This window comes from Macrotis lagotis, unplaced genomic scaffold (genome assembly GCF_037893015.1).
Source record: "Macrotis lagotis isolate mMagLag1 unplaced genomic scaffold, bilby.v1.9.chrom.fasta BILBYCTG002, whole genome shotgun sequence".
NCBI classification, from domain to species: domain Eukaryota; kingdom Metazoa; phylum Chordata; class Mammalia; order Peramelemorphia; family Peramelidae; genus Macrotis; species Macrotis lagotis.
Genome location: NW_027421909.1, coordinates 1,374,343 through 1,446,431, shown reverse-complemented (window position 1 = coordinate 1,446,431; position 72,089 = coordinate 1,374,343). Strand labels below are relative to the sequence as shown.

Genomic DNA, 72,089 nt, shown 5'->3' with positions numbered 1-72,089 from the left:
ATAATTACCTAGCTGTGTGGCCTTGGGCAAGCCATTTAACCCCATTTGCCTTGCAAAAAAAAAAAACAAAAAAAAAGATATATATGGTAGTGGGGAGGAATGGATGGGGGGAATTACAATCAGCAACAGCAACAGTGAGAAAATAATGGAAGTAACTTCTGTGATGGCCTTATGATAAAGTATGTGATCCAACCAAGACAGAGCTGATGGTATCAGAACAGAGACTGAAACAAATTTTCTCTTTCTTTTACTTTATTTCTCATGAGGTTTTATTTTTGTGGGGGAGGGTGTATTATGTTTACTTTTAAACAAGAATATTTTACTAATGTATAAATAAACTCATACTAACCAAAAAAAATGAAACCAGGAGGGATGGGAAATCAGGGAAGCATGGAAGGATTTGCATGAACTGATGCTGAGCGAGATGAGCAGAACCAGAAAAACAATGCACACCCTAACAGCAATATGGGGGTGATGATCAACCTTGATGGACTCACTCATTCCATCAGTGCAACAAACAAGGACAGTTTGGGGCTATCTGCAATACCATCTGTATCCAGAGAAAGAATTGTGGAGGTTGAACAAAGACCAAAGACTATTACCTTCAATTTAGAAAAAAAAAAAAACAACAACCTGGAACTTTCAGCCAAGATGGTGGAGAGAAGACAGGCACAGTTCTAAAGTCTCCTGATTTCTTCCCCACCTATCACATGAACCAAACCTATTAAAAGAAATCAGACCCACAAAACCCAGAAAGAAAAGCCAGGAGAAAGAACATCTACCTTGGGATTTCTCTCCAGCAGCAGCTTTGGCCAAATTCTGGCCAGTGAATCTGGGCTCAGAGGGAGGATCGGCCTAGATCAACCAGATTTAACAGCTGAATTGGAACCGGGACTCTGAGGGCCTGAGAGTGGACCTGCTGGATCGGCGGTGGGGCTAGACTGCAGGGGCTTGAGTCGGCTGGGGAGAAGGGGTGCTGGTGTTGGTGCTGTACCCCGGGAGACTGCGGACAGGGGAGAGTACTGGAGCAGCAAAGCTTCAGACACCATCCCTGGTCTGCTCTGGTCTGAGTCCCATTACAACTCAGACTTCTTCCCTAACAAACAAATGCAAACTACTTCTGCCTCAAGCCCAGGTGTGTGAGCAGAAGAATCAGCCCAGCTGAGGAATAACCTCAGGCCAGGGTAAAGCCCACCATTGATTTAATGCAACCAAGGTCACAGACACTCCAGAGAAAGCAACCAACACCTCCTACTGGCCAGCCAGAGGAACTGCATTCACTTTAGCGATACCAAGCCCCTGGGAACCAGCCCATCCCCAACTCAGGTCTTAGCAAAACGAAGTGGAAAGGCGGATCCATAGAAAAATTGTTGGAAGGGAAAGACCTTAACTCAGAGAGACATGGAACCTCTGAGGAGAATACAATCTGGTCTTCAGCACAGAAAGACTTCCTTGAAGAAATAAGGAAGGAGCTTAAACATTTGGGAGAGACAATTAATACCTTGCAACAAGAAAACAAAACCTTAGAAATACAATTGGACAAATACAAAACGAGAATAATTCTCTCAGATCCTCAATTGGACAAATACAAAATGAGAATAATTCTCTCAGATCTTCAAATGGGCAAATGCAAAAAAGAAATTAATTCTCTCAAAACCTCAATTGGTCAAATGGAAAGCTCTTTCAAAAGTAGAATTCACCAATTGGAAAAGGAGTTGCAAAAGCTTAATGAAGAAAACTCCTACAACCAAAAAAGAATGGAGTCTGCAGAAACTAATGACTCCATGAGACAGCAAGAGTCAGTTAAACAAAATCAAAGAATAGAAAAAATAGAAGCAAATGTAAAATACCTCATTAACAAAACCACTGACCTCAAGGATAGCTCAAGAAGGGGCAACCTGAATATCATAGGACTTCCTGAAAACATTGAAGAGAAAAAAAGCCTGGACTTAATATTACAGGATCTAGTGATGGAAAACTGCCCTGATATCATGGAATTGGAGGGCAAAGTAGTAATTGAAAGAGTACATCGCTCCCCATCAGAAAAAGATCCTAAAATGAAAACACCAAGGAATGTTGTGGCCAAATTCCGGAACTATCAGAAAAAAAGAGAAAATCCTGCAAGCAGCCAGAAAGAAACAATTTAAATATCAAGGAATCACAGCAAGGATCATGCAGGACCTGGCTGCATCAACATTAAGGGATTGAAGGGCCTGGAATGAGATATTTCAAAGAGCAAGGGAGCTTGGAATGCAGCCAAGAATCTACTTTTCCTCAAAGTTGAGCCTTCTATTCCAGGGGAAAAGATGGACATTTAATGAAATGGAAGAATTCCAAAAATTTCTGATGAAAAGACCATAGCTAAATCGAACATTTGCATATCAAGCAGGAGGTTCATGAGACACATGAAAAGGTTAAAAAAAAAAAGCAGCGGTAATAGGGAAAAAAAATGCAATCCAGTAAGTTGAAACTGGCTATATCCCAGCATGGGGGTAAAATGTTTCTCATAAATCTTGAGAATTGTAACTCTAACAGAGAGAATACAGCTAGCCAGAAATGATGGACATTCATGACCTATCCATGAGACTGCTAACTAAAGAGGTGTAACTCGCTTTAACCCCACTTGGGAGAAAGACCCTAATAACTCTCAGGAATTTTGACTGTATTCGATTAGAATATACTGAGCTAGAAGGGATAGACACTCAGAATTTTCTATGACTTAGATAGAATGATCTAAAGAACACTGCCTCCTGAAAATGGGGACAGGAAAGAGATAGGAGAAGGGAGAGGACTGAATGGGGTCAATCTCCTTACACTAAGATGTGCAAAAAACCTAAGTTAATAGAGGGGAAGAATGGAGCAGATGAGAAACACCTAAATCTTCTTCTCATCAGACTTGGCTTAAAGTCAACCTACACATACTCAGTTAAATTATAAAATATCTAACCTTTCAAGTATTAAAAGGGGAGGGGGATGGAGAAAGGGAAGGGGAGTGGGGGGGAAAAAGGGGAAATAACAAAAGGAAGGGAAGGGAAAAAGGGAAAAAGGGCAAGGGGAAAGGAAGAGGACGGTGTGATATAGGAGGGCAAACATACTGAAGGAGGTGGTATTCAGAAACAAAATACTGGGGAAGATGGAGAAAGGGGGGAGAAAGGGGGAAAAACATAAACGGAGGGAAGATAGCATGGAGGGCAATAAAGAATTAGTAATCATAACCTTGAATGGGAATGGGATGAACTCTCCCTTAAAATGTATGCAAATAGCAGAATGTATTAAAAACCAGAATCCTATAATATGCTGCTTACATGAAACTCATTTGAAGCAGAGAGATAGATATAGAGTAAAGGTAAAAGGCTGGAGCAAAATATATTTTGCTTCAGCTGAAGTAAAAAAAAAGCAGGGGTAGCAATTCTTATCTCAGACAAAGCAGCAGCAAAAATAGATAGGGTTAAAAGAGACAAGGAAGGAAACTTTATCCTCCTAAAAGGTACCATAGACAATAAAGTCATTTCAATATTGAATATATATGCACCCAGTAGGACAGCACCCAAATTCTTAGAGGATAAACTGAAAGAATAACAGGAAGACATAGACAGCAAAACTCTACTAGTGGGAGACCTCAACCTCCTGCTATCACATCTAGATAAATCGAATCATAAAATAAACAAGAAAGAAGTTAAGGTGGTAAATAGATTGTTAGAAAAATTAGATATGGTAGACTTATGGAGGAAACTGAATGGGGATAGAAAGGAATATACCTTTTTCTCTGCAGTACATGGAACTTATACAAAAATTGACCAAGAGCTAGGACATAAAAACCTAATGATCAACTACAGAAAGACAGAAATAGTGAATACATCTTTCTCAGGTCACAATGCAATAAAAGTCATATGCAATACTGGGCGAAGGAGATATAGACCCAGAACAAATTGGAAACTGAATAATCTCATTTTAAAAAATGAGTGGACCAAAAAACAAATTATAGAAAGAATTTACCATTTTATCCTAGATAATGATAATAATGAAACCACATACCAAAACCTATGGAATTCATTCAAATTGACTCTCAGGGGATATATTATAGCTCTAAATGGTTACATTAATAAATTGGAGAAAGAGGAAATCAATGAACTAAACATGCAACTAAAAAAATTAGAGAAAGAACAAATCAAATATCCCCAATTAAATACTAAATTAGAAATTCTAAAAATTAAAGGAGTAATTAATATAATCGAAAGCAAAAAAACTATTGAATTAATAAATAAAACCAAAATTTGATATTATGAAAAAACCAATAATATTGATAAACCTCTGGTCAATTTGATTTAAAAAAGAAAGAAGAAAACCAAATTGCTAGTATCATAAATGAAAAAGGCAAACTCACCACCAATGAGGAGGAAATTAAAGTAATAATTAGAAATTATTTTGCCCAAATCTATGCCAATAAATTTGATAATCTAAGTGAAATGGATGAGTAATTACAAAAATATAAGTTGCCCAGGTTAAATGAAGAAGAGATTAAATACCTAAACAAGCCTATCTCAGAAAAAGAAATTCAACAAGCCATTATTGAGCTCCCTAAAAATAATCTCCAGGGCCTAATGGATTCACAAGTGAATTCTACCAAAGATTTAAGGAACAATTGGTTCCAATTCTATATAAACTCTTTGGAAATATAGGGAAAGTTGGAACTCTGCCTAACTCTTTCTATGAAACCAATATGGTGCTGTTACCTAAACCAGGAAGTGTTAAAACACAGAAAGAAAATTATAAACCTATTTCCCTGATGAATATAGGTGCAAAAATTCTAAATAAAATCTTAGCAAAACGATTACAAGTTACCACTAGGATAATACATTATGATCAAATTAGGATTTATTCCAGGAATGCAGGGTTGGTTCAATATTAGGAAAACTGTTAGTATACTCATATATATCAACAACAAACCTATCAGAAATCATATGATCATATCAGTAGATGCTGAAAAAGTTTTTGACAAAATACAGCATCCATGAGGAGATCAAAGCAATCCATAGCCATATGAAAAATGCTCTAAATCATTAATTATTAGAGAAATGCAAATTAAAGCTTCTCTGAGGTATCACCTCACACCTCTCAGATTGGCCAATATTGCCAGAAAGGATAATGATCACTGTTGGAAGGGTTGTGGGAAATCTGGGACACTATTACACTGTTGGTGGAGCTGTGAACTCATCCAACCCTTCTGGAGAGCTATTTGGAACTATGCCCAAAGGGCATACCCTTTGACCCAGCAATACCACTACTGGGGCTATACCCTGAAGAGATGATGAAAAAGGGTAAAAACATTACTTGTACAAAAATATTTACAGCAGCCCTGTTTGTGTTGGCAAAGAATTGGAAATTAGTAAACTGTGGTATATGTATGTCATGGAAAACTATTGTTCTGTTAGAAACCAGGAGGGATGGGATTTCAGGGAAGCCTGGAGGGATTTGCATGAACTGATGCTGAGTGATATGAGCAGAACCAGAAAAACACCGTACACCCTAACAGCAACATGGGAGTGATGTTCAACCTTGAACAACTTGCTCATTCCATCAGTGCAATAATCGGGAGCAATTTTGGGCTGTCTGCAAAGGATAGTGCCATCTGTATCCAGATAAGGAGATGTGGAGTTTGAACAAAGTTCAAGGACTATCCCATGCAATTTAGAAAAACACAGATATCTTATTGTCCAATCTCTAAGGATATGATTTCTCTCTCATCACACCCAATTTGGATCAATGTACAACATGGAAATAAAGTAAAGATTGACAGACTGCTTTCTGTGGGGGAGTGGGGGGAGGGAAGTAAGATTGGGGGGAAATTGTAAAACTCAAATAATATCTTTAATAAAATGTAATTTAAAAAAAAAGTTTCCCTTTAAAGTTGCAATGGAAAGTTGCGATGGAAACTGTGAACAATACATTATGGATCCATCTTCTGGGAACTGGGGAAAGGCCTTCTATTCTTTTTTTTGTTTGTTTGAGTTTGTTTCCTATTTCATTGTGTTTTCTACATTTTTCTCCTCCTCTCGTCTCTGTACCATCCCCATGACCGAGAAAAAATATGGTTAAAGTTATTTATGTACATTCCTGTTTATCATATTTTTGTAATAATCAGGCTGTGAAATAGGAATTAGAATTAACAGGGAAAACATGAATAAGAAAGAAAATACATAAAAGAAATTTTAAAAAGTGAACATTGTATGCACTGTTCTGTATTTAAAACTCACAGTTTTGAGGGAGTTTTTTGTTGTTGCTGCTTTTGGTTTTTCTTTTTCCATTAATGGACGAGGATGTCATTTTCCATAACAGGCCTCTCCTGGAAGTCTTCAATCACTGAATTGCTGAGAGGAGCTCCTATTCTAATTCCTTCAATTGATTTTCTTCTCTAAGTGCTAAAATTAACATTTCTAGTAAAATATAGAATAATAGTGATGATAATATGCATCCTTATTTTACCCCTGATCTTATTGCAAATTAAACTAATTTATCCACATTACATATAATCCTTGTTGATGGTATTAGACACTGTTTTTAAATTTTTTAAGAATTTGTTTCGCTTTATTAGAAACAAATACTTAGGCAAAGGTTACGATCGTTTGTCAGTTGTGAATGACTAACAAGGACATGACACGTTAAAAGAAAAATATAGATACAAATTATATATCCGATTATTGGCAATTTCATAACAAATTGAATATAACAATGGAGATTGCAGATTACTTTATAGGTACAGAATAAAGCAGGAGATGAAGTACTCCAGCAAAGGAACAGAAACCAAAGGAAATACCCCCCCCCAAAAAAAAGAAATGTCATGTAGATACAGAGCTTATGTATAATATTCTTATTAAACAACCTTTCCAGAATGTCTTACGTTAGTAGTGCTGAAATTGCTCTTAATTTACTTTCTTGACTCATTATTTCAAGAGTTTTTTTAACCAAATGGAACCAAGAAGGTCTTATGTTTTTTTTGTTTTGTTTTGTTTTGTTTCTCTTTCTTTAAATTAAGTAAATGGAAAATGCACTGTATAACATAAAATTCTCATTTGGACCAAAAGGGTTAATTCTAAATTTTTGACTCTTCCTTAAAAAATTTAGTGTAAAACCTGGTGGTTTTTGTATTTACCTTAGGTAAAGTGAAAACCCCTCAATTAGGAGGATTTTATGCAGTTTGACTGCACATTACCACACACTTTATAAAATGTCCTTCTAAACAATAAGGAAATAATTGATTTCACTGTCAGTCTCAGAAATGAGTGTCATAGTTCTTATAGTTACTGTTTATCTCTCCAAGACTTTTCAAAGGATATTCAATGTATTTCATTCTCAAAGAATCATAACAGTAGTACATAGTCCCTTAAGTCTCCAAAAGATATTTATTGTTAAGGAAGGTGCTTTATTAACAATTCTTCTGGCAGCTCTAGTGAATTACAATATCCTTCGATATTATTTCTACCATAATATATACATTTAACTTTCATGCCGCTAGAAAAACATCTACAGTACATTTCATAATATAAAATATATTACAAAAGTGCTGAATTATTTAAAAGCAATGTTCTGTTACCTCTATGCAACATTTTTGTCTCCATACAAGACTAAACAAGTTACACAATTTTCTATTTTGTAAGTTTAAAAAAATCCATATGACTTCTTGCTTAATAAGCAAGAAAGTGATTTTCTTTTCTTTTCCCAATTGAACTTTGGTGCATAAGAATTTCCAGATATGGGAAAACCTACAATTTTTCTTATATCAAAAGAAAAATCAATTGTATTTCTCATGTAAAAAAGCAAGTTTTATAATGAAAATACCAAAAGTTTTCAAAAGTATTGAAATAGAGGTATTCAAAAATTGTTAATGATTCATATAAGTAAATATTAACATACATGTACTCCATAAGAAAGCCCTAATCCTGAAAAGGGAGTCACCAGACATACTGCAACACTCTTAACAGTTGAGTTTCAGCACTAATTCAATAGATGAAATTTTTGGTGGATTGCAAATGCCATTCACTGTTTGCTTAAATACAAATTCAATACTTTTCTTATCAGTATTCTGCGACAGAAGACAAATGCCATCCTATCACATCAATTAATCATAATTGAAAATTAAAATTTTCTCCTGAAATTTTCTTTGTCTTAATATCGTAATTGAGTTTAAATCAATGACACCATAGAGACAAAAATATTCTTACAGTGCTTTTGAAATTTTTAAGAGCACAAACTATAATAATAATAATAATAATCTACTAGAATTACTAAAGAAAAGCAGCTTAAAGCAGCAAGCATGCTAAACATTTAAAAAGTTGTTCCACTAAGATGCCAGAAGAGTGGTTGCTCAGTCTCCCACTGTACCATTTTATGAAAATATGTATTTACAGTAATATATTAAAATATTCCACAGAAGCATCTACTTCATTCACAAAATGTTTACACTTAGCATAAATATTACCTAAGTATTGGGGGAGGGAAGAGAGAAGAGTGTTGTGTCATATGTATTCCAGGCTAAGAGCTATGAAGGGTTAACACAGAGATAGTTATGTGCTTTAATGAGCAAGATGTACTTCAGAGCTTAAATAAGGGAGTAGCTGCATGTCTGAGCTAACGAGGTGTATTCCCAGGCTCAGATAGATAGCGCATTCTGAGATAATTACCTTCTGCACTGTGTTTATCAAATCACTGTTTGGTTCTCAAAACAATCTTCACTCTGTTTATCAAAACACTGTTTGGTTCTCAAAACAATCACCTAAGACATACACAAGGTATGCATGTGAAAAAAAAATGCTTCCTAAAACGCTTATATAATTGGTTACGTAAATGTAGAGTATAAAAGTATGTATCCTGTAATCAATGAACAAACCAGCTTATGCATCATATTGGTGTTGGCCTGAGTTCCCTCCGCCGGACTCAAAATCTGGTGACCCTGACCTGATGGAAGTGAGTAGAATGGGGAGAAGACATCCAGGTATGAGTTGGTAGGGAAGTGCTGAACACCCCCTCGCTCAGCGCTAGAAGAAAAGCGGATTTAAGTGGCCACGACTGACCTGTGAGTCAAGGAATTTGGAATGGGAATGGCTGCATCAGCCACGGAGCACATCACGCTCAATACCTTAGAGGACTTATCGAAAAAATATGACCTGCCTGTTAAGAGATCAGAAATTTCCTGGGTATTACACTGTGGAAGAGATAAGGGTATAATTACTAAGACTGAAGAACTCTTCTCCTTGGAAAAATGGGATAAGCTGGGTAAAAGCTTATGGGAAGCAGTCCAAACTAAGAACAAGGAAGCCCAGAGACTGGCAGAACCATATGACACACTGTGCAGAATTGTCTATGATAACATTGAAAGTTTGTGGGCTTCCCCCGCTGTGACTGATGCTGAAAGGACCGCTATTGGAGGAAGTTCGGATGTGCCTCCTCTAGCAGAAAAAGGGTTACTTAATAACCACTGCCACCTGTCTGGGAAGAGGGTGGGTGGGTGGGCCGCCCCAGAGCCTTCCCGCTGCCACCTTTGTCTCTCACAGGCTTTTCAGATCAGGGGCCCTGGGAGCGGCCTGCACTCTGTGGCCTGGGCGGGGCGGACCAAGGGGAGGAAAGCCGATCCTGTTCTCCCCCTCCGCCCTCCGGCAGTTGGGCGCTCCAGCTGGAGCACAGAGCCTCGCCTGCCTCGCACAGCCCTGCCTGCCTCCGTAGGCCCCCCCCCCCAGCCCTGCAGATGTCTGTTAGTCAGGCTGCCACCCCTCTGCTCCCTCCCCCTGCTGCATCCTGCTCATCTCAGCCAAGGCTTTGGCGAAAACCTTCAACCTGCCTCTGACACAGACGAGAATGATTGTTGCCTCTTGCCCTGACTGCAGTACAACGACTCTCCTGCTTAATGAGGACTTGACTCGGCAGCCACCGTGAATTATCCCTGGGCTGGCAGAGGAGGGAGGAGGATTTAACCCCCTCCTATGCCACTTCATGTCTGCGTCTCATTCGCCTCGGTCTGCCTGGGACCGCCGCTGACAGGGCTCATCAGGATGTTAAGAACTACTTAGCCTTGTTTTTAAAAGAAAAGGGGGAGGTTGGGGGATCACTGCATAACACAGTGAGCAAAGCGATTTATGTTTTGAACTGGCTTAACCCTAGGCACTCCATCTCAGATAACAAGCCCCTTTACTTTCACTTTTCAAAGAACGTGACACACTTTGCCGGTGTTGACATTTCTGTCTCTGTTTTTGATCCTAAGACTGCCCAATGGGACAATTCCTATCGGTTACTAACCTGGGGACGAGGGTATGCGTGTGTTGTTTCAGGTTCATCGAAACCACAGTGGGTTCCTGCAAAGTGGGTAAAACCTCACCTGAAAAATGATCCTTCTTCTGCTGGAGCTTGCATTCTGCCCGCTATGGCTCTTGTGCCTCATCTGATTCCTAAGTATCTACAGCATCAAGAAAATATGTGGCTCACACTGGCTAATGCTACAGGACAGCATCAAATGTGTATCTCCCTGAAATCAGCTGGTGATCCCTTCAAGACATGCTTCATAGGGATCCCCCTGGACCCAGAGAACATCAAACAGAGACTGAAATGGTACTATGAACAGTTAAAGGAAACATGTAGGAGTTTTCAGCAGTATAGTTCTTGTGCATGTATGTGTGATAAGCAGCAAAATTATACCTGGCCATCCCTGAAAAATAGTTGTAGATTAAGAGCTATATTAAAGGCTTTAAATAAACCAACTGCACAGGAACCACAGGAAATAAATCTCTTGTGGAACATTCCCCCTGGAATAAAAGAGAATATCACTCATCTCCCACATTGTAGTCTTGTGAGCTCCCCACAACTTTATAATGCTAGAGGAGCTTTTATATTTGGAGGTTTAGAGTATTTTAAAGAAAACGTGCCTTGGGATTCCCCTAAGTGGGAACGATTCACTAATGTATCAGGGCATTTTCATTATTGGAATTTATCAAAAACAGAATGGGGGTCCCTTGAAGTACAAATTGAGGGAGTGAAGTCATTACCCCCTGGAGTATTCTTGATATGTGAAGATAAGGCATACAGCTCTATCGCATGGCATCCTATAGGAGGACCTTGTTACCTAGGCCAATTAGCACTAGTGTCCACACCATACCTTAATTTCTCCAGAAGCCCTAGGAAAACAAGGAGCATTCCTCTGGCTTCCAACTGTTATAAAAATGTTAATTTCTATCAGTATCAGAAACAGGAGCCACATGCTTTTTCACACCAGGGATAATGGCATCTATTAATTATAATACCATGAAAAAACTTGCATGTTGGGCAAAAGCTCAGGCTGACATTACGTCCATGACTTTAATGGATATAATTACTGATGTACAGAGCATTCACAAGGCTACACTACAAAATAGAACTGCAATAGATTTCTTGCTTTTTTTTACATAATCATGGTTGTGAGGAATTTGAAGGCATGTATTGCTTTAATATTTCAGATAATAGTGCTTCAGTCTATGCTAAAATCAAAAAGTTACAAGAAAATCTTGAAAAAATAACTGTACAAGATAGTTATGTGCTTTAACGAGCAAGATGTACTTCAGAGCTTAGATAAGGGAGTAGCTGCATGTCTGAGCTAACGAGGTGTATTCCCAGGCTCAGATAGATAGCACATTCTGAGATAATTACCTTCTGCACTCTGTTTATCAAATCACTGTTTGGTTCTCAAAACAATCACCTAAGACATACACAAGGTATGTATGTGAAAAAAATGCTTGCTAAAACGCTTATGTAATTGGTTACGTAAATGTAGAGTATAAAAGTATGTATCCTGTAATCAATGAACGAACCAGCTTATGCATCATATTGGTGTCGGCCTGAGTTCCCTCCTCCGGACTCAATAGAAGAGGAAGGGGTTGACTCTAATATGCAATTTTATTCCTAAACCCATTGTCAGTGACATGGAGTGTAGGTATCCCCTTTTTGTTTGCTTTATTTATGTATGTACTATTATTTTTACCTCTTCAACCTCTTCTGTGGCATAGTACAGTATGTGATCTTAAGAGAAGGGATCTTTCAGGATTCCATTGCATGTGCTTCTTTTACTAGAGTTTCTGTATATGTTTTAGTCCAAAAGCAAGGCAGTGTCTTTGGGTAGCTTTGATGAACTACTTTAGTTTTTAGTCGATGTCATTCACTTTCATCTACTCACATGTCAGGCAAAATGTCTTCTGGCTTCCAGCGAAGGAGCAGTTTTATCTTTTCAGAATGTTTTTGTCTCTTGGCTATTACAGTACAATGAAAAACAATACTGTGTCCTTTTCCTAAACTTTCTATATGGGCTGAGAGGTTAAAGCATATGTTTCTATGTCTTATTGCATCCAGTGTCTGTGCATCCATTTCCACATTACATATAATTAAGCCACATTACATATAAGCCTTGTCGATAGTTTAGATGCTGTTTTTAATTTTCATAAAAGTCCAATTTTTCCTGTGCTCTACCATATCTCACAAAGTTTTTTTTTAGCATTAATTGACAAAATGATGTGATTTCTATTCATTTTGGTATAAATATGTTCAGTTATGCTGATTGTTTTCCTAATACTGAATCATCCCTGGATTTCTGGTATTAATCCTACTTGATCATGGTTTATTATCCAAGTATTAACTTGTAATTTCTTTGCTAAAATTTCATTTAAAGTGTTTTCATCAATATTCTTTAGGGAGATTAGTCTATAATTATCTTTGTCTGTTTTGGCTATTCCTGTCAACGGCATAGGGAAGGTTGTTGGTTCAGTGGTTAGGACACTTGTCTTGGAATGGGTAGGACAGGAAATTGAATACAGCCTCAGATACTTGCCACTTACTAACTGTGTGACCTTGGACAAGTCACTTAATCCTGATTGCCTGGCATTCAGGTCGATCTCCAATCATTCTGATTCATGTATGACCACTGGTCTCAGGTGAATCTGCTGAAAAACTTGAGACTGCTGACTTATTACAGCAGCCTCTCACTCAAATTCAATTCAAGTGCTTGTCATTACATCACATTCTGGATGATCTTCTTCAAGAATGAAGGGTAAAATGACACTGATAATACTCATATGAACCTTCTCACTTAATAGAGCAGGTAGAAGGAGCTTTTATAGTTCAAGCACAGGAGAAAACTGAATTTGAAGATAAAATATGGTGGAAAATGGAGTCAATAGAAAAAAGGGAAATGTAATGGGAGAAAGAAAAAGGAGAGGGGGAATAGGCCAAGATATTTCATATAATAAGATTTTTCTTTATTACAATGACCTATTGTAATGATATGGAAGGGGGGAAGGCAAGGGGGAATGAGGGAACCTTCACTCTCCTTAGAGGTGGCTAGGAGAGGAAACAACATAATACTCAATGGGGTATAGATATCTAGAGTAAGGAGAGAAGAGGGACAGGGGGAAGAGGGGATGTGAGTGATGGAGGAAAGGATGGACCATGGGGGAGAGTGGTCAGTTATAACACATTTTCTTTTTTACTTCTTGCAAGGGGCTGGGATTGGATGGCCTGTCCAGGACCACAGGGCCAGGTGGATGCTGGGTCTAAGGGGCGGTAGGGGGGCTCGGGGCCTCTTGGCCCCAGGGCCAGGGATCTGTCTGCTGTGCCACTCAGCTACCCTACAGCAGAGTCAGAGTGAAAGGAGGGAGAAAATATAGTACATGAAAGTGGAGAAATACGAAAGGAGGGAGTTGCGATCAGCAATGGCAACAGTGGAAAAATATGGAAGTAACTTTTGTGATGGACTTATAAAGAATGTGATCCACCTGCGACAGAGTTGGTGGTGTTGGAACAAAGACTGAAGCACATTTTTATTATTATTATTTTTTTGGGGGGTGCAGGGCAAATGGGGCTGGGTGGCCTGCCTGGGGCCGCATACCAGGGTGATCCTTGGGTGTCTGAGGCCGGATTTGGACCCAGGTGCTCTGGGCTCAAGGACCAATGCTCTGTCCACCACCCAGCCACCCCTACTATTATTACTATTTTATTTTATTTTGGGTCTTTTTTCTCTTTTTTTGTTTTTTGCAGGGCAGTGGGTTTGGGGTGGCTTTCATGCCACACAGCTGGGTGAGTGTTGGGTGTATAGGGCCGGATATGGGCTCGGGTGCTCCTGGCTCCAGGGCTGGTGCTCCATCCATTGCGCCACCTGGCCACACATACAATTATTACTATTATTTTTTTTAATTTTATTTTTTTCTCTCTCCTTTACTTTATCACTCAAGCGAGGCTATATTTTTTGGGGGGAGGTCTATTTTGTTTACTCTTAAACAAAAATATTTTATTAATGTATAAAAACATTATTTGTACAAAATGAGAATAAATAAATATTAAATATAAAGAGAAAAAAATTTTTAAAAAGAATGAAGGGTATACATCAGCAAAAGATTTCTTCTGAGTCATGACCCAGATCTCTTTTAATGAATTTTCTTTTCCTGACATTTGCTGGTTTGTCATTACATCTTTTCCCACAGTGACTGTTGCTGACCAAGTAACACAATTGCTGGTCATAGACACCATGCAACCTGGGGTAGCATCTGAGGTTGGTGCTGCTTGGGCTACACAGGGCTGCTTAGCCCTCTAGCTTCTGAAGACTAGGCATCAGGTTTCCTCATCATCCAAACAGCTCCCAGCATGAAGGCCTGGCCAGGTGTGAGGCTGCCAGCTCTCCTCTCCCAATCTCATCCAAACATCAATCCTTAAGCAGTACTTCACCCTCAGAAGCCGAGTACACCACTTTAGTCAAATTTTTAAAGGCTTATTCTATGATAATCAATTAGCAATAAGCAATTCATCAAATGGTGTAATGCCATTAGTGTTAATATCGTTTTCAAATTGTGCAATAGAATCCATTATTTCAATAAAATGTTTAATAAATTTCTATATTTGTATGTATATATGTGCATTATTTTAAGAAAGAAAGATTGTTGTCAAATAATTTTACCAATGCTAAAGGTTACTTTAAAAAACCCATATTATTGTGGTACAGAAATCTGAAATGGAATCAAAACTAATGCTGAATTCCTTTTACTGAGTAATGGAATTGGGTTTTAAAATAGGACTCCTCTACTGCAAGTTAATCCATATATATTTATTAATAAGGGCAGCTTCATGACACAAGTGTGTATAACTCTGTCCCTGAAGTCAGGAGGATCTGAGTTCAAATTTAATTTCAGACACTTACTAGCTGTGTGATCCTGAGCAAGTCTCTTCACCCCTATTGTAGGCACAGCTATCTCCAGTTGTCCTGATTCATATCTGGCCATTAAAGCCAGATGGGTCCAGAGGAGAAAGAGAGACAGATGACTCAAATTCAATTCCTATAAATATCATGGCATCACCTCCCTGATATCATGGCCTCCTTTGAAAATGAAGGACAAACATCATTATTTATTAAATACCTACTGTGTGTCAAAATCTAAAATAATCTCTGGAAACACAAATAAAGATGAATATATCCATACCTTTCCAAATGTAAAGATGAATATATCCATACAATCTAATCCACAGTCTAATCGGGGAGGTGATGATTAAAAAAAAGCACAGCAAAACATCTGTACCAAATAGATATGTAAAGAATGGCAATAATCATTAGTGGGAAAACAATAGAAATAAGGAGGAATGGGAAAGGTTTCCCATATAATGTGATAGTTTAGTTGGTCTTTGATGGAATCCAGGGAAGCTTGCAAGCAGAGATGAAGAAGATAGTAATTACCAGGCATGAAGGGCAACCAGAGAAAATGGGCAGAGGTGAGAGAAGAAGTTTCTTATTTGTGAATTAACAAGGAAGTCAATGATAATGAATCAAATAGGCTGGGAGTTGGGGAAGAGAAAGAGGAGGCAGATTGTTGAGATCTTTGAAGTCTAAAGGATTTTATTTTTGATACTAGAATTTGTTAATTTTATCGAGGGTATGTATGGTGAGAAAGAATGAATGGATGTGACATAATCAGACCTGCCCGTTTAGAAAATTAGAGTGAACTGAGTGGAGAAGCATTGGGCTATATAAAGACCTTACACATATTTTAATGTATTCTGTTTTAATACTAATTTTTTGTTTTGATTCATTTTGAAATTAAATATCAAATGAAGAAAGAAAAATAAGAACAATTCTATGTTCATAGTATGAGATGATTCAGTAAAACCCATAAATTTGGATTTCCCAAAAATCTTTGAAATAAGACATACACTGTGTTTTCAAAGCAACTCAGGGATTCAGTGTTTCCTTCTAAGATTTCTTTTGTTCTCTTCTGGGCACTTTTAATTCTATTTCAGTTTCCTCTCATTCCCCTACCCTAGAGAAGTCTACAATTAAATGCATGTATATTTACAAACAGACATATGGAATCGTATCGATAAACCATACAGTTATAAACAAAAACTCCCAGGCCAACCTTGCTTGGTCATTGTTTGATCCCTGAATGACTCAGAGTAGTGTAATTGGCAGCCGTTTCTGATTTAGCCAGAGACAATGAGGACCTACTCCTTCCAGATGGACGTTTTTGACTATACAAAAGATGCCATTGTGAGCATCATTTCTTTCTCCTTCCCTGCCTTTATCTCAGAATGGGCTTTGCCTCACTCAAGATGGAGACCTGTTAAAGACCTTTTCTTATAAATCCAACATCTTGGCTGAGTTAGGTGGTGCAGTGTATAGAGCACTGGCCCTGGAGTCAGAAAAAACTGAGTTCAAATCCACCGTCAGACATCTAATAATTTCCTAGATGTGTGACCTTGGGCTAATTAATCTTAAGTCCTTTGCCATTAATAAAATAATATAGAAAAAGAAATCATTATTTTGGGGGTGAGGAAGCTCCACTATCCTCTGAATATGAACATAAATTTTCACTGATCCATAGTAGCTATCTATGGTTGGGTGGTTTTCTCTTTGCATACTCAGTTTTATTTTATTTTTTATTTTATTTTATTTTGATTTATTAGCTTATAATAATCAGGTTCTAGTCTCAATTTGTAAGGAATGATCTCCAAAGTCTTAGAACTTTTTCTATATTATTTTCTGATGCCTATCCTAAGACCCACCCTTGCCCAGTCCACTCCATCTCTCAGCCATGGGAGTGCCCATAGCTACAATGTCCCACAAACAATTTTGCTCCCTGTGGTGTTTTCAGTGGCTTTATACTTCAAATCTCCTCTCTACTCTGGCACTAAAACCAGAGACTCTGCTCTCTTATAGGTCCCCACAATCACAGAGTACTTGTCCTTCTGCTACCACATGACCATCCCTGCACTAGTTCTTTCTCCCCATAGCCTGGGTCCTTATTTGGTCAGTAAAACTGTGATTGTGGGCCCTCAACTGTAGAATGTCCTTCAATCTACTCCTCAGATTTCTCACCCTGATACCAACCCTTAGGTGAAAGAACCTGAGGCTGAGACATTTTCCATTGAATGATATGGTCATAGCAAGGTTATTAAGAGTTAGGATAAGAGTAAAAGGAAAGGAAGCGAGGACATTTATTACAGATAAACTTTCTTGAAGCAATTAGCCCCCAAAATCAGATCAGGAGAGAAATAGGAAGATGGAGGGGGAAGATTACTGAACCAAGAGAAGTTTTTCCAAGCACTTGTGGGGAAACAAAAGCATTTATTCCAGTATTTCAGCCATTTAACCATAGTCTCAGCCTCTACCGGGTATCTGCCATCCCATGGCACTCCATTCTGAACAAAACCTACCCTTTCTATTTTTTTACTTCCAACGTTTTTGAATATATGGTGATTACTCTGTTTCTCAATTCCCTCTCCACCAAGTGGTGACTTTCAGTACATGATACAGGTCACAGCCTTGGAAAAGAACTCAGAGATCATCTTGCCCCTGCCGATCATTTTACTCTTATTACTCAGAAAGAGAAACAAGCCAAGGAAAAGAGAATAACTTGTCCAATTACATATTTAAGAACCTATACTTAGAAAAAAAAACATTTAAGGCCATAATGTCCAAAGCTCTAAATATAAGGAGGAAAAGACTGAAGCCAAAAACAGTGCCTGAGGCAGGATTTCACTCAAGAATTTGTGCTTTTCATGCTCAGTGAGGCTTCTCTCTGGAAGTTCTAAGAATTAGTCTTTTTGATTTGTCCTTTTCTCTGACATTGCCATAAGCTAGAATGTGTGGCTATCAGTCCCAACAGCCAGGATGAGATATTCTCTGGCAGTGTCTCTCCACCAGTGTCTTAGCCTAAAATTAACATGAGAAAGTTATTCCAGGGTGAAAAACACATTATCTCTTTTCTAAATATAGCACATTGTCTGTCAATGGATTTGAAGACTTTTATAACAGAAAAATGACAACTAAAGGTACCTTAGTTCATGCTTTTAGTGATTATGATCAGGTCGCACAGGCATCATATTCCTTTCACAGGAAGTATATAGAACTTCAATCCAAATTTTATAGACAATCTTTACATTTACTTTTTAATCATGTTACTTGGAACATTACTATATATGTGGCTATAGACGTATGTTGTTAGTGCAGGGACAGATTCTAAGGTTTTGGCGAGAGTGGCTGACAAAAATTCTTTGGAGCATAGTAGGTCAGTGACCTTACCTTGACATACTAGATCAGTTCTGTTGCTGGTATGAGTTTTAAAGGATGTGAGTAGTTTTGATGAGAAAATTCCTGCTTTGTGACTGACTTGGTGATGTTTAGAAGCATTCATATGTTATCATCTAAACTTTTATGAAAATTCTTACAAGTCACTCAATTGCATCAAAATGCAATATTGGAGTCCATGAATCTACTTATTGTTCATAGATTTTATGTAGATAAGAAGTCAAAGAATTCCATTCAGGCCAAGGGATATGTTGGGAATATTTTAGTAGAGGAACCTTGAGGTTTTGGGAAAAGTCAGTTCTATTTAAGGGACCACTCATCCCTTTCATTTCAGTTTTAGAACATCCAGAATAATAAGTGCATAGAAGGCAGCCATAACTACATCGCTGAACTGCAGAGGTCCAGTAACTGAGATATAATCCAGTATAAGATCCAGCCAGCTGTGGGATCACAGGCAAGAGTCATTAGCAGTGTATTCTTCTTTTTTTTTTTTTTCTCTATCAATTGCATGGGTTTGACAAGATTACCTGGGACTTCCCTCCAGCTCAGATCTTTACTATGATGGACAAGTAATTTTCATGCCCTGGGCTCTCAGTTTCTTACTATTTAAAGTAAGACCTTCAACTAGATTACTTGGAGGCCCCTGCCAGTATAGATCCATGATCTTTAGAATAAATAAGCACAAGTCATTTTGCCTTCTTGGGCCTCAGTTTTCTCTTCTTGAAAATGATTGATATTGAATGCATGACCTCTGAGATCACTTGGATCCTTATATTTATCTTGATTCTGTGTCTATTTAGGGGCTTTATTCACTGGCCAAATAGGGAGGGCATTGAGAGAGCTGGTGGAGACCATGCCTTTGAGACAATTGTGACTAAATGGAGAGAGGGATGACTCTGTTGAGAATGGAGTGGCACAGTGGGGCAGAAATGGAAAACCTGCTTCAAAGACAGGAGTTGATGGCAGAGGAATTACATTTCAGCCCCAAGTCCTAATACTTTCAACAATGCCTAGAGAAGAGGATTCATTCACTGACTGGTTCTGCTCATTTCAGTGTTAAGGGTGTTTGAAGTATCACTCAGTACAATTATGAAAGCATTTACCTTTTGCTTGATTTAATCCTCGTAATATATCAGTCTCACTTTTGTTATTGTTTTCAGAAACTTCCTCCAAAGTAAAGATCAGCTGTTTATAATATCAATTTCTCAAAAGTATCGTTTTGGGGAGCATTAATGCTTCACCCTGAGATGAAATGCACTGTAGGCTAAAATGTATACAATACTCTTTCCTTACTTAAATTTTATCTTAACCTGTATCACTTCTCCTATAACAGGATTAAGAGTGAAATAGGTAGGGCAGCTGGGTTCCCCAGTGGATAGAGCACCACCACCACGTGAGTTCAGATCCGGCCTCAGACACTTAATAATTACCTAGCTGTGTGACTTTGATCAAGCCACTTAACCCCAATTCCTTGCAAATAAAAAAACACACCTAAAAAAAAAGAGTGTAATAAGTCCTGTCAATATAGATGCTTAAGTCTGAATTCCTGTTACAAAGACAGTTGTCTATTAACTCTTTTTCTGCCTCTTTTCATAGTGAGTGAGTTGCCACATCCTAAAATCTAATAAAAATTTCGTTTGAATGGGTCAGCAAGTACTATTAGGATTTGTTTAAGAGATGGATTGTAGTTTTCTCCCTGCATTAATTATTTTCTGTGCTCAGCTTTTTCATCTACTGCAATATTCCTTCTGGTCAGCAGAGGTCAGGGTAAGACTGTTCTATTTTCCTATTGCTTCTAAAGTGATCAGTTTTAAATATTAGTCGCCTACATTTTCTAAGTCCAAAGACTAGCTTCTGGGAGTTTAAAGACAATATATAATGACTTCTGCCTTCTAGGAGCTTTAATCTTGTTGAATTTAGAGTAGACAGCATGTACACAAACAATTAAGTTGAAATATTAAGAAATTGCTAGTTTTGGGGGGAAAGGACAAAGCTGTCTACTTTTTGATGTGTTGGGGCAGCACTTAGGGAATTCCAATAGTAGGACAATGTGACATATTAGCTGAACTTCCAAGGAAATGAGAGGATTCAATGAGGCAAAGGGGAAGACTGAATGAATTCCCCACTGGGCTAACAGGGTTTATAAGAACTTATAGAAGAGAAATGGAATGTAAGGCCATATGTGAATTAAAGCAACAAGACATATATTTGCCTAGGTGTTATTGAACACAGCATAGAATAATATATGATTACATTAGATAGCAAAGTGTTCTGATAAGAAATGACAGAGTAAGGGCAGCTAGGTGGCGTAGTGGATAAAGCACCGGCCTTGGAGTCAGGACCTCCTGGGTTCAAATCCGGTCTCAGACACTTAATAATCACCTAGCTGTGTGGCCTTGGGCAAGCCACTTAACCCCGTTTGCCTTGCAAAAACCTAAGAAAAGAAAAAAAAAGAAATGATAGAGTGCTTAAAAACTCTGTTTGGATTTCATGCATCAACCAATCCAATTATTTGGATGTGAGATTGACATAATCAGAACCATGAAGTAGCAATGTTCCTCTAGCAGCTGACTGGAAGAAGGAACAGAGAAGGGAAAGGCCTAAGCCAGGTGATCATTGAGGAGATTATTGTAATAGACAAAACGATAAATAATGAGGTTACACCAGTGAAGAGATAAGATTGCCTGTCTGAGACACTGTTCATGTGGTTATCACAAAATTTGGGAAGTGATTGGATATGGGTGCTGAGGGAGTGTGAGGCTGCATGGGATAGATAGATAGATAGATAGATAGATAGATAGATAGATCGATAGATCGATAGATAGATGATAGATGGATGCCTGCCGTGTTGCAATATCCCTTTTAGATACTAGTTGTCAGAGAAATTCTGTACTATGGCAATGACATATCTAATGACAGATGGATGGAGAAATGGAAACATAGATAAATACCTAAGAGGCAGTTGTTAAAGTTTCAGCCTGAGCATTTATTGCCTAGAATTTGGCAAGAGTTGCAAATCTAGGCTTGATTTGTTTTATGGATTAGACTTCTGAAAGTGATGGAGAAAATGTTAATGAAATAAATTAAACTTAAAAGTAAAATGTGTTTTCGGTTTTTTGGAGAATGGATTTGTAAACATTCACCCTGCACAAACAGCTAGCTCTTAAGTGATGTATTTGAGTGCTAGCTATCTGTCAGATGCTGTTCTCAGTGCTGAGTTTAAAAATAGGAGCAAGGAACATCAGTCCTGTCCTATGTGAGCTTCCATTCTAGTGAGGTGTAGCTAGAGAACCAAACTTGCGGGACCTTAAAAAGAGGAGAGGAGAGAATAGATTCGATTTGGAGACAAGCAAATCATGAGAAGCCTTGATTATAGGCAAAGTGATTTGTAAACTTCCTTATTAGATGAGGCCTTCAAAGTAGTGGCTCTTAGTAGCTGAATGAGTGGAGCAGTCTCAGGCAGTGATGGGCAAGTTAGAAGAAAGAAGGATTTTAGGGGAATGATGTTTTCTTGTGACTCTTTACTGTAAACATTTTGAATCTGAAACATTCCTTTAAATAGTAGGTTTCAATTTATCCACTTTTCAGCCTCTTCCATTTGCATGAAAGGGGAGGGGTCATTGACACTTGAGAAATCCGGTGTTGAACAAAGCCTGTAGTACCCTCCCAAATGGACTCAGAGGCAGATACAGTTCAAGGCAGAATCAGGTAGAGGGTTTTGTCTAAGCTAGGTTTGTCTTGGAGTGAAGAACTTACTTTTATAACAGCTCCTAGCACATGAGCAGTAACAGCAGCAGTAGCAGCAGTAGAAGCAGTAATAGCACATAGGAGCAGCACCAATGACAATAATGAGAGTTCTCTTTTAAATGGTGTTTAAGATCCTTAAAGCACTTTTCTTCTGTTACTTTATTTGATCCTTCAAACAACCCTCTTATACAAATGCTTTCATTGTGCTCAATCAAGCATCAAGAAATTGAGTTAAAAATAATTAGGGAATTTCTCAGGGTCGTAACAATGAGGAGAAACTACGGAAGGACTAAACTTCACCTTTCCTTTAATCCTTTGCCTGATCCACTGTGCTGATTAGTTGATGCTTCTTTTTTGAAGACTGGATATACTCACAGGATTATTGTTATTAGTTCGTATTTCTCACATGTGCTTGTTCCAAATTAGATCCACATCTATTTCCTTTCCTCTCAGTCCATTTGTGCTTCAGTCCTTGCTTCAACAGGGTTGTTCCCTGTTTTTCCATACAAGGAACAGAAGTGCTCTTCATATCTTGATGGACTCCTGCATTGCATAAGGCATAACTCATTGCTATAGGTTATTCAGAACCAGATAAAGATCACGAGATACTGCAAGGGAAAAAGGGTAAGATCTTCATTGCAAAGAAAATGATCCCAGTGAGCAAGGACTACTTGCTATAAATGGGTGCTCACATATCTGTTCTTTATCTCTATTTCTTCCATAAACTTCCAGAAAACACAGTAAGTTCATAAGCACATATCCCATCATTTCTGATATCTATCCTCCTCCTACTTCATTGTACTTGAATCTGAGAGTACAGGAATACCAGCATATAGAAATCAGGGGTTGACTCAAACCTATCAGTGGCACCTCCTTCAGCATGGTGCCAGATAGGAGTCAAATGGTTCCTTTCAGATTTCTAGATTCCAGAAATATTCAAAACCAAATTTAAACAGAGGGCATCAATTCTGTCAGAGTCTCTCATCTCCATAACCCTTAACTCACATTCTATTATGTTTCTGTGTATATGTGTACAAATTTACTCTTATCTCTAAGTATGTAAATATGCGCACACAGACATCCTCTTTCCATCAAGAGGATTTAAATAACTGAAAGGCAAGGGTTTTTGGATTCCTCTGTTTGTATCCATAGTAGTGAGAAAAAGGCCATATATCTAATAGGTGCTTAATAAACATTTGATGACAATTTCATTGTTAATGGGATAAAGAGGAAGATACCTATACATGCAGATTTACATGTAGTTCTAATAAAACTGAGCACCTGTTTGATATGGGAGCTGAAGGATAGTTAGGACCTAGGAGAGATAGATCCTCTATAGATTATAGAAGAGAGAAATATATTTTCAGAATAAGAATAACAGCAACTTTCCTCAAGGGCAAAAAAATTGCCAGGAATAGAGAAAAAATACATGTGTTAAAATTCTGCCTTTTTCTGATATCCTACCACCACTGTACTTCTACTCAGTATATGAAGGAGGTCTTTCCTGGAAATAAATTTGCAAAAGTGATCCTAGAAATCACATGCAAATCATCCAGAACACTAAAGAAACATAATATTCAAAGTGTTCACTATATTAAATATAAAGTAAAATTAACAGAGTGGTGATACATTTTGCATCAGAAGAAATAAGCTAGACATTCCTTGTCATTTTTTTGGTTCTATGATATATAAATTCCTGGGAAAATACAGACCACAGTGGTTTCTGTCCGGCAGGAGAAAGCAAAGTGAAACTGATAACTTTAGAATGATGATTTTTAATTTTTACTGAAAAAATTTAGTTGATTTGGATACATTGATGATCTGATGCCAAGGTGACACAAATAGTAGTTTGACTGTTTTCCTGAAAAGTGTTGGAAAGATGACTCTAGTTTCTTTCCTGTCATCATCTCCGCAGACCACCTGAACCCAGGATGATGGTGCTGAAATTTCATAGTTGATATTTTCTGCCTCTCTTCCTCCCTATTGTCTTCCCCATTAAATTGTCTGTATCTTGTCCACTTTTCCTTCTTGTCTCTGAGCCTTATTAAAATGTGATGGTCACCTTCTTTCCCATCATCAATGAAAATTTCTCCTATTGAGTAACCAGAAAATTAGACATTCTATGCCCATTTCATAATTTCATTATTTAAATAGCAGTACAGGAAGGTAGATAGGAATCTCACATTTTTAAATATTTTGGATAATTAGATATAATTGCAAGCATAGTACTAATTTTAAAAATAGCAAAAAGAGGTGGAAACAATGTGGTGAAATAAAGATGTGAATCCTGAGTTCTCCCACAAACTCCTGCAATATCTTTTTTGCTTTATATTTTTACAATTTTAATTTTTAAAAACTATGTGTAAGGGTAGTTATCAATAATCATTTATATAAGATTTTTTGTTTCACATATTTCTGCCTCTCTCCCTCTTCCTGATGATAGTACGCAATCTGATATAGGGGACATATATATATATATATATATATGAAATAAAACTGAACAAACTACCTTGAGTTCTTTGATCAGCAAAGAACTTGGTCTCAGGTACAGTGAAAGGATGAGAGAGAGGAGCCCCATTTTGTAGGAACAAAAGTATCCTCAAGTATCCTTGAGTATCCTTAACCTCTATATAACTTACCAATGCTGGTGGACAGTACAAACATATCTTGTGAGTTAATCAGCAGGAGCCAACCATACAAAGAGATCATAAAGTTGTTTGTCCAAATTCTTGGCATACTTCCTTATCTTTATAGTTATGGTATATATCCTGTTATCTCAGGATGATCCGCTTCTTGGGCAAACACAAAAGTAGGAGAATGAAGACGTCCCGGGAGATTGAGTCAGCAGTATTGGAAAACAACAGAGGGGCAAGAGGGTCTTGGAGACCTTTGTCCTTGTTTTCTCACAGCTGTGGTCCTCAAGGATCACTAACATTTCCTCTTTTTTGCTTTGCCAAATATGAGACTTCATATGATCAGTGTTGGAGAGTATAACAGAAATAGAAATTGAGCAAGAAATGACAAGATAATCAAAATAGTGGCTCCGATAGTTGTTCTGATCATGTACAGAGCATGCTGTCCCCAAGAAGAAAAGGATAAATAACTAAAATCATCAATGATTTTTCTGAGCTGTCTTATCAGGCAAAAGATCGCTTTTAGAAGCATCATTAATTTGTTGAGCTAAGTTATATAAATCTTCACTTTGCATAGAAATATTACCATTATCTATATTCCCATTGAGGTGATTCATCATCCTGTCCCATGAATGATGTGACTCATTATATTGTAATTTCATCAAATAAAAAGAGGATTATCAATAATCACAAGCTAAACTAGCCTTTTATTCTATCATATCTACTTTATCCCCGACATTTTCAATAGTATCCCTTAGTGCTTTGATAGCCTTACAAAATTCTTCATCTATAATTTGCTGTTCTTTAAACCCCAAAGAGACATTCTTAGCTAATTCTTCCAAAAACTGAGTCTGTACTATTTTGTTTCTTACAGGACTTACAGACATTGCTAAGGAAATTGATGAAGTAATAAGAGATATTTATACAGATATTCCTAAGATAACACATGAAATACACCTTTTCTCTCTAATGGCCACAGGATAGTGAGATACTCTTTCTTCTATTTCTGAAAATATTTGATCAGCCCTATTTTGATACCAACCCTGGCCTTTTACAGGTATCATAACATATCTTGGTCTCGTGAGTATGAATATTGTTCCTTTGGCTTTTTTACCTACACATTCTGTTACAGTAAAATTCATGCATGATATATTATAATAATTGTTAATCCTAGGTATGTTTATTTGAGATTCTGACATAAATGCATAGTTATCGCCCAAACAAGCCCTTTTTGGGGGCAAACCCTTTTTACCCTGATGCAATCAAAATAATTAATATTGCATTTTATGATGCTTTCTGTCCCTTATTTGGTCATACAGTCTTCCCTTCTCCAAAGATGTGACAGATAAACTATTGTTTGAACTCCTCATTGGCTTGTTTTATCACCCTTTATGTCATAATCTTGCACCCAATTCAACCTTATTTTGGCATGAGGTGTGGGTTGTTGACTTATGCCTAGTTTCTGCCATACTATTTTATAGTATTCCCTTATCCAATAGCTGTTTTGATCCCAGAAGCTAGAGTCTTTGACATTATCAAATCATAGATAGTATATTCATTTACTATTTCTTTTGAATTTATTCCTTTCCATTAATTCACCATTCTATTTATTAGGCAGTATAAAATAATTTTTATAACTGCTGCTTTGTAATATAAATCTAAATCTTTTATGGCTAAGTCACCATCTCTTGAGATTGTTTCATTGAGTCTCTTGATATTCTTGAACTTTTATTCCTCCAGATGAATTATTTTACCCTTTTTTCTAATTCCATAAAATCGTTTTTAGTTATTTGATTGCTATGGCCACGAATACATAGTTCAACATAGGGAGAATTGAATGACAACCTATTTAAAGCATGATTTGACACCTGCAAATACTTTAACACCATTGTCTTCATTTATTTTAATTGTTCCCCTTAATGTTTTAGGTATTTAACTTTCACCAGTTTTGTTATTTAATCATGCTTTACAAAGAATTTTCCTTTATTTGGTTTATTTTATATTATTACAATAATCTTGTTTGGAGAGTAAACATAAACCTCTTCCCCTCCAAAAACAATGAGAAACCTCAAGAATGAGAGAGCATCACACTCATTTTGGATCAAAGTACAACATGGAAACAAAGTAAAGACTGGCAGATTGCTCTCATTGGTGGGGAGGGAAGTAAGATTGGGGGGGAAATTGTAAAACTGAAATAATATCTTTAAAAAATAAATTTTAAAAAAAGAATAATGAGACAGAAAAATATGTACTTTTGTCTGTGTTCAGATACCAGTGGCTTTGTTTCTAGGATGAATTGCCTTCTTTATCATAAGTCTACCATAGAAGTTGCTTCAATAATTTTCCCTCGGTTGCTATGACTAGCTGTATTTCCCTCCACTCTACTCCTTCCCACTCTCATTTATTATATTCTCTCTCTCATTTCAGAGTCCCTGTTCAAAAGTGTCTTGTGTCTCAGCACCCTCTCCCACAGTCTTTCCTCTCTTCTATCACCTACTCCCACCTTCCTTCCCCCCATTTCCCCTTATCCCATCTCTTTCTTCTCATTTTTCTCTAGGATAAATTAGATTCCTGTACCCTATTAAGTGTGTGTTATTTCCTCTCTGAACCATTTCTGATGAGAATGAAGGCTCACTCTTTCCCTTTTGCCTTCCCTCGTTTGAGTCCATTGAAAAAGGTTTATCTTGGCCCCTTCTTCCTCTCCTTTCACTTTCTTCCAGTATTGTCATTTTATAACAATGGCATGACCTGGCCTTGGGATTTAGAGTGTTCATTATAATAGACTCTATGGAAGTCATTTTTTGTGTGGGTCTTGGGAGGTTGAAGGTCTGCAATTTTATGCATTTTATACTTATTTCTGACAGTGTTTCCCTTTCTCTTCTTGTTTCTTTTTATTGTTATTGTCATAATACTGAATTGCAAAAGATTTTTGAAGTTTTATTTTATAGTCTTAAATTTTACTGACTATTAATAGTCTCAGTTAGTATGTTTACTGAAGAAAGAGCCAAGATAATGGAGAAAAGGCAAGGACTTCCACAAATTCTACAAGAAACCACTCCAAATGGCTTTCAGTAATGACCCTACTCAAATTCTAGAGTGACAGAATTCACAGACTGTGTAAAACAATTTTTCAGCCCAAGACAACTTGAATGATCTGTGGGAAGGGTCTGTTACACAAGGGTCAGAAAGGACCCTCAGCACAGAGTGGGTGTCACCACAGAAAATGGAATCCAGTCATCCAGGAGCAGACCAGGGGGTGCCAGAATCCTTTGGGTCAGCTGGGTCCATAGTAGCTGAGGCATTGTCCAGACTTCTCAGCCTAGAGATTATCAAGGACAACTTTGAAGGCCAACAGGAAAGCTCTGCAACCCCAGAGTGACAGTGGAGGCCAAACCAACACAGCCTCAGTGCAGACCCAGTACCCGGAGCAGGTCTGGTGGGGTGACCCAGAAAATGTTTTCACAGCACTCAGCCCATGGAAAGGAAGGAGGTCCAGGGAAATTCTGGGGGTCTCCTTGCTATCTCTTTGTTTGTACTCTGTGGCTTCACTCATCCTCAGATCCAGGTCTCATTCTGGGGTCATAGTCTTAGGAAAAGGAACAGAAGAACAAGTGAGCTTATGGCCTGCAACCAAGCAGGGACCCTCGTAACATTTCTAGGGCTGAAAGGAGTCTTTGAGGTCATCCAAAGATCAGAGCACAGGATAGGATAGCAGACATAGCTTCTCATAAGATCTTGGAGAAATTTAGAACTTGAAGGTCCCGGGATGCGTGATGTCCCTGAAAATAACTACAGAAAATTAGTAAAACTTGGAGCAGTGCATCCTCTCCCCTGGAGAGAGACACCCACCTTAACAACAAGTTAAAATCAAGTCATAGACTTGGGAAATAACCAAACAACAGAAGAAAAAAATCTCACCATAGATACTTACATTGCTCCTATGGAGGATCAAAAAACCACACTACAATCATAACAAAGTCAACATTTCTAAATCTAAAGATTCCAAGAAAGAATAGGTATTAGTCTCAGGGTATAGAAGAACTCAAAAAGACTTTGGGAATGAAGTAAGGGAGGCAGAGGAAAAATTGGGAAGAGAAATGAGAGCTTTATGGGAAAAATCATGACAACTGAGGCAGCAGCTTGGGGAAGGAGATATGAAAAATAATGAAGAACATAACATCTTAAAATCCAAATTGGGTCAAATGGAAAAAGAGATCCAAAAAAGCCAATGAGGTAAACAAGGCCTTAAAGAACAGAATTGTATAAATGGAAAGAAAGATACAAAATCTCCCTGAAGAAAATCAGTGAGATTCCTTAATAAATAGAGTAGAGCAAAGGAAAACTGATGCCTTTGTGAGAAATCATAAAACAATAATCAAAACTATAATAAAAGATGAAATATCTCATTGGAAAAAATGGTTGACCTGGAAGAAAGGTCCTGGAGAGACAATTTTAAAGGTTTTGGACTACCTGAAAGCTATGAGCACAAGAGCTTAGACAGAATTTTTCAAGAAAGTATCCAGGAAATCAGTCCTGATAGTCTAGAAGCAGAGGGCAAAATAGAAATTGAAAGAATATACCAATCACCTCCTGAAAGAGCTCCCCAAATGAAAACTTTCAGGTATATTATAGCCAAATTCAGAGCACCCAAATCAATGAGAAAAGATTGCAAAAAGGCAGAAAGAATTTAATTATTTTGGAGTCACAGTAAGAATAGCACAAGATTTAGCAGCTTCTACATTAAGGTTTATGGCTATTTTGAAAGCATGAATACAGTGGTGATGTCTTTCATGAATTTATATTTCTAACCTATATCAAAAATTAGCTTTCTCAGTTGGGAGTTTGGAATGGGAGGGAGAGGATATGGAACTCAAGGTTTTAAAGTGAATGTTGAAATGTGTTTTTGCATGTAACTGGGAAAATATAAAATTAATACAAGAATGAATAAACAAAGAAAGAAGCCCAAATCACCAGTAACAAAAATGAAATAGCCATTCAGATCTATTTTGCCCTACTGTATACCAAAAACATTGACAATCTAAGTGAAATGACTGTATATCTACAAATGAGTATGTGTGTGTGTGTGTGTGTGTGTGTGTGTGTGTGTGTGTTGCACTCATTAACCAAATGGAAAATCACAAACCTATGTAAATCCATTAAAGAAAAACGAAATTGGACTTCTGACCAAGATGGTGGAGAAAAGACATGAAGTGTGATAAGTACTCTTCTTTCCCCTCAAAAACCACATGAGAGAAAACTTGTTGCAGAAATTTGGTCAACCAAACCCAGAAAGAGAAACTAGTAGAAAAAGACCTACCAAGAAGATCTGTCTCAGAGGACCATGGGAGAACTGAGAGATGAGAGCAGAGGATTAGCACAGAGACAGCAGCTTGGGGAGGCCAGAGGACCAGCTTCAGCTGTGGAGACTCCAGTGATTGGTGAGTGCAAGATTCAACTTTAGCTGGGGAGTTTTTGGCCAGGGGTAGAGGAGCTACGGGAGGATGAGTTCCTGCATGGAGTCTCAGAACACACCTGGAGAGCTGCCTGCTGGGCCAGTGACCTGAACTCCATACTTTCAGCAGAGCCCTTTGCCCAGAACAAACAATAAACAAATCCCCTACACTCTCAGGACAACAGAGTTCACTCAAGGTAAAGAGATTAACTCCCTCCCAGAGGACCCAGTCCAGTGCTGAAGGTCAACTCAGACCCTGCTGCTGTGTACCTCAGACACTCCAGAGAAAGCAACAAGCTCCTGTATTGACTGGGCCTTGGAATTACTAAGCCAAGTGAACAAAGCCTCTAGGATCTTCATAAGCAAAAGTCTGAGAGCGAGCTCCCTGCCCCACAACACAAGAACCTAGAAAAATGAAAAAAAGGACATAGAAAAGGGGGAAATGGAGAAATAATTAGAAGGAATAGATTCTAACCCAGAGAGATCTAGCACTGCTGAGGAGAATATGAATTGGTCTCCAGTCAAGAAAGACTTCCTTGAAGAAATCAGGAAGGAGTTTAAAAATCTACTGGAAAATTTGGGAAAAGAAACTCAAGAAAAGGGGTGGCTAGGTGGCGTATAAAGTGGATAAAGTGGATAAAGCACCAACCCTGGAGTCAGGAGTACCTGGGTTCAAATCTGGTCTCAGACACTTAATAATTACCTAGCTGTGTGGCCTTGGGCAAGCCACTTTAACACCATTTCCCTTGTAAAAACATTAAACAAAAAAGAAACATGAGAGAAAGTTAACACATTGCAAGAGAAAATTAATATCTGACAACAAGAAAACAAATTCTTGGAAAATACTATTGGACAAATACAAAATGAGGCTAACTCTCTCAGATCTTCAAATTGGCAAATGCAAAAAGAAATTGATTCTCTTAAAACTACTCTTTGCCAAATGTGAAACTCCTTCAGAAATAGAAGTGACCAAAGGAGTTGCAAAAGATAAATGAAGAAAAATCTTCTCCAAAAAAAATGAATGGAATCCATGGAAACTAATGACTTCATGAGACAACAAGATTGTGTTAAACAAAACCAAAATATCAAAAAAAAATAGAAGAAAATATAAAATATCCCATCAGCAAAAACACTGACATCGAGAATCGAGCAAAAAGAGGTGATGGAAAACTGCCCTCATATCATGGAACCAGAGGGCAAAATAGTAATTGAAAGAAAACATTGATCCCCTCTAGAAAGAGATCCTAAAATGAAAACACCAAGGAATGCTGTGACTAAATTTCAGAACTATCAGTTAAAAGAGAAAATCCTGCAAGCAGACAGAAAGAAACAATTTAAGTACCACAGAGCCACAGTAAGGATTACACAGGACCTGGCTACATCAACATTAAGGAATCAAAGAGCCTGGAATGAGATATTCTGAAGAGCAAGGGATCTTGGAATGTAGCCAAGAATCTAGGACCCGGCAAACTGAGCCTTCTCTTCCAGGTGAAAAGATGGACATTTTATGACATGGGAGATTTTTAAGATTTCATGAAGCTGTATTGTGATTTTAAATGAGGTTCGGATTCATTCCTGAAAATAACACTCTCACTGACACTCTTGAGAATGAAAGTATTTTAATTACACAAAACAAGGAATAGATTGATTACAATAACATCCAATACAGGAGATAATACATTAAAGACAAAGGGTTAGTAATACTATGATCAAAGTAGAAGAAAACGATAAAGAAAACATCAGCAATTCAGGGCAGCACCAACTCTGAACAGTCCTTGGCTGGGGAAATCCCTTGCTCTTTTCAGCCTCTTTGAGTCCTGACTGGGAGAGAAAGAAAGAAACAAACAAAGAGAGAGAGAGAGAGAGAGAGAGAGAGAGAGAGAGAAAGAAAGAGAGAGAGAGAAAGAAAGAAAAAGAAAGAAAGAAAGAGAGAAAGAAAGAAAGAGAGAAAGAAAGAGAGAAAGAAAGAAAGAGAGAAAGAAAGAGAGAAAGAAAGAAAGAAAGAAAGAAAGAAAGAAAGAAAGAAAGAAAGTCCCAGGCAGAAAATATTTGCCATGGGTTAGATTACTTCCAATGCTTGGAGCCTCAGAGTATTTATCAGAGGAGAACAAAGAAGGCTAATTGCTAATTTAGTTGGGAGGGATTCCTGAGTTCCTTTAACAGAAATATGAGAAAAGTCTACAAGTCTACCAGTTTAAAGACTTCAAAGGAATGCCATAGTGGACCTGAAGGTTTAACTTTGAATAAAGTCAATACTGTGAGAATAGCCAGTTCTCCCCAGTACTATCTGTATTCCAAGGCATGGCTGGCTCTTGGAATCTTTGGAATGCAGCCAAATCACCTATGGCATGTGGGGGGGGGGAGGTAAATTCCTGAGGAAGGCACATCCTCATACAGGCTTGAGAGAACTTACTTATAAGAAAACTTCATTTTCTTATTCAGAAGCAAAGACCAGAGCAAAATAGAAAATCTAGACATCAAACAGGAGGCTCAAGAGACACATGAGAAAGTTAAAAAAAACTGCTATCCAATAAGACAATACTGGCTATATACCCACTTGGGAGTAAGAGTCTCATAACTCTTGAGAATTGCAACTCTATTAGAGAAAATATACATAGCCAGAAGTGATGGACACTCATTACATTTCTGTGACTCATATGAATTGACTTAAAAAGCAAAGCCTCTTTATAAAGGGTGGCAGTAAGGAGAAGAGGCATGGAGGAGATTGAATGGGGTAAATCTCATTTCAGCATGGAGGGCAATAAAGAGTTAGTAATTTTAACTTTGAATGTGAATGGGATGAACTTTCCCTTAAAACTTAAGCAGATTGCAGAGTGAATTAAAAACTGGAATCCTACAATATGCTGCTTCCAAGAAACTCATTTGAAGCAGAGAGATACATATAGAGTAAAGGTAAAAGGTTGGAGAAAAATATGTTATGCTTCAGCTGAAGTGAAAAAAGCAGGGGTAGCAATCCTTCTCTCAGATAAAGCAGGTGCAAAAATAGATCACGTTAAAAGACATAAGGAAGGAAATTATATCCTCCTAAAATGTATCATAGACAACAATGTAATTGCAATACTAAAAATGTATGCACCAAATGGTACAACATCTAACTTCTTAGAGGAGAAGTTGAAAGAGCTACAGGAAGACATAGACAGCAAAACTCTACTAGTGGGAGACCTCAACCTGTCACTTTCAGATTTAGATAAATTGAATCATAAAATAAACAAGAAAGAAGTTAAAGAAGTAAATAGATTGTGAGAAAACTTAGATATGATAGAATTATGGAGGAAACTGAATGGGGATAGAAAGGAATATACCTTTTTCTCTGCTATACTTGGAACTTATACAAAAATTGACCATGTACTAGGGAATAAAAACTTAATAATAATAATGATGATGATGATGATAATGTCTTTCTCAGATCACAATGTAATAAAAATCAAATGCAATATTGGTCCAGGAAGATATAGACCCAGAACTAATCAGAAACTGAATAACCTCATTTTGAAGAATGAGTGCATCAAACAACAAATTACAGTAGGAATAAATTATTTTATTCTAGAAAATGACAATATTGAAACAACATACCAAAACCTATGGGATTCACTTGAAACAGCTGTTAGAGAATATATTATATTTTTAAATGCTTACATGAATAAATTAGAGAAAGAAGAAATCAATGAACTAAATATGGAACTATAAAAATTAGAGAAAGAACAAATCAGAACCCCTTCCAATTAAATACCAAATTAAAAATTCTAAAAATTAAAGGAGAAATTAGTAAAATCAAAAGAAAAAAGCTATTGAATTAATAAAGAAAACCAAGAGTTGGTTTGATAAATAAAACAATAAAATTGATAAACCTCTGGCCAATTTAATTAAACAAAGAAAGAAGAAATCCAAATTGCTAGTATCATAAATGAAAAAGTTGAACTCAGCACCAATGAGGAGAAAATTAAAGGAGCAATTTGGAATTTTTTTGCTCAGCTGTATGCCAATAAATTTGACAATCTAAGTGAAATGGATGAATATTTACAAAAATATTAGCTGCCCAGGTTAACTGAAGAAGAGATTAAATACTTAAATGACCCTAACTCAGAAAAAAAAAATCAACAAGCTATCATTGAATTCCTTAAGAAAAAAATCTACTGGAACTGATGCATTCACAAGTAAATTCTATCTAACATTTAAGGAACAATAGTTTCCAATTCCATATAAATTCTTTGGAAAAATAGGGGCAAACTGAACTCTGCCTAATTCTTTCTATGATACCAATATGGTGCTGATAACTAAAGCAGGAAGAGGCAAAACAGAGAATGGAAATTATAAACCTATCTCCCTGATGAATTCAGATCCAAAACCATAAATAGTAAGTTAACAAAATGACAACAACAAGTTATCACTAGGATAATACATTTTGACCAAGTAGGATTTTTCCCAGGAATGCAGGTTTGGTTCAATATTAGGAAAACTGTTAGTATCATTACTTATGTCAACAATAAACCTATCAGAAATTGTATGATTATATCAATAGATGCTGAAAAAATTTTTGACAAAATACAGCACCCATTCCTACTAAAAACATTAGAGAGTGTAGGAATAAATGGACTGTTCCTTAGAATGATAAGCAGTATTTTTCTGAAACCATCGACAGGTATTATATTCATTGGGGAGTGACTAGAGGAATTCCCAATAAGATCAGTGGTAAAACAAGAATGCCCATTACCACCACTACTATTCAGTGCCATATTAGAAATGTTAACTTTAGCAATTAGAAAAGAAAAATAAATGCAAGGAATTAGAGTTGGGAAGGAAGAGACAAAATTCTCACTCTTTGCAGATGACATGGTGGTATACCAAGATAATCCCAAGAAATCATCCAAAAAATCAGCTGAAACAATTAACAACTTTAACAAAGTTGCAGGATATAAAGTAAACCCTCAAGAATCCTCAACTTTTCTATATTTTTCTAGCAAGAAACAGCAGGAAGAGCTAGAAAGAGAAATCCCATTCAAAGTAATTTCAGACAATATAAAATACCTGGGAGTCTATTTGCCAAAGAAGACTCAGAACCTTTTTCAAAACAATTACAAAACACTTCTCACACAAATTAAATCAGAATTAAATGACTGGGCAAACATGAACTATTCATGGATAGGTGGAACTAATATAATAAAAATGCTTACTTGTTTAGGGACCTACCAATCAAATTCCCCAAAATTATTTAAATGAGTTAGAAAAAGTTGTAAGTAAATACATTTGGCGAAATAAAAAGTCAAGAATTTCCAGGGATTCAGTGAAAAAGAAGTGCAAAAGAAAGTGGCTTAGCCCTAGTTGATCTAAAATTATATTATAAAGCATCAGTCAACTAACCTGTCTGTTATTGGCTAAGAAATAGAGTGGTGGACCAGTGGAATAGACTAGGTGCAAAAGCAGGAAATGATTATGGTAAACTGCTGTTTCATAAACCCAGTCCAGCTATTGGAATAAAAACTCAATGATAAAAACAAGTCAGAAAATTGGAAGTTAGTATGGAAGAAATTTAGATTAGATGAACACCTCACACCCTATACTAAGAGAAGATCAAAATGGGCACAGGATTTAGAAATAAAAAAACAATATTATAAGCAAACCAAAATATCAAGATGTAGTTTACCTGTCATATCTATGGAAAGGGAAGCAGTTTATGACTAAGGGAAAGATGGAGAACATGACTAAAAAGAAACCAGATGATTTTGATTACATTAAATTAAAAAGCTTTTACACAGACAAAACCATTGTAACAAAGTTCAAAAGAAATGCAGCAAACTAGGAAACAATCTTTCCAACTAATGTTTCTGACAAAGGACTCATCTCTTTTATTTTAGGTTTTTTTTTTTGTAAGGCAAACGGGGTTAAGTGGCTTGCCCAAGGCCACACAGCTAGGTAATTAATAAATGTCTGAGACCGGATTTGAACCCAGGTACTCCTGACTCCAGGGCCGGTGCTCTATCCACTATGCCACCTAGCCACCCCTCATTTCTTAAATATACAGAGAACTGAGTCATTTTTTAAAAAAAAAAGCCATTCCCCAGTGGGCCAATAATCAAAGGATATGCAAAGGCAATTTACAGATGAGGAGATCAAAGTAATTCATAGTCATATGAAAAATTGCTCTAAATCGATACTTATTAGAGAAATGCAAATGAAAGTTTCTCTGAGGTAACCACCTAACACCCCTCAGACTAGCCAATGTGACCAGAAAGGACCATGATCATTGTTGGAAGGGTTGTGGAAAATCTGGGACATTGTTTCATTGTTGGTGGAGCTGTGAACTCATCCAACATTTCTGGAGAGCAATTTGGATCTCTGCCCAACTGCAACAAAAATGTGCATACCCTTTGATCCAGCAATACTACTTCTGGGTCTATACCCTGAAGAGATGATGAAAAAAGGGTAAAAGCATCACTTGTACAAAAATATACTTAGCAGTGCTGTTTGTGGTGGCAAAGAATTGGAAATCAAGTGAATGTCCTTCAACAGGAGAATGGCTTAGCAAACTGTGTTATATGTCTGTCATGGAACACAATTGTTCTTTTAAAAACCAGGAGGGATGTGAATTCAGGAAAGCCTGGAGCGATTTGCATGAACTGATGCTGAGTGAGATGAGCAGAACTAGAAAAACATTGTACACCTTAACACCAAATGGGGACAATGATCATTTTTGATGGACTTGCTCATTCCATCAGTGCAACAATCACCGACAATTATGAGCTCTGTGCGATGAAGATTAACATCTGTTTCCAGAGAAAGAACTGTGGAGTTGGACCAAAGAGCAAGGATTACTACCATTAATTTAGGAAAAAAAAAACCCTGATAACTTATTGTCTGATCTTGCTATCTTATATTTAATGTTTCTTCCTTAAGGATTTTATTTCTCTCTCATTACTTTCCATTTGGATCAATGTATAACAAGGAAACAATGTAAAGATTGGCAAATTGCCTTCTGTGGGGGTTGGTGGGAGAGAAGCAAGATTAGGGAAAAAAATTGTAAAGCTCAAAATAAATTAAATTTGTATGATAAAAGAAAGTTTGTGATTTCCACATTTTTCTATCACCTTCCTTCTCTGTACCTTCGCCATACCAGAGAATGAATATGGTAAAAGTGGGTCATGTACTCTCCTGTTTATCATATTTCTGTATTAGTCATTTTGTGAAATAGGAATTAGAACTAATGCAGAAAACATGAATAAGAAAGAAAAGATGTAAAAGAAATTTTACAAAGTGAACCATTGTATGCATTTTTTGTATTCAGACTCCACAGTTTCATTGGAGTTTTTGTTGTTGTTTTTGGTTCTGCGTTTTTTCCATTAATGAATGTGGATGTCATTTTTCATATTAGGCCCCTCCTGGATGTCTTTGATCACTGAATTGCTGAGAGGAGCTGCATCCATCATAGTTGATCCATCTCACAATGTTGCTTTTAATACATGCAAAGATCTGCTGATTCTGTTTATTTCACTCAGTATCAGTTTATGCAAAGTCTTTCCAGGCTTTGGGGACATCTGGTCCCTCTTGATTTCTTATAGAATAGTACTCCAGAAAATTCACATATGATAACTTGTTCAGCCATTCCCCAACTGATGGGAATTCCTTCATTTTCCAATTCTTTGCCCCCCCCAAATGAATTCCTATAAATATTTTTGTAGATGTGGATTATGTTTTAGCTTTGTTAGGTTTTATCTTTTTGGGATATCTACCTACTTAGTGACATTGCTGGATTATGGTTACACATAGTTTTATATTGCTAAGGGAATAATTCCAAATTGCTTTCCAGAAACTCTGGTTTGATGAGGTCACAGCTCCATCAAGAGTTTGTTAGTGTCCCAAGTTTTCCCACATCCTCTCCAAAATTAATGATTTACTTTTTAGTGTTCTTAGTTAATCTGATAGGGTATAAGGTGATGTCTCAAAGTTGTTTTCATTTGCTTTTCTCTGATCAAAAATTATTTGGAACATTTTTTCATATGACTGTAAATATATTTAATTTATCCATCTGAAAACTGCCTGTTCACATCTATTGACCATTTATCATATGGGGAATGTTTTGTATTCTTAGGAACTGGACTCAGTTTTCTTTATATTTTAGAAATTAGTCACTGGTTGTCAATTTTGTTTCTTAGCTTTCTGCATTCCTTCTATTCTGACAGCATTGGTTTTGTTGGTGCATACCCTATATAATTTAATGTAGTTAAAAATCATCCATTTTGCAGTTTAGAATGATCTCTATCTCTTCTTTGGTCAGAAGTCCTCCCCTCTCCAGTGATCCAACACATATTTCTTCTTCTTCACATTGACTTTTGGTTTCATTCTTTATGTCTAAAACCTGTAGCCATTTCGATCTTATTTTGGTACAGACTATGAGCTGTTGTTCTATGCCCAGTTTATGCCATAATATTTTCTGTTTTCACCAGTAGTTTTGTCATATAGTGAATTCTTATCCCAGAAGATAGATAGTCTTTGGCTTTATCAAAAAGTAGATTACCATCCTCATTTTTTACTCTTCATTTTGTATCTAATCTATGCCACTGATCCATCACCCTATTTCTTAGCTAGTAGCAGGAAGTTTTGTTGACTGCCATTTTGCAATGCAGTGTTAGATTTGGTGCAACCAGGCCAATATTGTTGGCTTTTGTCACTAATTCTTTCGTTATTCTAGATGTTTTGTTGCAACAGATGAATTCAGTTACTAATTTTTCTATTTGGGCAAAATAGTTTCTTGATAGTTTGACTAATGTGGCAAAGAATAAGTAATCATTTCATTAAGAATTTTAATTTATATTATTTTAACCCTGCCTAACCATGGGCTGCTGACATTTTTTCCGGTTGTTTAGCTCTGACTTTATTTGTGTGAAAAATGTTCTGAAATTGTGGTAATATGTTTTCTGGCTTTGTTAAGGTAGGTAGATTCTCAAGTTTTTTATATTGCCTATGATTACTTTAAATGACATTTCTATTTCTGCCTGATGCTTTTGTGGGGCCCCTAGGTGACATAGTGGATAGATCATGGGCCTTGGAGTCAGGAGTACCTGAGTTCAAATCAGGCCTCAGACACTTAATAATTACTTAACTGTTTGGCCTTAGGCAAGCCACTTAACCCAATTTGCCTTGCAAAAACCTAAAAAAAAGAAAAGAAAGCAACTCACCTCAGAGATAGAGCCATTTGAATCTGAACACAGACTAAAGTACCTTTTTTTTTTCCTCTCTCTCTCTCTATTCCTGAGGTTTCTCATCTTGGGGTGGGGGGTTATGTTTACATTTAGAACAAAATTATTGTAATAATATAAAATAAATCTAGAAAAAAACAAAAATAAAAGGAAAAAAGTTACTTAAAAAAAGAACTAGATGAGGCACATCTGATCTAATCTCAGGTTTTGATCAGGATGGGGCTATCTTTTGTTTTACACTCACATACTTGCTCATAGGCACCAAATACAGACAGAACCTAGTCTTTGAAATGTAAACTAACAATCTCCCTTCACAGTCTCCTGGAAACCAAACACCCCCACATTCCTCACATTGTCATGGAACAAATTTATTGTCCCCACCTCCTAGTCATAAGATTCATTCATACAAATTCAAAAACAGTATTTTTAATAGAATACCAAGTTATCCTAATCTCTAAACTGGAGGGATGAAAAGCTTTCCAGTCCATTTTGCTAGAATTATCCTAAAGATATATTCATGGGGTTTGCAGCAGATGAGTGAATATTGCCATACTTTTACTGCATTACAACAGACTAATTCTGTGCATTCATCTGAAAAGCACAATATGTAAACTCCATCAAAAATAACAACAGAAGTGATTAATAATTCTAATAATAATTAACACTTCATTGTGTGTCATGGCTTGAAAAACAATTTGCAAACATTCCATTTGAATCCTACAATGACTCTATACTTTTCATAGCATAGGTATTATCACTCCTATTTTACAGATACAAAAAATTGAGTTTTAGGGAGTTTAAGGGGCTTGCCCATACTCCCACAATGAGTGAGCAGAACTGCAGTTCAAGTCTTGTGAGTCCAATTCAATTTGTGAATCATCTGTGCCAGTTCACTAGTGGTAGGGCAACTGGTGTTGGAGGAAACAAAGCTACCAATCTGAAATAGTTTTAAAAAGATATTTATGAAGTCACTTTATAAAGGAGACTGAACCAGAAGGGAGGGTGGAGTTCCCTCTTAGTTTTACCTTCTATAGGATTCAGGTAATGGTCTTCACACATAAACTGAGGGGTAGACTTTGGGTTGGTGCCTGGGTTCCCCTCTGTCTCTCCCCACCTCCCCTGCATCTTTGTCTCCTCCTGCCTTGAAAAAGGAGGCTGAGGCATGGCCCCTTCCCAGGATCAGCCCCCTCCTCCTCTGCCCTGGGGGCTGTGCACTGTCCAAGTGCTATTCAAAGGCTGCAGCTGCAATTTTTGTGCTCTTCCAGCTGGAGAGCTCCCCCTCCCCTCCCTGGGCCTCCCTCTCTGAGTTTCCACAAAGGGTCCCACACTACCCCACCCCAAGCTGAGCTTGGCTACTGTCCCCCACCCCCAGCCCCAGCAGACTGCCCTGAGAACTCTAGGCCCCTGCTCAGGCCAGGGCCCCTTCTGCTCTCCAGGCTGGGTGATGGGGACTGAGAGAAAGAATTAGGGGGAGGTTACCATTATTCTGAGCCTCAGGTCACAGAGCCCCCTCCTCTCTCCCTGCTCTGCTCAGAGAAGTGACAAGTCCTGCCCAGCAGTGACATCACCGAACTCGCCCCCTTCCACCCTATAATGAGAGGATACTTCTTTGCCAGAGATCTGGGAACCCTCATCACTTGCATTGCTCCCCCTTACAAATCTCCCCTTCTTTACCCTCTTTCCCCTCCATCTTCTAGACTGACCATCTCTGAGGGTCCTGCAAATGCCCAAGGGACTGTGAGAGAGGTAAGTACCCCCTTCTCTGGTCTTGCATCTGTCCCTCCCTTTTTTTTTAGGGTTTTGCAAGGCAAATGTGGCTAAGTGGCTTGCTCAAGGCCACACAGCTTGGTAATTATTAAGTGTCTGAGATAGGATTTGAACCCAAGTACTCCTGACTCCAGGGGCAGTTCTTTATACCCTGCACCACCTAGCCATCCCTAGTCCCTCCCTTTAATATCCTTATCTTCCTTTTCTCCCCCCTTCTAAGCTTTTCATGAAGTCTTCCCCTCAGTTGGTTTTTCTTAGTCCTCAGGAGGATGTCTATAAGGGTGAGTGGCAGATATTCACATTTTTGTTTTTGCTTGTCTTGTGTAAATAGTTCCAATCATCCCTTAATATGTGTGTGAGTGTATGTGGGGATGTATGTGTGTGTATGTGTTGTGAACCTGGGTATAGCTGGTCCTCTGGGGCTGCACCTGCCTGGAGCTTGCTGTCTGTCCAGGCCTTTGGGGGTCTTGGGCTTGGAGGACAAGGAGCTGGGGTGGGATGGGATTGGTGTAGACCAGAAGGGAAAAGCTTTTGGGGCCATTCCCTCCCTCCCCATCCTCCCTTTCTCCATCCTTGGCTTTGTCTTAGGACTGAAGAGAGAAGGCAGGGTGGGAACTTTGCCCCTTTCCTTATCATCTATTTTGTTTAAGGGGGGGATATTCTGTGTATCTTATTGTGGGTCAGAAAGGGGAAATGATCTCTGAACCTGTGGATCTCTATTATTTTCAACCTGAAAGATCAGGGTTGTTTGAATGGGCACTTCTTTCATTTGGAAGGATTTGAAGCATGTTGTTAAAGGGCTATGGATGACTTGCATTTTTTTCCTTTGAAAATTTCCTGTTCCTTTGACCTACTGGAGAAAGACTCTTAATCTTGGAAAACAGAAGCACTTCCTTCTTTGTCTCCCATATGCAATAGGCCTGAGAGATATTTAGTGCAAAGGTGTTTTTCCTCACATATCTGCTACCTATCTTATTCTGACAATTTGTCTCTTTAGACAAAAATACTTCAAATTTACAGAAGCAGAACTGCCCATTTTATTTTCTGTGATTCTCACTTTTTCTTCTTCTGTCCTGACCTCTTCCTCATCCATAGATGTAAATAATAATTTCCTCCTTTTTCCTTTTATTTTTATTTTTTCTAGATTTATTTGACATTATTACAATAATTTTGTTATAAGAGTAATTTGGCTATTGACTCCCTCTCTACACTTTAAATTGGCTCAGACAAAATAAAAAGAGCCATTTTTTTTTCTGTATTGACCAGGATCCCCACCCATATTGATTGCTTTTTGACTAGGTAAGAAAGGACATTGTTTGCTTCATTTTTGTCTTTTTTTAGGCTCTATCACTGAATAGGGATTGGCTCTGTCAAACTGAGACATTAAAGACTTTAACTTATAAGAGTCAAGGTCATCCACAGCAACCATAGTCATTTCCAGTCCTCCTGATTTATATCTGGTCACTGGACCCAGAGGACTCTGGAGGAGAAAATGATCCTGATGACTTTGCACAACTCTCTTTCACTTAAATCCAATTCATTTTCAGGTCATGGAATCAACTCACTTATATCACGGTACACGTGGAGAACATATGTAATTTAATTTGGTAAGTGCTGTGAGGTGTTGATATCCTATCAGCTATCTGGCAAGTCACTTCTTTTTTATCTGATCTGTTTGTTTCTTTATCAAATTGTGTCTTTTAATTTCCCTCAACCCTCTCCAGCTGCTGTCTTTGGAGTTATTAAATGTGATTTTTTAAAAAAAAAACTTTTATTTATTTTGAGTTTTACAGTTTTCCCCCCAATCTTTCTTCCCCTACCCCCCACAGAAGGCAGTCTGTTAACCTTTACATTGTTTCCATGCTATACATTGATATATGTTGAATGTGATGAGAGAGAAATCATATCCTTTAGGAAGAAAAATAAAGTATAAAAGATAGCAAAATTACATAATAAGATAACTTTTTTTAAAAAAAATTAAAGGTAATAGTCTTTGGCCTTTATTCAAACTCCATAATTCTTTCTCTGGAGACAGATGGTATTCTTCATAGCAGATACCCCTAAATTGTGCCTGATTGTTGCAATAATGGAATGAGCAAGTCCATTAAGGTTGATCATAGGATTTTGTTTTAATTTGTTTCTTCTGTGTACTGTAAACGTAATATTATCCATTGCTTTGCTTTCACTTTTTAACAGTCTGCAATTGTTTTCTGGACAGCTAAGTGTCCCACTGGTGCTGAAATATGTTTACCCAAATGGAGTCAGGAAATGTGAGAAAGGACTAAACAGCAATTGTTATCATATTCACTAATTTCTAGCTGAGATTGTTAATATAACAATGATAATCACTGACTAAAACCACTTTCCTCTTTCCCCTGCTCTATTACTACCCTCAAGATTGTTGGCTTCTTTTTGAATATTTTTATTGATGTTTTCTGTTTCTTACATCACCAGGGTATACCATAGGTCTCTTCCTCTGTCCCTCCTTGAGAGTCTTGCCATATGACAAATAGTTGGGTTTTATTTTTTTGGTTTTAGGGAGGAATGGACGCATTTGGGAAACAGTGTTACTTGTATAACGCCTGTGCATCTCTCACTTCCTGGCCAAGGTAAGGTGATGTTGTCTTCCCATGTTTCCTTTTCAGGTCCATGAAGCTCTTTCATGTTTTGTTACAGATGCTTTTAAATTTTTTTGATGCCGTTCTATTTAAATTGATGTAGTCACCATGGACATATACCGTTTTCTTGACTTTGTTTATTTCACTTTGAATCAGTTCCTAAAGATCTTTCCTTATGTCTCTGCATTTTTTATACCCATCATTTCTTTCTTTCTTTTTTATAACATTTGTTTCTTAATTGGAAAATTTTAAAATGTAATCTCTAAAAGGCACAGAAAACAAATTTTTTCTTCAGTAAAATACTTGCAGTTTCCATTCAGGAGATCATGGAAGAAATTTGTTTCAGCCAATTAAATGATCTCAAGGTTCCTTAACAATAATTGGTAATAGTATAACCCAGAAGAGGAAACCTAAAGATGCAGACCCATCAACTGGTACGTTTATAGATGAAACAAACATTTATCTGATGAGAATAAAAAATAAAATCCATAAAATTCATCCAATTATTTCCTCAAAATTCATCAATTTACAATGACCATATCAGAAGTGTTCTTTGTCTTAATCCAAAACAAACATGGAGGCACACAGTGATGCCCACTAATTTTCCAACTCATCTAATGGTGATGAATTTACATATCATTAACTTTAAAAAGACATTTGCAAAAATAAGTAATAATAAAGCTAAAATCTACAAAGAATGTATCCTGGCATTTTTAAATTGTTTGGTTTTAATCAGCAGGTCACTAAAAATTATTTTCTATCACCATTAAATAAATTTCCATTACTCTCATGTGAGGACATTTTGATGCAGTATATGTTTGTCTTTCATTTTTGAAGGAGATCGTGATATCAAGGAGGTGATGCCATGTCAAGCACATGAATTGGATTTGAGTATGTTGGGGGGGGGCGGGTGGTGGTGCTTGTGCTAAGTCACCAGCTGCACTTCTCCTCCAGCACCATCTTAGTCCAGTGGCCAGATATGAATCAGGATGATTGGAGAAGGCCCTTGATGCAAGGCAATCAATGTTAAGTAACTTGCCAAAAGTCACCCAGCTAATCAGTGGCAAGTGTCTAAGGCAGGATTAGAACTCCCATCTTTCTGAATCCAAGGCCAGTGCTCTATCCACTGAAGCACCTAGCTGCCCTTGTGATGCTGTAATGTAGTAATGCATATATCATTTTAATTGTATATGCAATCCATATATTGACGATAAAGAGGATGCTGACAATCTACCTGTACACATGCAACAGAAATCATAATCCAATTCAGATCTATAAATTAAATCTGTCAGGGTTGGTCTATTTTTTGAAATCACTAAGTTTACTTACAATCATTCAAACTGACTTTTAGGAATAGCTTGCCTTTAATAAAACCATTATGCAAAAATATCCCATAGTATCAGATATACCAACAAGTATAAGGTGTAATACCTGCAAGTAAGCTTCCCGAACTGGTCAAGAAAACATCAGAAATCACTTCTAATTTCTAACAAAAGCAAAATTAAATAGTCCCATACCATTGATTGTAATCCTCAACTTCACTTAAGCTATAGACACTGCTGCCCTCCAACCAGTTGCCAATAGGAAAAAATTATCATAGACAGATAGACAGAAAGATAGATAGAAAGGTAGATAGATAGATAGATAGATAGATAGATAGATAGATAGATAGATAGATAGATAAGAGAACAATGTCACCAGTTGAGATAGTAAAACTGCTTCATGTCTGGTAAGTTGTGAACTTAAGAGCAAACACAGAGGATGTAGTTAAGAGACAGACCCTGATAGAGTCCTCTGAATATTCCACACTGTCTGTCCTCATACTTTAGTGTCTTCAACATTATGAGGCACTTTGAAGAAGCTGGGAGAACAATTCTGACTTGCATTTAAAGAGAGCTTACATGAAGTAGACAAGATACTGTCTGTGCTATTGTTCCAGTAACACCAATACAAAGTAAATTTATCTGCATTTTCAGACCTAAGATAATGGGCACTCTGTTGAAGACCTTTGAAGCAAGGTAAGGGCATGGGAGAGAATAACAGTCTTTAAGGTACCAAAATTACGAAGGAAATTCCTTCATAGGGAGGCAATCTAATGATAGTAGCCATCAGTCCTCTGAAAAGTCCTTTCCTTTGCATCAATCGTTTTGTATATATGAACAGCTCCAATGTATGTTTGTTCTCTTTCCCCCATGCAAGACCAGGCAAACTCTATGTCGACTCTGTAAGTACAAGTGACCGCTGTCATCATACCTTCCATGGATGCAGCCACTATCAGATGACTATATCCAGAAATTGCAAGTTTTGTCATAATTAACTTTTTCTAATAGAGAAAGGACACAAACTCAGTTGTGTCATATGGAACGATTCTTATCACTTTTGCTCCATTCTGTCTTTATAGACCAAGACAGTCTTTGTTTCTGGGCACAGCATACAAAGCAGAAAACAGTCCTAAATGTTTGTCCTGGTCACTGATTATGTGCTGATAATAACATGTATTCTCCTAAGGTGGGATGATGGTTTTGATGCAACATCCTGAGGTACATCCTGCCACAAAGAAGCACAGCCAGTAGATGTCCCTGTGAGCTGTGGTGGGCTGGAGCTCCCACCTCCTGCTCCTCCACTCCAAGGGGCTGCCAGTGCCACCATCTTTGCCTTGGGGCTGCTTGGGCTGGGCTGGGGGTACAATCAGCCCTGGGAACTCCAGGTGTTCAGCTCATGGTGGAAAATGACCAGCTCAGACCAGCAATGCCCTACAAGTCTGCCTCATAGCCCAGCAGCTGAGCTACCAGTTTTCCTGATGATGTGGTGCCCACACACATCCTTTCTTACAGCATGGTGATACTCCTCTGTGACATTCATGCTCCTTGCCTTGTTCAGCCATTGCATGGTGGATGAACAACTACTTTGCTTCCAATCCACAGGTGTCCCAAAAAGTGCTGCTGTAAATAGTTTGTAGTGTATGGAACCTTTTAGTGTTTTTTGTTTTTTGCAAAGCAATGGTGTTAAGTGACTTGCCCAAGGTCACATAGCTAGGTACTTATTAATTGTCTGAGGTCGAATTTGAACTCAGGTCCTCCTGACTCTAGGGCTAGTGCTCTATCCATTGTGCCACCTAGCTGCACCAGAACTTTTTAAAATTATTGATGACTTCCTTGGGGTCTAATGAAGTCTTTGTTTTGAAACCTTTCAAAATATTTGGTACTTTTTGTGTATAATTCCTAATTATTTTTCATTTTGTCATTTCATACCTCTACTGACAAGGTAATAGTATGTGCAGATTCTCATCCTTTATTTAACTATCAAAATTATATTTGTATCATAAGCAGACTATGGTAGATCACACTAAACAGTTTTTTCAAATAGTGTATATGAAATTTTGATGAAGTGCTTCCTAAATGTTTGGTAAGATTTACTTTCAAAACCATTGGATACTCTAGATTTTTTTCTCAGGAAACTCATTTATATCTTGATCAATTTGATTTTTTGAGACAGCATTATCTGAATCTTCTTTGTTATCTTCTGTTACAGGGACAGTTTATATTTTGGTAAGTATTCATCTGTTTCATAGAGATGGTCAGTTTTGTTGGTATCTACTTGAGTCAAATAATTCCTTTATATTGCTTTAATTTCATCTTCATTTGTTATACATTTATCCTCTCATTTTTGAGACCAGTCATTTGTTATTTTCCTTTTGTTAATCCAATTAAACAAAGTTTTCTCTATTTTGTTAATATTTTAATAAAACCAACACTTACTTTTATTTATTAGTTTCCTTTTTAAAAATTTCCTTAATCTCATTTTTGACTTCAGGATTTTCATTTTGTTATATAAATGGATATTTTCATTTGTTTTTTCCTACTTTTTGAAATTTCATGCCCCATTGCTTCACATTTTCTTTCTCTGTTTTATAAGAATAAGCATTTACAGATAGACGTTTCCCCTAAGTATTGCCTTGGTTGCATCCCACAAATTTTGTCATTTTGTTTCATTTTTATATCTCTCTTAAATGAAATTATTACTTCACTGTCTGATTTATTCTTTGATCCATTCATTCTTTAGAATTACATTATTTACTTACCAATTAATTTTTAATCTAAGTTTCCACAACTAGGTAATTCATCTCACATTTTGGTCTATAAAAGTTCAGTAAAGGTCTCCATTTAGTATTTGTGTTTTCTCTTTTTGATTATGAAATGTTATGCCCTAAGAATTGTTCATTTTTGTAAAGGTGCCATCCTCACATGAGAAAGAATTGCATTTCTTTCTATTCCATTCCATTCCATTCCATTCTATTGCCATTCCATAGATTTCCAAGATAGAATGGAAATCTATCATGTCAAACTTTTAAAATATTCTTTTTGTCTCCTTGAATTCTTTTGTGCATATTTTATACATAGATTTATCGAATTCTGAGAGGGGAAATTTGGGTTCATCCTTAGTATGATTTGACTGTTTTTGTCTGTAACTCATATATTTTTTTTCCTTTAAGAATTTAGATGATTGGCCATTTGATGCACATTTGTTTACTATTGATATTACGTTATTGTCTATGGTATATTCAATCAAGATATAGTTTTCCTGCTTATCTCTCTAAATTAAATTTGTTACAGATATTGCTCTTGCTTTGTTTGTGATCATGATTGCTACCCTTGCCTTTTATACTTCAGCAAAGCTCCATAGGGAAGGGATTGTCTGAAGCTTCATATTTTTTCACATGACTGTATTCAGATCTAGATATGGGAATCTGAAAGTTGTTAGTGGTCCCAAATTGATGTGATTTGGGGAGACGGTTGGTCACTGCTTTCCGGATCTGTGTTCTATTACTTAACTAGGAAGAAACCCTGATTGTTCAGGATTGCAATTGGTATTGTTCCTCAGGGTCCCTGTTCCTTGGGATCCTAAATGATGCTATTCCTCAGAGTCCCTCATCCCTTGTGACCAGAAGTGATACCTGCTCTTCAGGGTCTGCCTCCTTTTGCCAGAAAATTTTCTTCTCTGCCCTTGAACTCTGAACCAGAAGTCTCTATAAGCAATGGAATGGCCAAAGTCCTTCCACTCTTGTGGGGCCCCCAATAATCTCTTTCTAACCAGCTACTACGTCTCCTTAATGTCTCTGGCTTGAGAGGTCTCAAAGTTGAAACTGCTTCTGTCAGTGAAAATTAATTATCTGAAAAATGAAATAATTTTCAAGTACAAAGTTTCCAAGGGTCTAAACAATGATTTAATAGAATGGTGAGAGCTTCCCTTAAGTCAGGCCAACTAATTCCTCAGTAATTAGTGATAAAGGAGGATTCACAGAGCTTATTTTTATGACAGAAAAGAGGATTAAAAGCATATCAGCAGGGCAGCTAGGTGGTGCAGTGGATAAGGCACAGGCCCTGGAGTCAGGAGTACCTGGGTTCAAATCCAGTCTCAAACACTTAATAATTACCTAGCTGCATGGCCTTGGGCAAGCCACTTAACCCCATTTGCCTTGCAAAAACCTAAAAAACAAACAAACAAAAAGCATATCAGCAATCTTAGGAAACTTTGTTTTTGAACATAATTCACTTAGACAAGGCTGGTCATCCATCTGGTTTGCTTCTCCCAGGCTTTCTGAACCCAGTCCCACTGTAGTCAACATTGAACTGGCAAAGGGAGATTACTCCAGAAGGTCTTATGCCATAGGTGAAGCATTTTGCAACCAGAAATCTTCCTTACAAAGGACCTGTGTTTGCTATACAAACTTATGATTTTAGTTGCCAGAAAAGGAAATCCAACCATGGAAAAATCTACTATTCAGTTTAACATCTAGCTTAAATTTAACCTCTAGCTAAGGGAGCTTATTCAAGAAGTCTAAGGAATTTAACTTTTGTCAATACCTTTCTTCCAAATGTCAGAAAGGGCAATGTAGCCTTTAAAATAATTTTATGTATTACAGTTATTTCATTCAGAGACACACACACACACACACACACACACACACATATACACACACACAAACACACACACACACATATGTATAAGTTATACATATTTATTATTAATTGGGAAGCTTAATCCTACAGTCAAACAAAAAAAAAATAAATTGAAGTCTGAGGTTTTATGTTGTATTGTTTTATAAACCAACCAAAGTTGTTAATGCTAAAGTTAATGTGAATGTCAAAGCTGCTAAAGTTCTTAATGATTTCAGCCAGTTTTTTAGTTGATTCTTTTTATTTATTTTTTTTTACAAGGCAGTGGGGTTAAGTGGCTTTCCCAAGGCCACACAGCTAGGTAATTATTTTTATGTGTCTGAGGCCAGAAATGAACTCAGGTACTCCTGACTCCAGGGCCGGTGCTCTATCCACTGCTCCACTTAGCCACCCCTAGTTGATTCTTTAGAATTCTCTAAATATATCATCACAAAGTGGCAGTATTTTTTCCCTTTCTCTGTTTCAATAACTTCCACTGTATTTTTCATCTCTTATTGCTAGAGTTACAAATTCCAGGACAATTTCTAAGAACAGTGGTAATAGTAGGCATTCTTGTTTCACCCCTTGTCCTCATTGGTAGGCTTCTACTTTATTCTAATTATCTATTGTTCTTGTTGATGGTTTTAGAGAGAACTACTTATGATTTTAAGGAAATCTCTTTTTTCTGTGCTCTGGTGCTTCTGCTAGGAATGCATGCTACATTTTGACAAAAGTTCTTTCTGTATCCCTTAAGGTAATCATTTGATTTCTGTTGTTTTTATTATTGATATGATCATTTATGAATCTGTTAGTTTACCTGATATTTAACCATGCCTGAATACCTGGCACAAATTCCTCCTGGACATAATATATCATCTTGGTAAAATATATTGTTATAATCTCCCTTAATAGTATTTTATTTAATAATTTTATGTCTGTATCTATTAGAAAAATTGGTCTATAGTTTTATTTCTCTGATCTGACTCTTATCAGTTTAGGTCTCACCTCCAAATTTATGTCCTAAAAGGAATTTGGCAGAATTCCTTCCTCCCCCATTATCTCAAATAGTTTATATAGTATCAGAATTAATTTTTCCTCAAATATTTGGTAGAAATTCACTTGTGAATCCTTCTTGACCTGGGGATTTTTTTCTTAGAAAGTTCATTGGAGGCTTGTTCAATTTACATTTCTAATACGGAATGAAATATTCCATTTCCTCTTCTGATAATCTGGGCTTTTACATTTTTCCAAATATTCATCCATTTAATGTAGACTTTCTCATTTATATGGTCAAAATAGCTGCTAATTGTTGCTTTCTTTTCCTCTTCATGGGTGGTGAATTGGCCTTTTTGCATTTTTGACTCCAGTCTTTTGATGTTTTCTTTCCTTTTTAAAATCACATTTACAAGTGGTTTTCCTTTTTAATTTTTTTTCAAGAAACCAGCTCGTTGGTTGCTTTCTTAGTACAGTGGTTTTCTTAATTTTCCATATTTTCATTCCCCTTGACTTTCAGAATTTTTAATTTGTTGTTTAATGAGGGATTAATTAAATCATTCATTAATTTTTAGTTGCATGTTGGTCAAATACAACTTTTCCATTGGGATACTTCAAGCTTCTCTATCTGTTTACATAAAAGTTAATATACATTCTCTGTGGGATTATAGGTCCTACTCTCAGAACCTTGCACTGACCATCCATAAAAATATTTGAAATGACTTTAATAATGGTAGGACAACTAGAGTTTTCCTTGGGCTGGGTGGTGAATTTATAGGGGACTGAGTGCTTGGAAAATTTCAATGTAGTGAGAATGAGCTCTTTTCCTACTTTTACCTGTCCTCAGGGCAGCCTCCTGAACAGTGGCTTAGCTGCAGTCTCTTGGGAAATGGAAATTTTTCCATCTAGGTAGTTCAGTTGTTAGAATGCGGGACCTGCAGTTAGGAAGATCTGAGTTCAGATTGAGACTTTGAGCCAGGGTAAATCAAAATATTTCCTCTCAAGCACTCTTTTACCTTTTGGCCTCCTCAGTAAGACTGATAACCCATCTCAATATCTTTATGACATTTCAGAGCTGTCTAGGGCACTAAGAGGCTAATTAACTTGACTGTTGGCTTGAAGCTGGTGTGGTTCAAAGTAGCACTTGAACTCTGAGCCTTCCTGACTCTGAAGCTGGCCCTCTGTCCTTACTTCTCAGATAATCCCTCTCTTCTATCCAGTCACAGTCCAAGCATCCCCTGTTCCATGAGCCTCTCCTGTTCCCCACTGGTAGTGGCCTCACTTGTACTTTGCCTTCTCTCTGCCAGAGAATTTTTATTCTCTGTATACTTTCATGTATTTCCTGTCTCATCAGAAGAAAATTTCTGGTGGTAAGTAGCTGTTGTTGCTAATAGTGTTTCCATCTCCAGAATCTTGCACAGGTCCAGGTATGCAGGAGTTATTTAAGAAATACGTGTGGATTGCTGCATTTAGTCACATGTCTTCCTATGTGCACAGCATCTAGGAGGAATCTAATCAATAGCTATTGATGAATGATTTAATGAGCTGAAAGGTCCATGTTAGAATGACCTATAATGACTATAATTTTATCTTTTATTTTTGTCTCTTTGACCATTGTCATCAGTTCTCACTTTAATATTTTATTTATCAAATCTAATTGATTTATCCATTTAAAGTTTAACTTGATAAGTGATTTGAGGCATGGGTCTCCTACCTTCTGCCAAACTCCTTTCCAAATATGCCATCTGTTATTTATCCTCTCCAGGTTTTGCTTTTTGAAAAGGCACCATTGGGCAAACCTCTGAGGACAGCAATCTTTACCATAATGTGAAATTTTCCACAGACCCATCTTCAAGGGAAGAAGGGAGGCAGGACATGGATCAAATGCTTGTGAAGGGGGCGGGGGACTTAAAGACACATAGGGTCTGAGGACAGAGAGGAAAGAGCAGGACGAAGATTTGGTGTGTGTTTTGGCTGGCCTCATGATGCCCTGACCAGAATCAACAAGAACATATGGGGGGCAGTCACATATAGAATGGACATGGCCACAGCCAAGAGAGGAAAGGACACAAGTGGAATGAAAAAAGACACAGGGTATCTAATCATGGATGGACAGAAGACAGACATGTGGATGTCAGACATGTTTAATGAGTAGAAAAGCCAAAAATCTCCTCTCTCAGTGCTGGAGGTCTCAACCCAAGTCCCCATCCTGCATCTGCAGACATGGAAGGAATCACTCTGCACATTCTAAGCAGCTTTCTTTTCTCCTTTCCACCTCCATTAATACCCTTCATATTCCTGACCAAATTTAAACATTTTCATGGTACTCCATGTATCCCTTCCTCTTCCTCTAATTCTCCCTGAGAGCCATGCCTTGTGCCAAATTGTATTTTTTATTTTAGGAGGGAGAGAAAGTCAACTCTGCTGTATAATACACAGAGGAAATGATATTTGTTGGGGGGAGAATCTCTTTCTCAAACATTCCAGTTACTACCAGCTTACTCTCTGTGGAAGCACATCTAATCTCAGAACACTCAGAGGAAAAGACATTGTGGATACTGATAGTATCTCAAAGAATCCTTTACTTCCTGCAGAATCACCTTCTCTTGAAGCAGCTTCTTGTCTCTGAACATGGAGGGAAAACACTTGTGGATAAAAATAATCGTTCTAAGAAAAGTCTCATTCCTTTAGGATTACTCTCTTGCAAAACAGCCCTACTCTCTGAATACTCAGAGGAAAAACATTGTGGTGGAAAACACTCTCTGAGAACATTCTGGTGTAAGAAGGAACCTGGGAAGCCTTCCAGGGAAAGAAACCAAGCTTTGAGAGATACAAAGAGGGAGCCTCTAGGCTGTCCAGTGCATTCTGAGACCACCCCTTTGCCTCTCTTAATAAAGGTTGGTTTCTTTGTCCAGAAAGGTTTCTCAGGTTCTTTCCTACACCACCTACCACAGGTTTGCCCTGTGTGAAGATACATCTAGCCTCCCAACCCTGAACAGAGAAGATATTTGTGGCTGCAACCACATGCTTGAAGAACATTCCAAATATTACCATCCTGCTCTCTACAGAAAGACATCAAGACAGAAAAAAGAGATATTCTATGAAATTGAGGCCTTTGAAGTATTCCTGGTGAAAAGAAAAGAGCGGAAAATGTGACTTTCAGATGCAAGCTCCAAAAGAAGCATTGAAAAGTAAATATGAAAGAAATCCCCAGCAACTCAGTAAGATTAAACTGTATACTTTCCTATAAGGGAAAATGAATCACATATTTTCCAAGGATTGTATCATTATTACAGGGTATAGAACAGTTTTACATAGAAAGACAGTTTGGGAATGAGCCACAAATTTATGGATGATGTAAAATAAATGGATAGCTATGAAATATGGATGGTTTAGGAGAAGGAAGCAAAAGAATGGCAAATTGATCTCACATAAAATAGATGAGGTAGTAAGAACTTTCATAGGGGAGTGGAAAATGGGAGAGGAGGACTATGGTTAAATTGGTTCAAAAAGGGAAAATATATACTGACTCATTTGGTCCTATATAGGTAAGTAGTAGAGGATAATACAAAATTAAAGTGAAAAGCGGTGAAAAGACAAAGAGACAGAGACAGAGAAAGAGACAGACAGAGAGAGAGAGAGAGAGAGAGAGAGAGAGAGAGAGAGAGAGAGAGAAGGAAAATACAATAGAATGGAGGGAAGAAAATAACTAGTAATCATAAGTGTGAATAGGATCAGTTCACTGATAAATGGAAATGGTTAGCAAAATGGATTAGAAACCAGACTCCTATGATAATGTTTTGTTTTGTCCTTTCAAAAAATATATTTAAGACAAAGAGATAAACACAGTCAAAATAAAGGGGCTGAAGGAGAAATTGTTACCTCTTCTGAAGTAAAAAATTCATGGGTAGCAATGATGATCTCCTACAAGACCAAAGCACAAAGAACCTTGGTTAAAAGGGGCAAACAAGGAAACTACAACTTCCTTGTTCAAATCAGCCATAGAAAATGAAGTAATATCAACAGTAAACATTTGTGTAGGAAAAGACCTAGCATTCAGATTGTTAAAGGGGCTGTTAAATGAGTTACAGGAGAAAATAGATCGTAGAACAATAGTGGTAGATGACCTCAACATTTCCTTCTCAGAGCTAGTTAAATCTAACCATAAAATAAATAAGAAAGAATTCACTAAGATGAATAGAGTCCTTAACAGACTGCCTTCTATGGGCTGTGGAGGGAGGGACACAAGAATAGGGGGAAAATAGCAAAACTCAAAATAAATAAAATCTTTCATTAATAAAATGAATAGATCCTTAGAACTTTAGATCTGAGAGGCCTCTGAAGAAAACTGAATTGCAATAAAAAGGAATACAGACAGAGCTTGGTTTATATAAACTTATATCATGCAAATTGGACTTCATGTAAGGTACTCTGAAAGAATTCTGTATTACCAAAAGCCCCTCTGTAACCTTGGCCATAGAGTCCTGGGATATCTTACTGCTCCTGCCCCTCAGATTCATGCTCTGTGGCCTCTGACCAGCACAACACATTCCAGAAAAATCCTTTTAAAAAATCCTCCAAGTGAAAGCAGAAAAACAGACCTGCAGAGAGATGACCCCCCCACTGATGGATCGGGGCTTGCCTTGAGACCTCCATGCTGAGAGAGGAGACCTTGATTTCAGTCCACCCACTGGCTAGAGAATATGGTCCCTACATTCTGGTCTTGTATCTGTCCAGGGTTCAGTCCCTGTCACACATCCTCTCCTGAATGTTTCTGTGTCTGGGCTCCAGCTGTGTACCTGCTGGAATGTTCTTCCTTTCATCTCCAGGCAGAGCCTCATGAGTCTGGCCCCAACAAGCATCTGTTCCTCCTCATGTTCTGGCTTCTCTGTGTCCACTCCACAGAGGAAATTGAATCATATGCTGTTCTCTCTACCACAGGGGCAAAAATCGCCTCCTCCTCTCTCCTGCTCTTTTCCCCATCCATGGTTAAATTGACATTACATTAACATTTCTGTTTACAAGGTTCTGCCAAATAGTCCCCTGTGTAAAGTGAGATCTACGTGGATACATTTTCTCATCTGTATTTTTCAGCAGGTTCACAAAAATTGACCTAGAAGTCTGTTCAACCTAGAAATACTTTTACCATGCCTGTATCCCAGAGAGCAAAGGGGAAAAAACTATTTGTACAAATATATGAATGGAAGTTCTATTTGTGATGAGAAAGGTTTGGAAAGTGAGGGATACCCATGAACAAGTTGGCTTGCATGGTTGAATTGGAATACAATTGTACTACAATGAAGGACAAGCAGGAACGTTTGCAAAACTCTGGAAAGATTTATGTGGACTTGTGCAAAGTGAAATGACAAACCTGGAGAATGTTGTTCATTGCAGGAGCAATACTGCAAAATCACCACCTGTGAAAGACTTAGTTATTCTGATGAAGACAGTGATCCAAGACAGTTCCGAGGGGTCCATGGTCAACAGTGTTCTTCATATGCCAAGAGACAATTGCTGAACTCTGCATACCGCTTAAAGGATCAAAGTAAGAAGTAGATCAAATTAAACTGCCACAAATTCTGCCTCAAATAGCAAAACTTCATTGATCACATATTAAGGCAGTATATAATTATTTTGTTTACCTGTTACAATTTGGGCTGAAATTCATATAGAAACATTTTTATATATTCGAGTTATTAGAGATGAATTTCACCATATGTACATATATGAGAAAAAATATCTAAACAAATATATTATAGTTTTAAAACTCCTCCCTTCATCTCCTCTGTAGAAAGGAGAATGGAAGGGGAAGTACACCTGGTCCTTTCTGGGGAACTTTTGAATACAGTCTGCCAATAGGAGTTTTAAGTTCTAGAAAAGGGAGCAGTCACCACTGAAAATGATAAGCTGGTTGGATATTATACAAGTAAGTCAAGCAGCACAAATGCTGCATTCTGCAGTTTTACATGTATACCATAAAGTTTGTTTCTCACATAGTGAAAAGTTGGTTCTAAAATATGTCTTTTCTACCTACTAAAACTTTTTTTTATTTCTTTATTCTTTTGGTTTTTGAAAGGCAATAGGGTTTTTAGATGATTTTTTTTTTTTGATTCTCTAGGTATACCATCATGTCATCTGCAAAGAGTGAGAGTTTTGTCTCTTCCTACCCAATTCAAATTCCTTCAATTTCTTTTTCTTGTCTGATTGAAGAAGCTAGCATTTCTTTTTTTTTAGGTTTTTTTTTTTGCAAGGCAAATGGGTTTAAGTGGCTTGCCCAAGGCCACACAGCTAGGTAATTATTAAGTGTCTGAGGCTGGATTTGAACCCAGGTACTCCTGACTCCAGTGCCAGTGCTTTATTCACTACGCCACCTAGCCACCCCTTGAAGCTAGCATTTCTAAGACAATATTGAATAGTAGTGGTGATAACAGACATCCTTGTTTCACCCCTGATCTTATTGGGAATGCCTCTGATCTATCCCCATTGCATATGATGCTTGTTGATGGTTTCAGATAGATATTGCTTATTATTCTAAGGAACAATCCATTTATTTCTATGCTCTCTCCTGTTTTTAGTAGGAATGGGTGCTGTATTTTGTCATAAGCTTTTTCAGCATCTATTGATATAATCATATGATTTCTGATAAGTTTGTTATTGTTTTGGTATGTTGTTTCATTATCGTCATTTTCTAGGTGGTCCATTCATTCTTTAAAGTGAGCTTATTTAGTTTCCAATAAGTTTGGGGTCTAATCTCCCTGGCACAATATTGAAATGTGATTTTTATTGCATTATGATCTGAAAAAGGTGTATTCACTCTTTTGGTCTTTGAGCAGTTGATTATTAGGTTTTTATTCCCTAGAATATGATCGATTTTTTAGTAAGTGCCATGTACTGCAGAAATAAAAAGTATATTCCTTTGTATCCCTATTCAGTTTTCTCCACAAGTCTATCATGTCTAGGTTTTGCAACAATCTTTTTAACTCCTTATCTTCCTTCTTGTTGATTTTATGGTTAGATTTATCTAAATCTGAGAGTGGGAGGTTGAGTTCTCATATTAGTACCATTGGATGCATTCATTTTTAGTCTGGAAATTAGTTTATTGTCTAAGGTACCTTTTAGGAGTATGTAATTTCCTTCCTTATCTCTTTTAATGCTATCTATCTATTTTTACAGCTGCTTTGTCTGAGATAAGGATTGCTACCCTTGCTTTTCTCACTTCAGCTGCAGCAAAATATATTTTGCTCCAACCTTGTACCTTTACTCTATATGTATCTCTGTGCTTCAAATGAGTTTCTTGTAAGGAGCAAATTGTAGGATTCTGGTTTTTAATCCCCTCTGCTTTTTGCTTATGCTTTAAGGAAGAGTTCATTCCATTCACATTCAAAGTTATAATTGGTATCTCTTCATTGTTCTCCATGCTATCTTCCCTCAGTTTGTATTTTCCCCCTTATTTCACTTTATCCATATTTTCCAATATTTTGTTTCTGAATACCACCACCTTCAGTGTGTTTGCCCTACCAGATCTAAAATTATATCGTAAAGCATCAATCACCAAAACTGCCTGGTATCAGTTAAGAAATAGAGTGGTGAATCTATGGAATAGACTAGGTGCAACAGCAGGAAATCATTACAGTTATCTGCTGTTTCATAAACTCAAAGAGTACAGCTATTGGGATAAAAACTCTCTCTTCGACAAAAACTGTTGGAAGAATTCGAAGTTAGTATGGCAGAAATCTGGACTGTATCAGTACCTCATACCCTATCCCAAGATATGATCAAAATGGATACAGAATCTAGACATAACAAATAATATTATACTTAAACTAGGAGATAAAGGTTTATTTTACCCATCAGATCTATGAAAAAGGAAGCAGTTTATGACCAAGGAAGAGATGGAGGACATCATTAAAAACAAAATAGACAATTTTAATTACATTAAATTAAAATGTTTTTGCACAGACCAAACAACTGTAGCCAAGATCAAAAGAGATGAATTAAACTGGGAAACAGTTTTTGCAACTAGTATTTCTGACAAAGGACCCATTTATAAAATATACAGAGCACTGAGTCAATTAAAAAAAAGCCATTCCCCAATTGACAAATGGTCAAATGATATGCAAAGGCAATTTACAAATAAGCAAATCAAAATGATCCATCTGCATATGAAAAATTTCCCTAAATCACTTATTAGAAAAAAGCAAATTAAAGCATCTCTTAAGTACCACCTGACACTTCTCAGACTGGTCCATATGACCAGAAAGGACAATGATCAGTGTTGGAAGGGATGTGGGAAGTCGGGCACTCTAATACTTTGTTGGTGGAGCTGTGAACTCATCCAACCTTTCTGGAGAGCAATTTGGAATTACCCCTAAAGGGCAAAAAAATGTTCATACCCTTTGATCCAGCAATACCACTACTGGGTCTATACCCTGAAGAGATTATGAAAAAAGGGTAAAAATATCCCTTGTGCAAAAATATTCATAGCAGCCTTGTTTGTGGTTGCAAAAAATTGGAAATTGAGTGAATGTCCTTCAGTTGGGGAATGGTTTAACAAACTGGTATATGTATGTCATGGAACACTATTGTTCTGTTAGAAACTAGGAGGGATGGGAATTCTCAGAAGCCTGGGAAGGATTTGCATGAACTGATACTGAGTAAGATGAGTGGAAGCAAAAAGAACATTGTATATCCTAACAGCCTCATGGGAGTGATGATTAAGGTTAATGTACTTGTTCTTCCATCAGTACAACAATCAGGCACAATTTTGGAGTTTCTGTGATGGAGAATAGCATCTGTATGCAGAGAAAAATTGTGGAGTTTGAGCAAAGACCAAAGACCTTTGATTTAAAATAAAAACCCTCTGTTTCTTAACTCTACTTCTTAACCAATTATGTAATTTTGCTATCACTTATACTTTGTTTTTATTCCTTAAAGTATGATTTCTCTCTCATCACATTCAACTTAGATCAATGTATACCACAGAAGCAATGTAAAGACTAACAGACTGCCTTCTGTGGTGGGAGGGAAACAAGATTAGGGGAAAAATTGTAAAATTCAAAATAAATAAAATATTCCTTTTATAAAAATATTAAAGATTATATGACATTACCACAGGAAAAGGAAAGGCAAAAGTGACTTGTCCAAGGTCACATTGCTAGGTAATTATTAAATGCCTGAGTCAGGATTAGAATTTGACTTCAGGGCCGGTGGTCTATCCACCTAGTTGCCCCTACCTTATAATTCTTATATAATTACATCATTATTTGAGAGATATGAGATGCACCTTCCTAAATTTTATACTTACGTTGGGAGAGGTTCTAGCTTCTTTACAATATGTTACTAGTATGACTGATTTTTTGTTTTCTGATATGAATTTGCTTTTGATGATTTCTAGTTCTGTACAGTAATAATGATAGCTTAGTATATCATTAAATATGTAAATTAATTTAGGTTGTATTGTCCTTTTTTTTAGTTCAACCTATCCTTGAGCAATTGATATTTTTCCAATTATTTAGATCTGACTTGATTTGTGTGAAGTTTATCAGGTAACTCTGTTCTTGTAGTTCCCAAGGTTGCCTTGGCAGGCACAATCCCAAGTATTTTATATTGTCTATAGTTATTCTATTTTAATTTTTTCAGATATTCAAAAAATGCTTTAATGTTCTGTCATCAATTTGTTACAGGTTTATTAATTTGAAACATCATATATTTCTCTAATTGTGCACTCTTTTGATTTTTTTTAAAGTATCTTCTTGTTTCTTGGAGCCAGAATTTCATTATTTTTGGTACATTCTAATATTGTCAGAATTTTCCACACTGAATAAAATTGTCTAATTCTAGTTCTAAGTGGGCAATTATCTTTTGATTTTTTTCCCTGGGGACATGTTGACTTCTGCATATAACCCACCTATCACTCTCAATCAGTTTTTGACCTAATTTCCACTCCTTTAATATCATCTTCCTTCTTCTCTTTGTGAAATTGTGGTTGAATTTCTGAATTTTCTTTGAGGTTTCTTTGAATATGTGCTTTCATTACACAGTTTCTGAGATTTTGTCCTGAATATCCTTTCCACAAAAATTGTTCTTGTTTTTCTTGTTTTTCCTTTGTTTGGTGTTTGCAAGGCAATGGAGTTAAGTGACTTGCCCATCTGGCTTTTATAATTTGATAGTATTTTATTTTCCCAATTACATATTAATATATTTTAGCATTCTTTTATTTGTTGAATTTTATTTCTTTTAATTGCATGCAAAGATAGTATTAAACATTTCTTTTTGTAAGATTTTGAGTTCCACATTTTTCTACCTCCCTCCCTTCCCTCCACCTCCCCATATCAGAGTGTTCTGATATAGGTTACACATGTACAATCGTGTTAAAAATGTTTCATATTATTCATAGCAATCATTTTTGCAAGATTTTCAGTTACACATTTTCCCCTTCCCTCCCTGCCCTTCCCTCTTTTGACAGTAGTAGCAGTTTGATTTAGTTTTATCATATAAAATATATTTCCATATTTGTCACAGCTATGGAAGAAGACAGATCAAAGCAAAAACAAACAAACAAAAAAATCACAACCATGAAAGAAGTGGAAAAATATGCTTCGATCAATAGAATCCATCAGTTGTTATTCTTTTTTTTTTCTGGAGAGAGATAGCATATTCCTCCATGAGATAGTCCTTTGTACGTGTCTTGGGTCATTATGTTGCTGAGAAGACCTGAATCATTCATAGGTAATCATCAGTTTCCAAGATTTTGCTACTATGAAAAAGACAGTTATAGATATTTTTGCACATGGATATTTATCCTCCTTTAATGATCTCTTTGGGATACAGACTTTGTAGTGTTATTGTTGGACCAAACAGTATGGACAATTTGGTTGCCCTTTGGGCAGAGTTCCAAAGGACTCAACAGATTAGTTGAATCGATTCACATTCCTACCAACAATGAATTAGGGTCCCAATTTTTCCCACATTCTCTGAAACATTTATTATTTTTGTTTTCTGTCATATTAACCAATTAGTCATGTCCATCAGAGTTGTTTAATTTGCATTTCTCCAGTAAAAATTGAGAGCACTTTTTCATATGCCTATAGATTGCTTAGATTTCTTCATCTGAAAACTGCCTGTTCATATCCTTTGACCATTCATCAATTCTGAAATGACTTTTATTCCTATAAATACAGCTTGGTTCTTTATATATAAAAAAATCACTCCTTTATGAGAAACACAGTATTGATTTTGCTTAATTACCTATCGTATCTTTTTGCAAGATGTCGTTTTCCTTCCTTATCTCTTTTAATTAGCCTATTTTTTTATAATTAGGTTTTTCCCCAATTACTTGTAAATATAGTTTTTAACATTGTTCATTGTTTTGTAAGATTTTGAGTTCTACATTTTTTCTGCCTCCCTTCCTTGCCTCCCCCTTCATGAGAGTGAGTATTCTAATATGGGTCATTTATGAACAACCATCTCTGACAAATTCCCATATTAATCATGTTGTGAAAAAAGAGTCAGAACAAAAGGAAATAATATGACAAAGTAAAAACAAATTTTAAAAAGTGAAACTCCTATGCTTTGAGCTGTATTCAAACTATAGTTTTAACTCTGGATGTGGATAGCATTTTGCTTCACTAATCTTTTAGAATTGTCTTTGCTCATTGAATTTCTGAGAACTAGGTCAATCATAGTTGATCACCCCTGTTAATGTTTACAGTGTTCTCCTGATTCTGCTCATGTCACTCAGCATTAGCTCATGTAAGTCTTTCCAGGTTTTTCTGAAATCTACCTCCTTACAATTCTAATAGAACAATATTATACCATCAGAATCATATACCAATATCTGCTCAGTCATTCCCCATTGATAGGCATGCTCTCAATTTCCAATTCTTTGCCATTACAAAAAGAACTGCTATAAATATTTCTCTGCATGTGGGTCTTTTCCCCTTTTTTCTGATCTCTGTGGGATACAGACCTAGTAGAGGCATTGCTGGATCAAGGGGCAGGTTTGCCTTTAGTCAGAGTTCCAAATTTCTCTCCAGAATGGTTGGATCAGTTCACAACTCCACCGAGAGAGCATTTCTCCACATCCTCTCCTGCTTTAATCATTCTCCTTTATAGTCATATCAGCCAGTCTATAGGTGTGATGTGTTATATCAGTTCTTTTCATTTGTATTTCTCTGATCATTAGTGATTTAGAGCATTTTTTTGTTCGATTAGAGAGATACCTTTAATTTCTTCATCTGAAGAAATGTCTTGCTCATATTTTTTGACTATTAATCAATTGGGGAATGATGTGTATTATTATAAATCCAATTCATTTCTTTCTATATTTTAGAAATGAGACCTTTATCAGAAACACTGGCTGAAAGAATTGTTTCCCAGGATTTTTGCATTACTTCTGCTCTTGGTTGATTTGTTTTTAGTGGAACAACATTTTTTAAATTTAGTGTAATCAGAATTATCCATTTTGCATTTTATAATGTTTTCCATCTCTTGTTTGGTCATAAACTTCTTCCCGCTCTATAGATATAACAGATAAACTATTCTTTGTTCTCCTAATTGGCTTGTGGTATCACCGTTGAAATAATGTAAACTTAGACATTATCTTAATAGGGAGAGAGATATTGGTTTATACCTATTTCCCACCATATGATTTTCCAGTTGTTTTCTTAGAAGAGCCCTTTGGAGAACATATTCCGCTATAGTAGAAGGCCCCCATCACCTCCAGCAGGAGCACCCTTTTCTTCTGAATTCACTTGTTCTCTTTGCTTCCCCAAGTAGGGCTGCTCTTCCATGGATTAAACTCTATTTTACTGTGCATGCCTGAATTGTGTGTTGACTTCCCCTTTCCTCTCTCTCTTCCCCTTCTTCCACATTAGCTATAATAAAGCTTTGTCCTGATCAGATTTCCATTGTTACTGTTATTCTCCACACCTGAGACCATTTTAGGGCCTGTTTCCCAATTTTTCTCACTCAGGGAAATGTATGTAGATATAAACTGGGATGGATGCTGAATAAGGAACTATTAACCAATTGATAGTCACAGCTACATGGGGCATTAGGGGATTGTGAGTCCAGTTGCAAAAAGCAAGGCTGAATCATGGAGCCCTACATCCTCCCAAGAGGGACCCCTTAAGCAGAGGACTCTCAAAAACCACAGATCTTCTCTGGTGTCTGTCCCTGCCCTCTTTGCAATCCGTTAATTCCCAGATCAGAGGCTGCCCACATCCAGGAAGACTTCCCTGATGCCCATGCCAAAAAGGCTTTCTTGCACCTGTCTACATTCACCAGTAAGTTTTCCCATAGGACTTATCTCTGCCTAATCCTTGTCTCCCCTAGGCTGTGAACTTCCAGAGGGCAGGAAACAGACTTGGTCTAGCCCTCCACCTCCAAGGCCCAGGGGAATATCGAAGCTGGAAGGCTATAGGAAACACATTTAAAGAGGTCATGGGACTTGTTGAGGTTCACCCTGAAACCTGTGTAGCAAAAACCTGCATAAAGTCCAGGGGTTTTTTGTCCTTCTATTAAACCCTTGTCATCAGGACAATCCCCTAGAACCCCTAGCTCCATGGCAACCTGCCCAGACCACAGCGGACAGTGGTATAATGTTAACTGTTACAATTACATTATTCAAGCATATGTAGTTAAAGAAGTGATTAAAAAGGAAAAAAATAGAAGCAAAATATATTCAAAAATTATCGAAAATATTACTAGAACGTTACGGCCTCGGGAGAGAATATTTTGTTTATTTATTTTTTGATTTTTTAGGTTTTTACAAGGCAAATGGGGTTAATCATCTTGCCCAAGGACAAAGAGCTAGGTAATTATTATATGTCTGAGGCCAGATTTGAACCAAGGCACTCCTGACTCCAGGGCTGCTGGTCTATCCACTAGCTGCCCTGAGAATTTTTTTTTTTATTTTAAAGAATTTATTTATTTTGATTTTTACAATTTTTCCCCTAATCTTACTTCCCTCTCCCCACCACCTATAGAAAGCAATTTGCTAGTCTTTCCATTGTTTCCATGGTACACATTGATCCAAATTGAATGTGATGAAAGAAAAATCATATCCTTAAGGAAGAAACATAAAGTATAAGAGATAGCAAAATCAGAGAATAAGATAGCAGGTTTTTCTAAATTAAAGGTAATAGTCTTTGGTCTTTGTTCAAACTCCACAGTTCTTTCTCTGGATACAGATGGTATTCTCCATCGCAGACAGTCCCAAATTGTCCCTGATTGCTGCACTGATGGAATGAGCAAGTCCATCAAGGTTGATCATCACTCCAATGTTGCAGTTAGAATGTACAAGGTTTTTTCTGGTTCTACTCATCTTGCCCAGCATCAGTTCATGCAAATCCCTCTCAGGAGAGAATTAATGAAATCTTTATCATTTGATTAATGCATTACAAACCACTGTAATGAAAATAGGGGACAAATGCAATGTCATTATAGACTCTCTGCTATTTGTGTTACTCCTTTAAAATATAATACTTCACTTATTCCATGGGATAATATAAAAAGATATTTGAATGGAATATGGTATAATGATTCTATCACTAAGGATGTGAATCAATTGCATAAAATTGTTAATGATATTGCATTGGCACCTAGAATGGAAATGGACTCAGATATTGATAATTTGTTTAATTTTCTTAATAGGCTCATCCTTTTCATTTTATGAATCTATTAGTGAGCATGCTTCTGGCTATATTCACATTTTTATTGATATTGTGTATTATTCCTATTTGACTCAAAGGTCTTTTTTCTCTGGGTGAAAATGTAAATGTCGTAAAACACACTCTCAAGCTTCAGCATGCCTAAGAAGGTGATTTCTGTCAAGGGTCAGCTCCTGAGAGTGAATTACACATATTTTTAGTGACCTTGGCCACTAGAGATATGTATATATTCTTCTTGCTCATTAAATGCATTTGTTGGCTTACCAGTGAACCCTGACCTAAACATCTATGGTGCTAGAGTTGTGTGGGAAACTTTCTGATAAGGAAGTCTACAGACTTTGAAGGATAAAAATTGTAGATTATATCCAGGGAGTGATGCAGCAGGGTTTCATGTAACTTATCATATCTGAGATAAGTTTTACTATAAAAGTCTGAATATCAAAGAATAAAGGTAATAAAGTGCCGGGTTTTTATTTACAACACCGGCTTCTTTATGCTAGTCCGTCCTCTTACTCACCAGTCCAACGCATGATGAGTCTTCGGGGTACCTCCGGCCCCCACTCTTTGATGGGGGAAGAACCAGACAGAGCGCCTGAGGTGGATAATGAGTCTTTATTCTTCTGTGATCACATCCCGCTCCCGCCCAACCTCTCAGCAGACACTTTTATCCCCTCTGTCCTCCCTCCCATGAACTCTTACTCAATGAGGGGCCGAGTTCTGTAACATTCCCTTATAAGGTGATTATGTTTCCCCCACTAAGCGACCGCCAAGCCTCTTCCCCCCGCCCCCAACATCTCCCCCTTTCTGTTTTACAAGGTTATCACTTGGTGTGACCTTAAGCGGTGCTGAGGTTAGCCTTAAGCAGTGTCATTTCTACTGGCCTCTGATAGCCGGGGGCGAGGAACCCTGTCTTAGGTCATCTCCTTCAACCCAGGACCTTGCCCGTCCTAGGCGCCCGACACCCTCAGGGCCTGTCTTAGGTGGCTGGGTTAGGAGAGGTTGCCCGTCTTGGGGTTTACCTCGTCTTACCCCTAGGTGTCACATGTCATGCATGGCGGCTAGCCAGACTTGGGGATCCTCCCCCGTCTCCATGGCCATGAAGGCTTTCTGAGTAAGAAGCATATAGCCCCTCTGTCGCCTAGCTAGGCGGCAGAAACAGACAACAAGTAGGGTGATTCCCAGAATCAGCGTCCTTGTTCACCCTCAAGGGGGTATCCTCCCGCCATCTGGCAATCCCTCCATGGTATGGGATCCTCGATGTCTTCCCCTGTGGCCACACATGAGGGGCCCCACTGAGGAATCGTGAAGTCCCGTTGAGTTTGATTCACCAGGGGTCGCCAACCCAGAAGGCCTCGGAGCTGGGTCCCCTTTTTTGTCCCTGCTGGGCTGACAGTCGTCTGCGGGAAAAGGCCGACGCAGGGGTCAGTCGGGGCAGTGCTATAGTTAAAATCGTTCTGCCCTGTGGAGTTGAAGTTCCAGGACCGATTTTCTTCCCCGATGTCGAAACATAGGGAGTTGTTCAGGTCCCAGCAGAAGGAGTTCTGGACCGGTGCTTCAGCGGGGTCCATATATGCAGAAGGGAGCCCCATCGATGTATTGGTCACTAGCAGGCGAGGGTAGATCGGGGAGTTCCGTGCTACCGGAAGGGGAGAGGGAATAACTCGGAGTATTCCCCATGTCGGATTTCCTTCAGATGGAGCACCTCCAAGGATCCCTACGACGATCAGAAGGCCTGAAAAAGGAAGAAATTCCTCTCACCCCGTAGGGTTGGGCATTAATCAAGGTCTCTTATCTTGTAAACAGGGAGCCATCTTTCTGGCTCTTCTATCTTATCCTCGGGATGAAATGACAGGTGGCCCTGTCTTCTGTTCTTTACCGTTACAGGGCCATGCCAACCTCCCTCTTCATCTCTCCACATGACTTTAGAGCCTGGTAGGGCCTTGGTGGGAGAGGGCAGGAGCGTTGGTTCTTTCTTAGCATGTCCTTTTGGGGAGAAAAATCTCTGGGCGGCTGTAGTGCCGTCATCCCTGACTTGTAGGAAATTCATGGTAAATAGTACCTGAGACAGGTCTGAATGGGTCAGTGACCTGCCAACTCCCCCTTTCTGTTTAAAAAGCATAGTTTTGAGTGTGCGATTTGCTCTTTCTACCAAAGCTTGGCCAGTGGGATTGTAAGGGATCCCGGTGGAATGGGAAATGGAAAATTCTTTGCAAAAGGAAGCAAAGGCTCTCGAGGTGTAGGCAGGCCCATTATCGGTTTTGATAGCCGAGGGGACGCCTAAGACAGCCATCTGGGCATATAGATGTGAGAGAACGTGTTTAACCGCTTCTCCTGGCTGTAGAGAGGCGAAGGTGAAGGAGGAGAAGGTGTCCACCAAGACATGGATGTACTTACGACCCAGGTGAGTAATGTCCATCTGCCAAAGAGCATTGGGGCCGTCCCCACGTGGGTTAGACCCCTCTGCGGGGAGGGCTTGTCTAAAGGGAGCACAAGAAGTGCAGGAGCGCACAATTTGGCGAGCCTCCTTCCGGGGAATGCTGTATAGGCGCCGGAGCGACCTGGATGACAAGTGATACTTACCATGTGCCAGCTGGGCAGGTGTGGACAGGTTTAACAAGAGAGCCCTATCTGCCTCTGCATTGCCCTGGAATATGGGGCCGGTGGAAGAAACGTGAGAGCGCACGTGAAGAACAAACAGGGGGTGGTTTCTATCACGGAGGGAGGATTGTAGCTGTATAAGGAGTGGGCTAATGGAAGAAGTCGAGGAAATGAAGGCATCTTCTAAACGAGGGATTAGCATGGCACAATACATACTGTCAGTAATAAGATTAAAAGGGGTGTCTCTGTAGAGACGGAAAGCCTGAAGTATAGCATATAGTTCATTCTTCTGAGTGGAGTCAAAGGGGGTATCAAAAATCCAGGTGGCGGGTCTAGCAGGGTCATGGACCACAGCACGGCCCAACCTGGTAGCGTCAGTGAAGACATTAGGGCCGGTCACTGGTTCTGGGGACACTAGAGGGCGCGGGCGGGAAAGGTGCAGTTCAGCGAACACTCTAACCACGGGAGGTGGCGTGAGTCTGGTCTGAGAGAGGGTAGTCAGGACAGTGGCCCAAGCGATAGATCTATCAACTAGCGAGTGGGTCACCTCCTCTGGGAGGGTAAAGTTGAGGACAGGCAAGAGGCCAAAGAGACGCTGGCATCGCTCTGAGGCCTGAAGGCAAAATAAGGCCAGGGCCTCCCACCGGTCCCGGATGATGCTCTTAGTGGTCCGGGGGTATAGCCATTCAAGGCATCCATGTCTCTGGAATAAACATCCCCAGCCCAGGGAACTGTCCCCCAGTGTGTGGAAGAGGACAGGCGACTCCGGGTCGTATTGAACCAAGAAGGAAGAGGTTCTGCGGAAAATTTCCGAGAGCGCCTGTCTTGCCTGGGGGGTCCAACTTCTAGGGGATGACAGATGGGAGTCGCCTTTAAGGACATCATATAGAGGTTGCATTAAGGAGGATGGGAGGGGCATAGCGGGACGCAGCCACTGTATGGCGCCAACAAGCCTCTGAAAATCATTAAGAGTAGTGTATCCCTCGACGTTGATCGGAGGAAGTGCCCTACTAATCTTTCCCGGAAAAATCCTATGCCCCAAGTAATCATAGGGGAAATCCATCTGTACCTTTTCCGGGGCTATGTGAAGCCCCTTCTTGCGGAGGACATGGGTGGTGCGTTGCAAGCAAGCCCGAGCCCCCGTCACAGAAGGTGCTGCAATCAAGATATCATCCATGTAATGTATGAGCATGCAATTCGGGAATTCTTTTCTGATAGGATGTAGCAGAGTATCCATGTAAAGCTGGCACAGGGTGGGGCTATTGGCCATTCCCTGAGGTAGGACGGTGAACTGATAACGTTTACTGGGGGCTTGGAAATTGATCGCAGGGAGGGAAAAGGCAAATTTTTCTTTGTCCTCCGGGTGGAGGGGAAGGCTATAGAAGCAGTCTTTAACATCAATCACTATAATAGTCCACCCTTGCGGGACTGCAGTGGGCATAGGGAGACCAGGTTGGAGGGTCCCCATGGGTACCATGTTGGCATTTACTGCCCGAAGATCAATCAACATTCTCCAACTCCCCCCTTTCTTTTTTATGACAAAGACGGGGGAGTTATACGGGCTAAGGGACGGTTCCACTTTGTTCTCGCGCAGGAGGGTCATTACTATGTCTGTGAGGGCGATGAGCTTTTCTTTTGTCAGGGGCCACTGCTCAACCCAAATAGGTTTCTTATTAATCCATGTTATTCTGGGGGAAAAGCTCATCTCTAGAGTGGCCCCAATTAATTTCCCCGCAGGCTATCAGGGGTGGCAAGTGTCAGGTTAAGCTGGCTCAAGATATCTCTACCCCATAATGCATAAGGGAGGTCGGGTAGGCACAGTGGGGTGAAGAGTCCAGATTCTTCCAAAGCTGACCACCGTAGGGCGTGTGCTGCTTTCATGGCAGATCTATTGCCCCCCACCCCCGTCACTGCTTGAGGGCTCTGTAGGAGTGGCCACTCGCGCTTCCACTGTCCCCTATTTATGACAGAGCAATCGGCTCCAGTGTCAATTATCCCTTCGAGCTTCTGATTTTCCACCGTGACGGTTAACAGTGGTCGCCCAGAGCTGACCGGGTGGACCCAGTTCACATGAGCGGGAGGGGCCCGCAAGGGCAGCGCCTTTCCCACCTCTTGGCCCTGTTTTACCAAGGTGGGAAAGGGGTGGGGGTTTGTGACCCTTACGGATGTGGGACTTCCGGGACCAAAAATGACCTGGGTATGGGTGACTAAGTCCACACATCTCTCAGCCCCTGTGATGAGCGCTGGGAAAATATTTAGCTCGATGGGAATCATCGAGGTTTCCCAAGGCCCGATCTCTCTCTGCTGTGTCCCTTCTCTATAGTCAACCCTCACGGGGATAGTCACAGTAATGGGGCCGCTGTCTTCGAGCACGGGGGGGGGGGGGGGGGGGGCCCGCGGCCGGGCCCCTCCCTTTCCCTTTTCCCGACTTCCCTTTGGATCGGCAGAACCTGGCTATGTGACCTGGCTTTCCACAGGAATAACAGGTCGGAACTGAAGTGGAGGGGGGCCGCTGCCTGCACTGTGCTTTGAGGTGCCCTGGCTTTCCGCACCCAAAACAGGTGGGTCTCACCTGCATACCGTGAAGGGCGGTCAGGAGGCTATCCTCCCGGTTCTCCATGGCAGTCACTAAGGCTTGAATTGAATCCTCGCTGGGCATGTCCAGCAATTTGTCAACAATTTCTTCTAATGAAGCGTCGGGGGGAAGGCTGCTAATGGCTGCGATCCCTTTGGGGCGAAGACCCTCTTTAATCAATTGTCTCATAAGTAGATCAGATCCCGGGGTGTCTCCCATTATACGAGTCACTGTCTCTTTAACCTCGTTCACAAATGAGAGGGGTGTCTGATCTGCTCTCTGCTTCAGCCCAACCAACTTCTGTGTGGCTCTCCCCCCTTTCACGGCTCCAATCTTATCCCAAGCTGCAACATGTGTTTCTTTAACAGTCTCTAGCTCAAACTGGCCATACCGGGCCTGAACAGCAGGGTCAGTATAGGCTCCAGTTCCACACAGGAGGTCAATGGCTAAATCCAGGGGAGTATAACCCCGGGATTTTGCCAGCTTAGAGGCCTCTCTGCGGGCCTGAGCCTTAAAAGCTAAATATAAGGAGGCATCCAGGCACGCGGCTGCAATTTCGTCAAAGTCAGCAGGGGTCCAAGGGTGCGTAGCAAAGAGGATTTGCATCAGTCTTTTTACATAAGGGGAGCTTGGGCCGTATTTAGTCACGGCCTCCTTAAGTTCCTTAAGCATCTTAAAAGGGACAGGGCGGTAGTCTCGGGCTCCGGTAAGGGGGTCCGTAAATACCGGGTAGAGGCCCCAGTCATCCCAGTCCACCTCCTCCCCTTTCTCTATTGCTATGGAGGCACTCGCGGCAAGTAGGCCGGATGGGCAGAGCCCTTGAGGGGATCTCTGAAGGGCGGACAAGGAACACGGGGGATTTTTTGCCTCTGTTTCCTGGCTGGGCCGCCAAGTCTGGGGCGCGGCAGCTGTCCAATCAGCGCGGACTTCTCCCTCCTCGTCAGCAGCCTCCCGGTCCCACCTACTCACGCTCCTCTTCCTGCCACCCCTGAGGACTGTTTGCACCCCTCCCTTCCCGCGCTCGGAAACTTCCGGCCCTGAATCTCTAAGTGTGCCACATTCATCGCCCTCCCCCTTTTCATTCTGTCTCGGTAAGGAGGGGCATGCGGCATTTTCTTCTCCCTGGGGGCCTCTTGTTCCCCCATTGTTTCTTCTAAGTTCCTCCCATGGATACAGGGGAGGGGGTGGCCTTCCCTCTTCCTCTGAGCTCTCTGAATCCGATCCCGCCAACGAGCTACCCACCTGAGTGCTGATTGGTCGTGCCAAAGTCACCTTCTGGGGATGCAGGGCTGCATCCACTATCTTATAC

The 72,089-nt window shown here is 38.4% G+C and overlaps 1 long non-coding RNA gene across 1 annotated transcript; it reads left to right on the top strand.

The window, feature by feature from the left end:
* The first annotated feature begins 40,583 nt into the window (after positions 1-40,583).
* LOC141503986 (uncharacterized) lies at positions 40,584-43,998 on the top strand. Its single transcript, XR_012473172.1, has 4 exons — positions 40,584-40,662; positions 41,319-41,367; positions 42,936-42,995; positions 43,927-43,998. It is a non-coding gene; the product is annotated as an uncharacterized LOC141503986 (long non-coding RNA).
* The last annotated feature ends 28,091 nt before the right edge of the window (positions 43,999-72,089 follow it).